The following is a 72,089-nucleotide window of genomic DNA, read 5'->3' on the forward strand; positions in this document are numbered from 1 at the left end:
GCCTGGCTCTGCAGCAGGAGGGCAGAATCATGTCTATGGTTGGCAGCAGCACTAGCTTGCTGTTAGACCCTGAAAGGCTGGCACTGGGAATACAGTGCCAGCCTTTCAGGGTCCATGGGATCCTACATCCAACACTAGAATTGGTGTTGGGGTAGAATTCCAGCATATTTGATACCAAACATAACCAGTTTTGGTGCAGCTAATATATAGTTAGACATTTCATAATTGACTTGATGTTCACTATCTACCACATGCATCAACACAGAAGGAATTGCGATTCCAAAAAAGCGATTTTTAAGGAATTCCTATTTAGGAATCGCAAAAACCTATGCATTTAGGAATCGCTATAAAAATAGCGATTCCTACACATTTCGTAATTGCTACTCGCAAATTGCTAGTCGCAATTAAGGAATGCTGTCTCATTCATTCCAATGGGCCTCCATGCCCATAGGAATGAATTGGGGATCGCATGAGCAATTTGCGAGTACCAGTAGGTACTCGCAAATTGCTCATGCAATTTCAATGGTACAAGGGTGTCGAATTGACACCCTGTTGCACCCCTGAAATTGATCTGTGCAGATATGTTGCACACACACATGCCCTAAGGGCATGTGTGTGCGCAACATGAAACTTTGAAAAATGCACAAAAGTGCATTTGCAATTACCATGAAGTTCAACTTCATGGTAATTTGCTACTCCTATTAGCGAAATCGCTAATTTTTTTACTTTAATGCATTGCATTTCTGGAATCTCAATTTGGAATTCCTTAAATGCAATCGCAATTTAAGGAATCGCAATTTAGAGACTCCTTCATTGTGATTTTTGCATTTGGGATGATTCATCCCAAATCCAAAAATACCAGTCACAAATGGGCAGATTCTGAGGTTCGGCCCGTTTGCTACCGGTTTTTCCTATGATGCATGTGCCTGTATATGTATAAAATGTTGGTCCGCACTTACAAAGCCTGGAGAATCACTCCTGGATTTATAGGGTGTGTCTTACTGCTGCAAGGCACCCTCACAGTTATAACCAAGCACTCTGCCTTCAGGATTAAAAGGCCTACCTTAAGGGTGACTTATAGTTTGTTAGTGTAGTGACCTCAGATATAAGGAAATGTATATATTTTTTGAGGAGTGCTACCACCAACTCACACTGGCTGCAATGGCAGGCCAGTAGTCACAGTTTGAGTGGCTTCTCATAGCCCATGGGATACTCCTGCTGTGTCTATGCCCTGGGTACCTTAGTACCATATACTAGGGACTTAGAAGGGTACACCAGTAGCCAATTAGGAAGGTACCAAAGTGTGATTAGCAGGATCCCAGTCAGACTAATCAGAAGATAGAATGACATCAGCAAAAAGTGGGGGGGGACCATGAAAGCAGATCAAACTTTCCAACACCTTAAGGTGTTTTTTTTTCATATATTCATTTTATGTGTTATAATTGTTTGTATAACTGTTAATAATGTTTTAAAATATAGTTTGTAATTTTACGTTTTTTAATTTATAATTTGATTACTAATAGTCATTGAAAGTGTTGTAAAAATTAATTAACAATGAATGATTAATGTTGAATTAATTAGTTAATTAATTATCAATTCAAAAAATGGTGTTATACCTATTTATTTATGTTATATTTTAAGCTTTGTCTTTCTATACTTGTAGGAGTACATAATAAATAAACACTAAACACGTAATTTGTAATTATTAAATTGTTTAATAATTTTCTAAATGCATTAACTGTCTGAAGTCCAATGCTTTCCCTAATGTTGCACAGACTGGAGTGGGACTAGTAAAGAACAGAAAATCACTTTTGGGTTTTAGTGAACGTGTGTTATCGGATGTTAACTTTAAATCAGGGAGCATGCCCGCTCCAACATCAAAAAGAGTAATTTTCTTTTCTATCTACCTCATGTTTAGCATCTCGGTTGTAGGGTTCATCGGTGGTATTTACATATTGGCTATCCCTCCACAGTGCTAAATTTGGGGTGGTTGTCTCCCATCCATGCTGCTGGGAGCTTGATGCCCTCCCTCTTCTAGGCGCCCAAGGTGGCCTTGAGTGATGCTTTAAACAAGAACTGATTTGTGATTTCGAGTGTCATAGTACGTCCACTAGTGTCTGACACGACGGTAAGTTCTGCCTGGCCTGCTGTTTTCCCTCCATGAGTTCAGGTGTCACACCCCCATACAAATACACGCCACGCGCCCTCTGCGTCCCACTGTGGCGTGACAGGATTTGATCATCTACTGCTGACGTCACTCGCAATGCCCGGCAGAAACGAACACTAGAATGCGTTCAGCACACAAAGAGTACACTCGCACGGGAAAACATTCCACGGATTACATGAAATGCAGCGCAGTGAACGGAGCAAAACAGTTTCATTCAAACGCCTGTGCACTGCCACTAAATCAAGCCCAGACACACATCTACAAGCAGATTCACTCGCATGTGCTGCAGATGGTAATTGAGATTGTCATTTTAAACCACGGCAGCCAAAGACTCGTCATGCTAAACAGTGCTGATTCCGGCAGATGGCAGAGATTAGCATTTCAACATAGCCTGTGCTTGTGTGGTGAAATGCTGCTTCCGATGGACGGCTGGGGAAATACACCAGATACGTTGCACTCTCTGCCCATTGTCTGTCTGCGAGTTGAAATGGAAGCCGCACAGCACCTTGGGGAGACACTGGTGAAACATGACACACAGCTCCATACAGGAGCTCAGCCAGGCCTTTCCTGTCAAGGTTGGCAAGAACTGATGATGGACGCACAATTCTTATTATTGAGTCCCACTGCCCAGGCCACACTTCCCCGACCTCCACTCAGGCGCCTCCTCCAGGAGCAGTCCGGCCCCCCTCCCCCCCCCCCCCCCCCCCTCTCACCCCCTCAGGCCTAAAATGCTGCCGAGGTACTCGCAAAGAGCAGAAAGTGGACTTAACTGGAACAATTCAGCCACTGGACAGGTCACAGAGATTCAGAGAGGAGCCGAGAAGACAAATCCCTGACATTATAATTGGGTGCAGGCATGATGCTGCCTTTGGTCTGTGCAGTGTGATATAATGATACTTCAGGGACAAAACTCCAATTAAAAACAAACTCGATTCACTTTCAATTATGGCCTGTCAGCCCCCTCTAAATAAGGAACTGAATTGCTTTAGAAAGGCTTTCTTTTATGCAGCATTATTCTATTTTATTTAAAATTGATGCCACTGTGTTGCTTAACTAAAATAACGATATTAACGTATAGTACAGAGCAGTTCTGCTTCACCCTTCTCTCTGCTCCAGACTTCACACGTGGCACAACTTGGGAAGAGACAAGCAGCTGTGCTTCACACTGACCTGACCCCAATTCACATTGACCGGATCCCAAACTAAAAGTGACATCTTTGTTACATACGCAGATTCCTGCAGGTCCGGTTTATTACCAGTTTACCTGATCTTTCCAGCTCTTTAAGACATGAGCACTAAGATATATCATTATTTCAAATGTGACTTAATTCAGCACTGCTTTTGAAGTGCTAGTGCTGTCCCGTTGAAAGAATAACAAGCGTGCTAAGAAAGTGCCAGTCGTCACATTAAAAGTATAGTATCACCCTTTAAAGGGCTTGTGCCATGGAATTATAGCGGCCGTGCTTAGAACTGCTGCATTGACAGATTAAAGGTACCGAGCTCCAGCCTGAGATACTGGGGCAGGGTCGCCTTTAGGGGGTGCATGCACTGATTTTCGTGGGGTCGCTGTGTTTAAAAATAACATGGATTTAGAAGTACTGAACTTGCTTGAGGATCCAGCCGTTTTCAGGCAACAATAAATATGCGACTGTCACTCCGATGATTAATGTTACTTCTGGTGAGAGATCCGAATTTTGGGGCATATTTACAATAAGTGGCGCATCCCTGCATATCAGCAGGGATGCGCCACTTATTGTGCGCCATGCCTACACCAACATGGTTGCGCTGCATTTAGAATGCGGCGCACCATGGGGCAAAAACGGCACAGATGCGTCACGCATCTGTGCCCTAAAAGTGTCGCATTGCTGGATCGCAAGCACGACGCATCTCCAGCAATGCTGGGGGGGCCTATTCTTCCAATGCTGCGTCATTCCTTACGCCTGCTTCCAAGCAGGCGCAGGGTTTTGACGCATCATGGGCCCAGAAGTGACTGAGTGAAATGTTGTAGATTTCACTCAGCCACTTTCAGGAGGCGTTCCTGCGCCGGAACACCACCCCCCCCCCCCCCCCCCCCCTGTGCTGGAACGCCTCCTTCTGGCGCCGAGCTTTACAACGTGACGCATCTCCCAGATGCGTCACATTGTAAATACCCCGCACCATGGCGCATCTTTTGCGCCGCCGCTGCGTCACAAAAGTGATGTAACAGCATTGCAAAAGTGGCGCAAAGGGCTTTGTAAATATGCCCCTTTGTCTATTGGCAGTTTTTACTCATTGTAAAGTAGTGCAGAGGGGGCTCGACCTCGGACCTGGGGATCTGTGTTCGAGTCTCGGTAACGACGCCATAACCTCCTGTGATTCTGGGCAAATCACTTAATCTCCCTGTGCCTAAAATAAATGTGTGTCCTCGTGTAATGTAACTGGTGCTATGTAAAGCGCTCTGTTCGCGCTAGATAAAACTCTGCAAAAAAATAATAATAATAATGTGTACCAAGCAGATCAAAAAACAATAAGTGAAGAATGAGAAGTGCTTCAAAAATGAAAAAGAAATGTATCTAAGAGTTGGGGCTGTGGAGAGGTTAGGGGCACTGTTAGAGAGTGGTAGGGAGGGGATTCGTGAAGAATGAGGTCTTGGGGGGGGGGTGCCTAAAAAGAATGTTGAACCAGGCACCACTAGCGTAAAAACCGGCCCTGCGTGGGGGGGTCCCCTTGATATATTTTGAAAGGTGGACCCCTCAAGTGTCATTATGCCACTGCATGGCAGTACATGTTGTGCCATCATAAAACATTCAAAATAGTGAACAGCCAGGAGCTGAGAAGTCAAGAAATCACTTGTTGCATTCCTTTTGGTAGAAATCAAGGGAAGACTTAGCCTGGCTCTCTGAAGCCCACTACAGCAGGAGACTGTGTGCGATTTGGGAGGCTCTCTGGCACAGGATTCTGGATAGCTGCGCCCATTTTTAAATGGGCTCGCCTGGGTCCCAAGCCCCCTCACCATAGACTGGCTCAAAATAAGGCATGCACCCAGGGGCGGCTGTTGAAATTTTCAAGTGGCGGGGCGCAAACTGATTTGCGAGTGCGGGCCCCAGGCCACTCAGGCCGGCGGCGACCCCACCCCCTCCCCATACACAACACGCAAAGAAATGTATTCACACACGCATACACACAAACACATACATTCGCAACACTCCCCACCAAACATTAATGCATACACTTACGCTCGCACCAAACACTTTAAAATAAAAGAAAAACACACACACTTACCTTGCTGCCGGTCCCGGTCCGCGCCACCTCTGGGCTCTGCTCCCCACACGCCACAGACTCACAGCGCCCCAGGCCAATCCTGGCGCCAGGGGCACAGGTACCTTCTCGCCCGCAGCACGCCCATTTGGGCTCCTAATGGGCATGCGCAACGTCTCAAAAACACAGGTGCGCAAGCGGGGCACGGGTAAAAATTCACCCTCCGTCCCCACGCATGCGCACTTGTGTTGCCGCCTGTACAATCATTTCAATCAATCAACATGACGCCAGACCGCCCACCCCTTCAGACTCTGAAGGGGCAGGGTGGTCTGACGTCATGTTGATTCATTGACATGATTGACGCCGAGGGAGCTGCGGGCGACTTCGGGCAGGGGGGGCTACGCTCCCACGCCCCAATGGAAGAACCGCGCCTGCATGCATCTGGTTTCTACTGTTACCTCATAAAGCGCACTGGGGCCTTTAATTTGCATTAATATCAAACGGATGTATGACGTTATAACGCATACCATTACAACTACCTACCATTACAACGCGACCATTACAACGCATACCATTACAACGCATAGCTCTTAGAGGTGCTGGATAGTGGTAAGTATAATTTACTATTCCAACTCCAGTCCCCGTGGACACTAGGGAAGGTGTTGCATAGTAAATTAAACGTATTCCCTATCCTAGAGCGCCCCCCAGCGCAATGCGTTGTAATGGTATGCGTTGTAAAAGTTGCGTTGTAATGGTAGGTAGTTGTAAAAGTTGCGTTGTAACAGGTGTATACCATATCAAACATAACTCCAGAGGAATTCCATTTCGACTTGCAATTAAAAAACATTTGCTTATTTATTCCCTTGGGAACTTAAATACAACAAGTATCACTGGGACTAGTGTTTAATTTGTAATAAAAAATAAGTGCCACTACCAGAATTGCCAATGACAGTAACTACTTAACTACTTAACTACTAACCGAACTACTAACTGGCACACTGGTGCAAGTCTGACAATTCAGACTTTTCCAGGCCCCTCAATCTATAAAAATAATTTGGGGGGCAGGTATTCGTTGTTTTAGTGCATACTGAATCAATAAACAATTGCTGTACTGTTCATCTCTAAATTATACAAACAGCACCACCATGTGGCAGCTGAATTAATAGACAATTGCTGTACTGCTCATCTCTAAATTATACAAACAGCACCACCATGTGGCTGCTATTATAAGTGCTGGTGTCAACAATTATGTGCCAGTGCCGCAATTAAGTACTGGTCCCGGCACCAGAAACCACAGGCTCAAATTAAGCACTGACTGTGGGGCTCTATTGATTCCTTCCTCACACTGTGCCAACACCCCAAAACCCACAACGGGAGCCCTTAATGGGCCCAACATTGCCAGATTCATCAAAGAAAACTATACAACATGGCCCAAGTTTTAGGTACCTAAAGAGAGCAAATATGCTGCTGGAAGTACAGGATATTTTACGTTCCACCACCATATTTAGAAGTCACTGTTTGAAGCGGAAGTCTCAAATGTAAGTGAGATATGTTGTTTACCCATGCTTATTTGATTGGCCTACTGCTCATCTTGATCTGTTGAGTTCTTAATGTCAGTTCCCTGGAAAAAAACACTTTGCTCTAAAAAGGGAAACATGTAAGATGCATTAATTTGAGAGGCATTCTATCAAAGATTACCTTTGCGCTGCCTCTCTAAATTGCGGGTGCATGCCACGGTTTTTACTGACATTTGAAGCAGTTTAACAAAAAGCGTGTTTTAAAAATTCAGGGTGCAAATGTGCCATAAATTTCAACATCTGGCTTGCAAGCTGGGCTAGTCCTGGCACTAAAAAGCACCCTTTTAAAATCATCAGTGCCTCTTTGACAGCCTGACCTTCACAAGGCAGTGGCAGATTTGAAACATTTTGCTATGAAACTGTTACTTTTTTTTTTCAGGGAGCATATTACTCTTGTCTCCCCTCCCTCATAACCTATTTCCCATTTTCAGGTTCTCCAAGGCCGCAAGGTCATAGGAATGGCAAAACCTTTATGCAAATATAACCACTCCACTCCAAATAAAATAACAAACGTCAAAAACATTGCCATTTTCAACACCAAGAACTCTAATGTTCACAAATGTGAGACCGAGTGCATTGCAAATGCTTGTTTTCACATTTCCTTCAGGCCCAGGAGGCAAGCAAGACCGCATCCACTGGAGCATGGGTGTTCCAAGTTTTGTCATCTGTAGACCCGGTGTCAATAGTATTACTACCCCCCACCCTGCCCCTCCCCCTGCCCACATCACCGCCCTGCAAGAACTCCTACTGCCGACCGTGGCTGGTTTTTGTGTGCGTGATATGCTGTGAGTGTTAGTCAAGCCCAGGCTTTGCAGGACTGCTGATTGAGACGCGCTGACATCCACAGACTTTTTGCCTGGATCTATTCTGGATCGTTTTCCGTTGCACTGATTAATTGCCAACTCGACCTAGGAATAAAGTCTGGGTTGGTTCAACACTGATGTGTTGTTTTAAGGTGGATTTACTCCTTTAACCTCATCTCTGAGATTCTACTTAGCTGAGCCTTCCTGACAAGTGCAGATCGTTCTGGCAGCCCCCACCCAGCGAGTGACGACAAGGGATACCTCCCACTTATTGGACTGTCTTTTTGTCCTGAAGAAGACGCGTTATGACACCTCATTAATGCATTATCAGGATTGAAACGTCGACGATAATACATGGCTCAGTGTTAAACAAATCTCTTGGTGTATATCATTGAGTGGTCCTGCCACAACCAGAAATATTGTTTCCGTTGTTATTCTGACCATTCTTCAACTTGTACATACTTGTTTATAGCATCACTCCTGTATATATGCACTGCACTGCCAGCACTGAGCACCCACTGTCACTTTGATACACTGGTCACTTTATAATTATGCTTCACCTTGACAACCCTTGAAAAATGTTCTTCTAAAAATGTTTTAAAAAACTCAAAAATAACAAATATTAATAACTTTTGAAAGCAACTTTGAGTCTTTTTTTGTTCCAATATCTGTGCTGTTGCGCGCTGGGATTTATCCCATTTGTACTCTCTGGCATATTGATTACGCAGATAGTCATATTAAGTATTCTTAACAAGATTCGTCCTTATTAACGATGTAATTGCTTTCTTCCCGACAAAGATATTGTAGCTTTACACAGAAGCTTTGCAGTGAGCACTGCTTTAGATACTGCATATGACTATAGGGGCTCATTATGATGTAGGGCAGACTCCCTCCCATGACAGGCCGTTGGTGGCGGGCCGTCCAACATCTAGGGCAGCGGTCTGACTGACAGATTATGATGCTGGTAGTCATAGCTCAGAGGATGGGACCGCACCCTCCGACTGGCTACAGGAGTCCATCGGGGTGGCAGTCGGACCAAAATCACTACAATGGGTGCGGCCACTGTTGGGATTACTATGTCCATTTCCCACTGTCTTTCCATGGTAGTCCCACCACCATGAAAAGGCTGTCAGAAAGGGACTTTGTGAGCTACTAGCAGGGACCCCATCCCCGTGGGCCTCCGCTATGTGGCACATGTGGTGCCCCCGCAAACAACACTTTTTCTATTGTGGCTTATGCTGTGGCACTTTTTTGGGCAGCAGCACAAGCCGCAATAGAAAAAGGGATGTTTCTGACCTCCTACACAGCAGTCACATCATAATCTGGTGGGTTGGGCCGCCAACTTCTGGTCGGGCGGTCCCGATCCCACAGCGATGGCTACCGATGCCGCCATCATAATAAGGCCCATAATGTCTATGCTTATTTTAGCATACTGAAATTTAAAAGTAAAAGGTTTCATTAGACAAAGATGTTTTAACAGAGATGTTATACTTTGAGATGCACATTCATTTAATATTGCTGTTTTCTATTAGCTTTTTTTTCATATAATGATGGCCACGTCTTACTTTTTGTCTGCATCCGTTCACATTTGAAATAATCCAGAAATATAAATAGCCCTTGCTGGAAATGGGATTCCTGATTGGCTGAGGCAAGAGCCTAAGCCAGACAGAAAGCCCCACTCTAGTCAGGGCAAGGGAGTTACACGCTGAAGATAACCCCTGCTCACCCCCTTGGTAGCTTGGGACGAGCAGTCAGACTTATCCCATAGGCAATGTGTAAAGCGTTTGCACAACAGATACACACAGCAGCAACACACTAGGCACACCACAAAGGAAACTCCACACAAGGTTATTAAAAAAATTGCCTTTGTATTATCCATAACACATTAGAATCATAATCACACATATAAACTGTGCCAACTGGCACTAGGCAATATTCACAGGCTATTATATACATGACAGGGTCAATCGGGCCACTGTCAGAACCATCACAAAGCGCAAGTAGTAAATAACACAACCAGTAACTACTGGTAAAATAATTACCTCAGCATTATATCACATGAGCATTAGGAATCACCATCAGCATAACCACATTATGCATGAATCACAATTAGGCGTGCACCTTATTAACACTCCCTAGGTGCATACATAACCTTCCTTCAGGGCCTTGTGCCCTCCTGGTACACACAGGTACCAAACCTGACCCCAGACCAACTGGCCTTCCGTGGTGCTCAAATGTCCTTTGTCCAAAATGTCAGGGCTCTGAATTATAGGGTGTACCAAGTGGTCCTCTGGCTGCCATAGGAGCAAAAGCCATGTGCGTCATGCACTGGGGGCTAAGGGGTGAATTTAAGAGAAATGACCTTTCACACTGCCGTGCCTCCTGAGCCCCCCCGGGACACTAGATCAATATTGCCCAACGTTGCAGCTGCCCGTGTTTGTGCGGTGCAGCTATGATATTGAGGACTGGCACCACTGCGCCTCTCAGGGAACCAAAATCACCCCAAAAGACCAATCAGCCCTGGCACCACGGTGCCTCGAGGGAGCGCCAACATCGCTCCGCTCTGCTTTACTCACCGGGGCTTCCTCGGACTCCTCCTTATTATCCGATGCGGTGGAAGTATCTGCGCTGGGAGCCCTCGAGGCTCCCCGTGATTGCGGCAGTGTCTCCTGGTAAACGAGTGGTGGGCTCCCGCTTGTGAAGAAACACCATAGGCGGTGCACATATAATTTTTGTTCACTGCATCACGCACGATCTTTTCTTTGGGTTTAGGACACGTTTCCGTTATAGCTTGATGGTACCAATAATGATAACAGGGCCATCCTGGTGAGTACCAGCCAGGGGTCCCATTGGTGTTGCGCCCGTGAGGTGCCATCTCGCTTTCTCACCTATTTTCTATGTTACACTAGGTGAATGTGGGCTTTGTAAATGTTTGTTAAGTCTATCAGAATTGGGCTATTTTAGTAGTGGCAGCAGACTGAGGCATCCCCTACACCAAATTCATGGCAAGAGGGGAGGTATGTTGTAATTTTGGTGCAACTTGTGATGCCGCAGATCTTTTGAGAATATTGTTTCTGCCTTGAGCACGAGCAGAATGAAAGAGTCAGGGGGAGAGATCATGCAAAGAGGAAAGTAAATGTCCGCATTCAATCCTGGTCAGGCTTTTTACATTGTTAGTCTGACTGTTGGAGAACGAGGCAGCATCTGTGAGGCCTGCACAAATAACATGACTACATTTGTCCTTCACTGGGAACCAAACACCCAATTGTAGCGCTTGACTCTCAGAGGGTGGTGTTGCAGAGCAGTCTGAGGCTTACTCAAGGGAGGTGGTGTGGGCTAGTAATCACCATTTGCAGGCGCGCAAAAATAACACTCAATAATTGATTGTCCAGTCTGTACTTTGCTTTATAAAAGTAAGAGTACATTTATTAAACACACACACTACTCAATACTTTGCACCAATTTACAAATATGCATAAGCTGTTGGAATTACTTAGTGACATTGCGTAACATCTCCACCCCTACTGCAGGGGGGGTGGGGTTTAGTACCACCACTCCCATGTATGCACATCCTCTTGCCCCCAATGCAGTGAGTTGGACATAACCTGGAGTGAGGGCCCTGTGCACTGGCACCATCCCAGTGGCGACCCCCCCAATTACCTCAACAATCATTTAAAATAGGTAACCCTGCCTTTGTGACACACAACCCTAACTGAGCATTTCTGACTGACCATAAAGTATGCACCTCTATATCTTAAGGGCTTACAGTCTGGGTTCTTCACCTAAGTGCAGCAGCAAGAATACATGTTTACGCACACTTTAGAATGACAGTACTCAGCACATTTGGGTATCATTAGAATGCTTTGCAATTACAGCCCCTAAAGGCATCACAGATAAAATCTGAGGATTACGCCTATATAGCCAGACACCCTAGGAGATAACCAGATTTTGCTTATGACATCCCCTTACACCAGTACTTCACATTAAACATGTGACTTGCAGTCTCTCTAAAAGAAATAATATCAGTAACAGCATTTCTGGTGCAATTACACCTCTTCATCTCCAGGGGATGCCCTTCTCCAGACATCTGCACCTCAGCCCATCACTCCTTGATGCAATTATCAGAACACCCTCAGCTGAAAAACAAACATTCCAGCCCAGTAGGTGTTAAATGCTGACTGAGCCCTTGTGGGGTTATTCCTTTGAAATCCCCAGGACACCTAGGGTGACTTGTCTCTTTGTGCTGGAGGAAGAGACTGCGCTTCTCCAGCAGCTCCCCCAGCACCTTTTCACCATTGACGGTGCCCCCTCCTCTGGGGGGCCACCACGCACCGAAACGGCAAACTTCCAAATACCTGGCAAGGCATTATGGGGCGATTGTGCTCCTGTTCGTAAATATTATATTAGCGTCTCTTCCGCTGTGCTGGGGAGAGCCACAATGCCGCCGCCGGCCTCCTGCCACCTCTACCGGCCTCAGTGGGGGGCCTGTTCCCACCTGGAACCCCAGGTGAGATTAACGGCTCGGGGAGCCGCCCCACCCCCGGCCGTTCGTCGACTTTTCGGGGGCCCGGTCCCACCTGGGCCCCGCGGTGTCCCCACTGTTCTTCCGGGGGTCCCGGTCCCGCCCAGGACCCCCATGTGCCTTCATGCTGGAGGGCAGCCCGGGGAGCCAACCCTCAGACTGTCCCCTGCTGGCCCCTTACGCGACCAGGACCCTTGTGTGCTGCCGCGGGAACCGGCGAGGATCTTCGGGTCTGCCTGCTCAAGCGGGCAGACACATCTCCTTCCGCAAGTCCAGCAGGACCGTGGGAGAGTGCGGCGGCACTCCCCCAGCCTCCTCCCACTCTTCAGGGCTTGGGGATGGGGTCCCGGGCCCCCGGACACCTTCGGGGGTGCGACGATGCCCCCCCACGCCACGTCACTTCGTGGCACGGGGATGGGATCCCGGGCCCCCTCCTCGTCCTTGGCGGTTTCGGCGGGCACTAGGGTGGGCTCCTGGTGCCCGCTGGGGCATCTTCTCGGGGAACGTGACGACGCTCCCCAACTTGGGGGAGGAGCTCCCCTGCCTCCATCTTCGGTGGAGGCCAGGGTGGGCTCCTGGCCCCCACGCAGGGCACCGCGCTCGCCGTCTATACTTCTCCTGGGGGGGCAGCCCCCGGGAGCTGACCCAGCCCTGGGGCATATCTGAGATCATCGACGGAGCCCCACACGCTTTGTCGTCGGTCTTCTCAGGGGTCAAAGGTCACCTACATTCTGGGGGCCATATCTCAGCCCCTGGGGGTTAGATTTGCCCCATTTATGCATCTTCTTGCTCTTGGAGGCGCCCCCCAGCCACGGTAAGCACTCTCCTTTGCCCTCCGGGTATCCAAGCGGGTGCATTCTGCAGGGAGCAGTCTTGACTGGCTCCATGCGCCATATAACGGGGGGTTTTACCCAAAAAGTCGCTGGGACATGGGTGCTAAACAATACAGAATAGAAGGGTCCCAGAGACGGAACGTGACGCAAAAAAGTACGTAGATTACTGAATCACTTAAATTTCAAGTATATCATATTTAATAAAGTCAGCATTGTCATTACATCACAATGTGCCATATGTTCAATGCAATTTAGCAGTGTAAAAACATTAAAGCCCCAAATGAGGAAAGGGAAAGGGAGTGATGTGTGAAATGAGAAGAGTAAAGTGATTGAGAAAAGGAAGTAAATTATATATTCAAATACAATACATTCATTGTCACTTATAAAAAGGCTGTAACTTATTCAAGCCAATATCATACAAGAAACAAATAAAGAAATCATTCTACGGTCACAATTATGAATCATTTAATCTTGGATAGTGCCGGATGATGAGGTAAGTAGTGCCGTCGACGTTTCGACCGCTACACGGAAGGTTAACTTGAACCCTTACAACTGGGTCTTCATCAGGACGAGAAGGATTTTGGGGCAAGACAATTCTATGAAATAAAAATATATTTCAATAAATTCCAAGACATAAATTAATTATCAAATTTAGGTCGTTTATTAAAGGTGAAGGGTTTAAAATTTACCATTGAAAATCGGGCCAGCCGGCACCGAATCAATGTAATCTGAAGAGCAACTTCCACGAAGTCAGCAATTGATGAAGCAGACTAGAGGGGAACAAGATGGAGTCTAATCAGTACAGTTATGTAGTTGAAATACAGGAGTCAAGAGTGAAAAGTGAAAAGGGAGTTTTCACTTACATATTTTCTTTAGTTAATTTGGTCTGAATAACCGGCCTTCTTATTTGGTTGATTAATGAGGCAGAAAGGTCTTCCTCAGCTGTCACTAGAGGGAAAAGGGGGGAAGGGTTAGTTCCCATGACTCGAAATAAATTAAATTAAACTAAATCTGAACCAAGGTGGCCTCCTAATCCCTAATCAGGTACTCACAGGTATCATATGATTGATACTGGTATGATGGTCGAAGGTGATGGAGGTTCAGTCGGCAGTATATCCGAGTCCCTGCAAGCTTTAAGTAGAAGGGGCGAGTGTCAGTATTATTAGGACGCTCGCCAGCCGAGAGAAACATTTAGGACTGAGGGACGAGGTTTAAAGTACTTACATATCCCAAGTAGTAAACGCGCTATCAATGGGTAGCTTTAGTGGCGTATATCCGAGTCCCTGCAAATTTAAGTAAAAGGAGCAAGTGTCAGTATTACAGTTTCATATTTTCGAGTATTATTAGGACGCTCGCCAGTCGAGAAAAACATTTAGGTCTGACGGACGAGGTTAAAGTAGTTACATATCCCAAGTAGTAAACGCGCTATCATTGGGTAGCTTTAGTGGCGATTATACCATCAGCGCTTCGTAAATCACTGTGGGCTGTGGTGTAGTGAATTCACTCCAATCTACAAAGGAACGAAGCATGCATCAATATTATATATTATGGTCCGTCCCGCAATAGAGTCGAACAGAGAGACGCCAGGTTTTTACAAAGGTCGACTTACTTGTGAGCGTAGCCGCAGTAGCGGTCTGTAACTCAAAAACGCCTCGCTGTTACGAGTCAAAGAGGCAGACTACTTCCGTGTTTGAATCATCTCGTCGTCAAGTCACATGAGTGACTAACATAGAGGAAATACTACCCTAAAGCTCGGGCCAATGCGTAAATGTGTATTGTCATATCGCCCTACATTTGAAACTGCAATAAGCACAACCATGCGTGTCTCATATTAAGAGCTGGGAACCGTTAAGTATTGACAGTATTATTTAAATGTAGTTGAAAACGACTTTACCATTGCTCACAGATCACAATAAAACACGAGCATATACTGAGCATTGAATGCGTACTAATTTCCAATATTCAGTCTACATTAGCAGCAATTTGTAAACATGTGCACCTCTCAAGCATGGGGGTATAAACGTCAATTACAATAGATGAAAAGTCATTAAAACATGATAATGAAGGTAAATAAATACACAGTTATTAACAGACGTGCACCTCACAAGACATGGGGGTGTAAACGTCATGTCCCTGTATTAGTGGACTAACCTGTAAAAGTATAAAGTCATTTCAGCTGTATGCATTCAAAAATACTCACACATGGATTCGGTGCCGGCTGGCCCGATTTTCAATGGTAAATTTTAAACCCTTCACCTTTAATAAACGACCTATATTTTATAATTAATTTATGTCTTGGAATTTATTGAAATATATTTTTATTTCATAGAATTGTCTTGCCCCAAAATCCTTCTCGTCCTGTAAGGGTTCAAGTTAACCTTCCGTGTAGGGGTTGAAACGTCGACGGCTCTACTTACCTCATCATCCGGCACTATCCAAGATTAAATGATTCATAATTGTGACCGTAGAATGATTTCTTTATTTGTTTCTTGTATGATATAGGCTTGAATAAGTTACAGCCTTTTTATAAGTGACAATGAATGTATTGCATTTGAATATATAATTTACTTCCTTTTCTCCATCACTTTACTCTTCTCATTTCACACATCACTCCCTTTCGCTTTCCTCATTTGGGGCTTTAATGTTTTTACACTGCTAAATTGCATTGAACATATGGCACATTGTGATGTAATGACAATGTTGACTTTATTAAATATGATATACTTGAAATTTAATTGATTCAGTAATCTACGTACTTTTCTGCGTTACGTTCCGTCTCGGGGACCCTCCTATTCTGTATTGTTAGCACCCAGGTCCCAGCGACTTTTTGGGTAAAACCCCCCTTGGTAATATTATCTGAGCAGGTGCTGACCTGCGAGGTTTCCTTTCTTTTAAATTGTTTTTCTTTTACCATGGTGGAATCTGAATTGCTGTCTTATACAGAACAGTAAATAAGTCAAGTGAACACTTTCCTTTCCAGTACTACACATAGAGTAGATTTCTCCCTTAATGACAAAGTCTCCCGTTTGGAAAGATTAGAAAAAAAGCTAGTTAGAACACGCCTACATGGTCACCTTTTAACATTATACCTCCAAGAAAATATAATACCGGTTGGTCTCCAAATTAAGATAGAGCCTGCGATTTTCGTAGATGTACCTAAATTTAAGGAGGGCTTCAGCTACGTGGCCAACAATTGCTCCCGGCACTAGATGGTGCTGGGAGTAGAAACGGCGGCTGAACAGGTTCAAACACTAACAAAAGAAATAGCTGCGTTGAGATCTGAGATTTTGGGCGACAGTACTCTAACCAACGCCAAAGAGGATTCAGAAAATTTGGAAGTTACCCTAAAAGAATTTGATATTGCAGCTCAAACCAAAATTTTTTTAAAACTTGCCAAAGATCTGCGAACATTCGATAAAAAGACTGTTTATCCCTATTTACAACCTGATTACTTTAAACAGGATAACCAAGGCCGGTTCACCAATCGTGGACGGGGCATCTTTCGTGGCAGACGTAATTACACTACGTTTTCTGACTCCTCATTTAGTTCCGGGAGTGAAGGCGAAGCAAATACGAGTGCACCATATAGTTACCAACAACAGGATTTTGGATACCAACAATATCCTCCTTCCATCCCACCTCAATGTCCACCTCATTTTTTAGATCAAGGCCGTGGGCAGTGGAGACCGCCCCGCGGCAACAATTGGACTTGTGGACAAGCACGGGGACAGAATTCCAACAACTGGAGTGGAGGCAGAGGCAAGGTGCAGAAACAGGTGACTTTCCGTCCGGGAACACATGGAGAAATTTCAACCAGGAGAAACACCTACCGATGGTAAACCATCTTCAAACGGCCCAAGGAGTTAATAACAACCAGAATGAGGGTACACACACACAAGTAGGGACCAACCCGGTGATTAATATTTCCCAACAGGAGCTTACCAATGTGGAAGTACAGGTCCTCAGCCGCGGACTTTTATAAGTCCCTACATCTCTACCCAATAAATTCCAACTAAAGACGGAGTTGGTCAGATTTTTCCGTAAAATCCGTTTGAGATATTATTTCAGGAATCATCCAATCCAACGACGTTCCTTCTCCACCACAGGACTCAGACCACCTTCAACCTTTTTTTCTCCAACTTATGCCATGAGCCATAACATTTTGGCTTTTGAGGATGTAGTGACCAAAGAAGTGGACCAACTTTTCGGACTCCGAAAGTTCACGAGATTCAATCTGAGCAAAGCTGAAAAGACCGCATTGAACGCCCTCAATAAGAACTCAAAGTTGGTAATAAAACCTGCCGACAAAGGGGGAGCGATTGTGATCCAAGATTTAACCAAGTATAAGGATGAGATAGACTGTCAACTCTCCGATGGCATAAGCTATAAAAAGTTGCGAAAAGATCCTTCCCGGGATTTAGCTACAGATATACTACAGGTGACACAACGAGGCCTTGATGAAGGCTTTCTGTCAGATCTAGAATTCAAGTTCTTGAATCCACGAGATCCAAGGTTGGCCACAATATATACTTTACCGAAAGTAAATAAGGATGCGAACAATCCTCCGGGTTGCCCTATCGTCTCGGGCTGTGGCTCGATGCTTGAGCCCCTATGTAAGTACATAGACTTTTTTCTAAAACCGATAGCTGTCAAGACCCAAGCATACCTTCGTGATACCACCGAAACCATCAATTTAGTGGATCAACGTCCTTTTGACTGCACTCGACAGTTATTAGTCACCTGTGATAGAGTGTCATTATACACTAGTATCCCCCAACTTGAAGCCCTAGAAGTCATCCGGGATGTTTCAGACCAACGCCCAGCACCAGTACCTGTACCAACTGATTTCATTGTAGAGCTGTTGAAGCTAGCCATGATGAGAAATGTCTTTGTCTTTCAGGGGGACTTCTACCTACAAACAAAGGGAGCCGCAATGGGGGCTACTTTTGCCCCAAACCTCGCGATAATTTTTATGGACTCATTTGAGCAAAGGTTTATTTTTTCCGATACAAACCCATTCCATGCAAAATTGGCGGTTTGGGTTAGATATATTGATGATGTCCTGTGTGTCTGGGATGGCAAGCTGGAGGAGTTGAATAATTTCCATCTGTCGTTAAATAAACGTAATCCACATATACAATTTACTATGGAGTCTAGTAACAATCGGATTCCATTTCTGGATATTACAATCTATGTGGAAAATGGACATCTACTAATGACATTGTACAGAAAACCCAAGGAGAGGAACTCCCTGTTACAATACGAGAGCCACCATCCAAGAGGATTAAAAGACAAGCTGCCCGTGGGTCAGTTCCTACGGATTAGAAGGAATTGTTCCAAGAAAGAGGATTATATACAGGAATCTCAGGATCTGTCGGAGCGGCTAGTTGCCCGAGGATATCCAGGACGACTGGTGAAAAGAGCCCGTAAACGGGCATGGTACAATCCTCGTGACATTCTCCTGATGACTGACAAACAAGAGAGGATCAACCCAGAACGCATGATTTGCGTAACAACTTTTTCGACAACGTCCAACGACATCAAAAAGATCATTAATAAAAATTGGTCCTTAGTAGCGGATGATATTCAACAGAAAGATCTACCTCTACACTCTTTCAAAAGAGCTAAGAATATCCGAGATACAGTGGTACATTCCTTCTTGGATTTACCGGAACAGCCCACTTTAACCTCCTTGTGGAATCTCCCTCCGATCATTGGACACTATAAGTGCGGCACATGCATTGCTTGTATGTCTACATTACAAACAAAAGAGTTCATATATAAGAATCGAAACTTCCCTTTGAAATCATACACCAATTGTAACACTACCAATGTTATATATATCCTGCTGTGCCCGTGTGACAAAATTATTGTTGGGCAGACCCAACAAAAGATTAAACAAAGGATTTTACAGCATGCCAGTAGGATACGCTGTGCTGTACCAGGAGCCCTTTGGTTGAACACTGCCAAAGAATGAACTATGTTCCTCAAGATTTCAAATGGTTGGTTATAGAGAGGATAACTTTGGGCAAGAGGGGTGGGAATCCGTCTACAGTACTTAACACCCGAGAATTGAAATGGATGGCTACTTTTGATTCTATTGCCAATGGTTTGAACGAAACTGACAGTAGCTATGCCCAAATGGCAGTATTGGGATATTGATCTGTGTGAGTATTTTTGAATGCATACAGCTGAAATGACTTTATACTTTTACAGGTTAGTCCACTAATACAGAGACATGACGTTTACACCCCCATGTCTTGTGAGGTGCACGTCTGTTAATATCTGTGTATTTATTTACCTTCATTATCATGTTTTAATGACTTTTCATCTATTGTAATGGACGTTTACACCCCCATGCTTGAGAGGTGCACGTGTTTACAAATTGCTGCTAATGTAGACTGAATATTGGAAATTAGTACGTATTCAATGCCCAGTATATGCTCGTGTTTTATTGTGATCTGTGAGCAATGGTAAAGTTGTTTTCAACTACATTTAAATAATACTGTCAATACTTAATGGTTCCCTGCTCTTAATATGAGACACGCATGGTTGTGCTTATTGCAGTTTCAAATGTAGGGCGATATGGCAATACACATTTACGCATTGAACCCGAGCTTTAGTGTAGTATTTCCTCTATGTCAGTCACTCACGTGACTTGACGACGAGATGATTCAAACACAGAAGTAGTCTGCCTCTTTGACTCGTAACAGCGAGGCGTTTTTGAGTTACAGACCGCGGCTGCGGCTACGCTCACAAGTAAGTCGACCTTTGTAAAAACCTGGCGTCTCTCTGTTCGACTCTATTGCGGGACGGACCATAATATATAATATTGATGCATGCTTCGTTCCTTTGTAGATTGGAGTGAATTCACTACACCACAGCCCACAGTGATTTACGAAGCACTGATGGTATAATCGCCACTAAAGCTACCCAATGATAGCGCGTTTACTACTTGGGATATGTAAGTACTTTAACCTCGTCCATCAGTCCTAAATGTTTTTCTCGACTGGCAAGCGTCCTAATAATACTGACACTCGCCCCTTTTACTTAAAGCTTGCAGGGACTCGGATATACTGCCGACTGAACCTCCATCACCTTCGACCATCATACCAGTACCAATCATATGATACCTGTGAGTACCTGATTAGGGATTAGGAGGCCACCTTGGTTCAGATTTAGTTTAATTTAATTTATTTCGAGTCATGGGAATTAACTCTTCCCCCCTTATCCCTCTAGTGACAGCTGAGGAAGACCTTTCTGCCTCATTAATCAACCAAATAAGAAGGCTGGTTATTCAGACCAAATTAACTAAAGAAAATATGTAAGTGAAAACTCCCTTTTCACTTTTCACTTTTCACTCTTGACTCCTGTATTTCAACTACATAACTGTACTGATTAGACTCCATCTTGTTCCCCTCTAGTCGGCTTCATCAATTGCTGACTTCGTGGAAGTTGCTCTTCAGATTCCAGGGATTCGGTGCCGGCTGGCCCGATTTTCAATGGTAAATTTTAAACCCTTCACCTTTAATAAACAACCTAAATTTGATAATTAATTTATGTCTTGGAATTTATTGAAATATATTTTTTTTCATAGAATTGTCTTGCCCCAAAATCCTTCTTGTCCTGATGAAGACCCTGTTGTAAGGGTTCAAGTTAACCTTCCGTGTAGGGGTCGAAACGTCGACGGCTCTACTTACCTCATCATCCTGCACTATCCAAGATTAAATGATTCATAATTGTGACCGTAGAAGGATTTCTTTATTTGTTTCTTGTATGATATTGGCTTGAATAAGTTACAGCCTTTTTATAAGTGACAATGAATGTATTGTATTTGAATATATAATTTACTTCCTTTTCTCATTCACTTTACTCTTCTCATTTCACACATCACTCACTCCCTTGCCCTTTCCTCATTTGGGGCTTTAATATTTTTACACTGCTAAATTGCATTGAACATATGGCACATTGTGATGTAATGACAATGTTGACTTTATTAAATATGATATACTTGAAGTTTAATTGATTCAGTAATCTACGTACTTTTTTTGCGTCACGTTCCGTCTCTGGGACCCTCCTATTCTGTATGGCTCCATGCGCCACCCTTTCGCCTGGCTCTCCTCCTGGGCCTCTCTTCACCCTGTGCAAAGGCCCCTGCTTCTGCGCACCGGTCCTGGGCTCTTCGTCTGGTGCTGTTAGGGCCCTGGGGGGCAGTCCGGGGATCTCTCCTTTCAACTGCCCATTGCCAGGCTCCTGCACCTTCCGCCTCAACAGACCATACCCAAGAGAGACCTTCTCTTCCTGTGCAAGTTCTTTTAAGAATTTGGGGAGGGGGCTGGCAGGAAGTCTCTGTTTGCCCTATCACACAGTGACACATCACTTCCCTGCCCCTGCTCCCTCCTTCTTGTCGAGCCTCTGGGTTTTTTCAAAATGGCGTTGTCCAGTGTCTCTGGCCAGATGGTCTCTGAAACCCAACTTCTCCCCCCCTCACTGTCTTTCCTCCTTGTTGCAGACTGGTGCCTGGCACCCAGTGACAGATGCTAATGAATGAGCCTGTAGCCCCTCCCATCTTCTCTTCGTGGAGAGGGGGACTTAGCTTGTGGAAGAAAGGTTATCAATCCATCCAGCTGAGGTCGGCCCTCTGCCTGGGTCTGGTCATGGCTGGCTCAGAGAAATATGACAGTTCTCTATGACCCAAAAGCATTACAAATATGACGTTGGACTCTGCAGAATACTTCTTTTCACATTCATTCGCTACAGTGGACTTTAGTGCATGTCTAAAATCTGTAGGAAGTTACCCTAGCCATGGGCTCCACCTCCCCATAAGGGAATAATGAAGTGAAAAACACAGTAAAACACACTCACTTTCCATGGCATGTTTCTTTCCAGTGTTTAAAGCCTGTTCCATGTCACCGCCCTATTCTGCATAAGTCCTGCCACACCAGGCTATCTGCACCTGCTCCTTGGAAGCGCACAATAGGAATCTCCCCTGCGCAGCCCCTACCCATGTGCACGGGTGAGTCCCAACTTATGAGGCTCCCCCACAGTCAATGCTCAACAATTAAGTGCTCAAAAAGCGAAAAATCTGGGCGGCCCATTGTGTCAGAACCACCTTCTAACACTGGCAATTGTCAATTCTGCTACACTGCCAGAATGGTGAATTGACAATTCACAGAGTGCACAACTGTTCCAATGTTCATTACGTAATGTATTTCTTTCTTTGAATTAATGTCTGCTGGTAGGAAGAAACTGTACCAGGTAACACATAGATAATTGGTTAAAGATGTGGGGCCTCATTTATGAGGCCGTGCGTCACTTTTACGCCGCCGGTGCGTCACTTTTTGTAATGCACCAGCAGCGTAAAAAATGTGCCTTGTTGCACCATATTTACAAAGTGACGCATCTAGGTAGATGCGTCCCTTTGTAAACCCCTGCGCTACATTATACCTACGCCAAGTATAATGTATGCAGGGGGGCGTTCTGACGCAAGAAAGGGTCATAGAATTGACGCAGTGAAATCTATAAGCACGTCTCGCTGATTTTTAGCACCGTGAGCTTGTTCTGCACTGTAGAATCAGTGCAAATAGCACCACATGGCATGCCACAGGGCGATGATTCTTTCTGTCGCTCGAGTAGATTTTCTATTTAAGCCCCAGCTTTTTCAACATGAAAGGCAGCATTGCAGAAAATCTTGCCGGGAGGCGTTCTAGTGTCCACAAATTGAGCTAGGAGACACAAATTCTCTCTTGCGCTTGCCAACTTAAAGTTAGCGAGCTGTGTGGAACAAGAACTCTGCCAAGTGGCGGCTGGCAGAGTTTTGCCAGAACTCCGTGCTGTAAGCAGACCGTGTTGTGGGCAAAACTCTGCATACTCCACTGGCAGAGCAGAATTATTCGCCCACCCTTAGTTTTAAGCCATGTCTCGGCTGCAGGAAATAAATATTGGTCACAGGCCTGCACAGAGTGCCTCTTTGGTGTCTTGGCTCATACCACAACTGCAAGTTGGGTGATAAGTGCTCCATCATGCACTTGAAGGCGATATGAGACTGGAAATGGAAGCTGTATGTCCTCAACACAAGAAGTCACAGACTTCAAGTAGGTCCCACTCCTAAGTCACAGTCCCAGACCTGATTCCAGATCTCAAGGCCATCACAGAGACCATTCAATTTCACACTTGAAGTCCTTCAGTAAGTCCAAGTTCTAGTGCAAGTATAAGAAAGTAAAGCCGGCTTGACTCCATCCCCTACTCTGTCTACAAAGAGAAGGCATAAGGCATCATCAACTTTCTCGCACCCTATTGAGGTCTCCAATCACAGAACAGATTTATTTGCCAGTCCAGATGTACTGTGAATTTCCAAGGCAAGAGTCGACTCTGCAGCAGATCGAGGCCTCCAAGGGCCTCCAGCTCCCTGTGGTGTTCCTCTAGGCCTCACAGAACTTCAGGCGCCCACAGTCAGGTTACCGCCAACAGGTTTACCTCTGATGCTGCACATCCCCCTGGCACCCATTACTGTGCCTGTACCAACTGTGGTACAGACATCTACTCCAGGCCTGAGTTTCATGCCAGCCCCTGCTACACCGGCACCCGTGTGGACATTATTGGTTCAGGAAGAGGACTTGTTGATGATGATGACTAATGTCGCACTACAAACTCTGACAGCGTTTTAAAGAACAGAAACAAGTTATGCTTTGACACTAATCATCCCCGCACTCACCTCTCAGTGCCGCCTCTTCTCCCCAGTGATGTATTGCTGAAAGGGACACCTCGCTGCCCAAGAAGGTGGATGGAGGTGGCCCCCGATCACTCCTGCACTTCCGGTTTGCCCTTGGTGGCTGATAGGCCGCACCAACATAATTAAAATCGATGTAAGGTTACCATGGCACAGGGCACAAAGGGGGCATGCTGCAACAACGTGATTAAAAGCGTTTAAAGCTCCCCGGGCATAAACTTGCCTTCTGCTGGGGTGGGTCTACGTCCCCCAGCATTCCTATACTTCCTGTTTACCCTCAGTGGTGGGGAGGAGGGGCCACGTCGCAAAAACGTGCTTGAAAGCTTTTTAAGCTTTCCGTGGCAGGGACGCTCCTGGGACAAAGGCGGGTAGGTCTTTCGCTTGACGAAGAGATGGCTACAAAAATAAACCAGGAGTCTGGGAAGAGAAGCGGAGGGGGCTTGAGGCACATTGCCGCTGCCTACCAATCCGTGCAGCCATCACCACCGCAGGGCGAGAGGAACCCAAGAGACCCGGTGAGTGGGGTCGGGGGGGGCTGTGTGTGTGCGCATGAGCCTGTGACTGGGGTGGGAGTGGGGTGGGAGGGGGGGTGCGTGTGTGTGTGTGTGTGTGCTTGTGCATGCTGTATCTGTGTGCTGACTTGCTGGGAATCTGAGGCAGGGGATGTGCACGGCGCAGGCCTGGACGTGCACGTCCCCATACAGCATTTCATTTCTAATTGAGTGCGTTAACTGAAAGCGGAAGCGCGCCCACACAGCAAGCAGTCAGCAGCAAAGCGCGCTCACAAGGACAAATCTGAGACAGAAAAAGCGTGCGTCCGACTCGTGTCCACATTCCCAGAAACGGGCAACATTAGTTGTCGAGCTAGATGCTTTGCTTTCTCTAGCTCGACCTAAAAACGTCATCATAAAAATATACTTTTATAAATTTCTCTAAAATTCAATCTGTCAGAGCCCCTATATTGTGTTTTGGAATAGTTTCTGTTAGAAGGTGACCAGGACCTAGGGTGTCCCCCTGTCTGTTAATTACATGGACTGTCCGTAATTTGACCACAGTGTTATCGAAGTCATAACGGCCAGCATTGATCCGTAATTTCAGAAAATTTCATGTTACAGGTTTGTGTCATACTGTGCATTTTAACCTGCTCAGCACTTACCAGAACAGACATTGGAATTGGCTTGAAATGCAGTTAACCTCGTCAGTTTTCTGTTTGAAAAATGTTCTCGTTAGTTACCAGTTGTTAGTTACCAGTTGTGCTTTTATTATGTTTTTTATATTTATTTTAAGTCTTTGCTGTTTTCCCTCACTTAACATGGCGTAAAGCTTTTTAAGTACCTATGTGTTGGAACTGGGGTCACCAGATCCTGAGGGTAGAATGGCACGAGCGGGTAGGCATCCGAAAGCTTATGTGTAAAGCGACCATACAGCACACGCAACCACTGAGACAGTAAAATGGGCACGCAATGAGTGACACCACTCCAGTTAGTTTGTATAAAAAAATTAGATAACTTTTATATAGAGCAGAGTCAGGGTGATCAAAAATTACAGTATCAATTACTTATTAGTTTTCCTTCAGAATACATAAGTTTCAACACTTTGTAATTAATACTTAGAGGAATAAATATTAAATATCAGATAAATATTGAATATTAGATAATATTAAGTATAGATAACCACAGGCCTGACCTTAGCCTTGCTTCTTGTCAGCACCTGTAAGAAATACATTATAAAGGCAACCAAATGACATTGCATCTTATTAGTTCTGTAAACATATTACCCACTCATCACCAAACAAGGGTGAGCGTTCCACAGCAAAGAACATGTAAATAAATAACTGTAGGCTTCCAGTAATGCGTCACTAAAGGGGAGAAAACATTTCCTTAAGGATAAACATCCCCTTGTGCAGGATTAACCATTTTTAAGAATCACTACCAGCAGGAATGAGCATTAAGCAGTTCCATAGTTGAAGTAGAACTTTTCATTAGTTATGCACCAACATTTCATCTAGGAAGTAACCACTTCTCTGAGCAGAAGTAAACATTTAATAACAGGTTAACCATGCATAAGGCCTAGGCTGAGCAGGACACTAGGCGAAACAGGGATAATCCCTGGGTTTGGGCCTAGCCCTCGCTAATACTCTTCATCCTGGTACTGTAGGCATTCCATTACATCCTCTAATCAGGGGTTAACCTTTTATGAATTGAGACCTATAAACTGTGGGCCTTGGGACCTCTAAAACAGTCCAACACCAGGGTAAACACCCCCTTAATCTAGTAGGGACCTTTCATTAGGAAGTATCCTGTTCGCAGGTGTGAACAACATTTCATGTAGAGCCATTCATATTCTCATTAGCAATAACTTATTTCAATAAAGGTTAAAACGTTACATTACCCAGTATTAAACATTTCCTGGAGTTGTACTTAAGGAACATTGCACTTCGCATATAACCCTTCCCTATGCAGACACATTTCATTATATAAATGTAGGTGTTTCAGAGACCCTGGCATCAGGCAGGAGTAGAAAACACTTCCTTAAAGATCAGGCAACATGTCATTATGCAAAAACCCACATTTCATTTGGCCAGGATAACCTTTGCATTTAACTGGGGGTCAACATTTCATTATGTGAGCAAAGGGAGCACATTATTAATCACTGTAGCATAAATAACCAATTCATCAGGAATAATCGTTACAGCAAGGAGATATTGCATCAAGAATAAACCTGGCGTCAAAGATAACCATTGCATTAGCCAGCACTAACCCGGTATGAGGCCAAAATGAGCACTTAACTTTACTCCCAGGCCGGGGTTAACCTTAGTGGCCCAGCAGCCCCTTAACTTGTAAACCCTTCTCAGTGGCAAGAATCACCAGGGCCATAATAGACCCCTAACCGGGGGTTAATTCTTAAATGGGACCAGGCCCAGTTCAGATGCTTTTATGGGCCTGATCAGGGCCAACAGGGCCCAACTGCAGTTTCTCCTCATAGCACTCTACACTTCCACAGCGCTCGCACTGGCTGAGGTGTTTTGGGGCATAACAGCGCTCTTCCTCACAGTGCTCTCCACAGCCTCAGCGCTCACACTAGCGGCAATGATCTTGGGCACAGGGCGCTTTCTGAATCAGCGCCAGGCAGTGAATTCAGGTCCTGGGCCCACAGCGCCTCGCTGATGCAGCGCTTGAAATTAATGACAGATGCTGGATGTACAGCGGTTCACAGTACCTCAAGGGTCCCCAGGCAGCAGCAGAGCTCACAGGTTGACAACGCTTCCCAGTCACAGCGCTGGTAGTGGGTTTCAGGGATCATGTACACAGTGCGACCCATTCACAGCGCTGGTAATGGATTTCTGGTGTCAGTTGTAGGGGAAGGGAATATGGCAGTCCTGGAGATAGCGCCTCTCTGGTACAGCGCTTCGCAGGGGCCCTTCCCATAGATAAGACAGTTCAGACACCACCGGCAGGACAGGTAGTCCAGGATGCTAGCGCTAGGGAATAGGGGCGCTTAGCCAGCAGACAGTTCATTTAAGTTGGAATCAGATCAGCAGGACCAACAGGACAGGCCACACAACAGTGGCAAACCAGCAAAAGGGGTCCCAGGTGGTGTCAGGGAGCGCGGGGAGCGACACAGCACCAATACCTGGTTTATTTCTCAATAGTCCTGTGGTGGTTTGGTTTCTTCTTGGCGCTTTATGTTTCTTGCACCCTTGTAAATAGCAGTCTCTGTGTTCCTTGAAGGGGGGGTTTGAGTTGTTGGCTGATATCAAATCTCCTCAGCCAGTTCCCTTCAAGTGGTCCCTGGGTTCCCCTTCCGCCGGGCCAGATCAGGGGGCAAGTTCAGGATCCCTCAACACTTGGAAGGCAGCACCTAGGCCCTGTCACTCCCAGTGTCATAGGTCCCTGTCTAGGCCCCACTGCCTAGAACTCCTGCATAGGTCTCCCCCAGGTCAGTGTTCCCTCAATCTGACAGGAAAGTTTCCCTCCCTTTCCTTCTATAGTGCCAGTTGACAGTTGGTAGTGGCAGTTGGTGTCACCTCACCTGTTCCAGAAGGTTCCAGGAGGTTCTAGGAGGTTACACCATTCTGGCTATGGGCAGGCTGGCAGGCTAGTATAGATACATTGTCTGAGGGTTCTAGCCAGCTCCTGGCTACTAGAATGCGCCCACAAAGACCGCGCTGCAGTAGCAGGGGTCAGTGGCAGCCATGTTAGGGGAAGAAAGCGCCTGTACCTTAACATTAGTTTGATATTACACAGGGCTTAATCCCCTACACAAGGCCTATACACTTTTGTTACAATAGGGGGCACCCTAAATTAAAGGAATAAAAAGTGAAAAATTCCTGGGGAAAGGGCCAAGTCCTACACTATGTTTTTATTCATCATGAGCATGTTAAATAATTTGAATGTTTTTGTTAGTACTGAGTAGGGTGGACTGGAAGCCTGATGAATACATTGACGGATGGATGAGTGGATGGATGGTGGAGGCAGAGTTTGGGGATTGATGTAGAGGGCATAAATTGGTGGATGGACGAGGCATCATAAAGAAGATGGATGGTTAGATTATGACTGAATGGATCTGGCAAGATATAGGGATGAGGGTTTGATACAAGGATGGACTGATGGGGGGATGGATTGGAGCATTGATGGATGGATGAGTGATTGGATGGATGGATGCTTAGATGGATTAACAGATGGATCTTGGGGGGTAAATACATCCTGGTGGGCGCATGGATTGACAGATGGATGGATGGATTCATGGATGGATGAATGGATTCTGGTGGACGCATGGATTGAGAGATGGATGGATGGATTCATGAATGGATCGAACCTGGTGGACGCATGGATTGACAGAATCAGTCACACAAAAATAGGGATGCAAAATCTTGTGGATGCAACAAAGAGATACTCCGATGAGAATCACCTGACAATAAACTTGGAGAAGACCAAAACAATGTCAATCAACAAGAAAGAAAAAACATCATACAGCTGGTTTTGGAAGAACACCCGTATAGAGGATACAACAATGTACAAGTACCTAGGGGTCAAAATTGATAGCAGTGGCCAGTTTATCATCCAAAAAGAAAGCATCAGAGGAAAAGGCATGGCTATAGCAGTTTCACTAAAAAAAACTAAAGGGCAAACTCACCAGCCCATCTCTTCTTCCTTTGGCACAAGTTATACGAGCCAAACTTTTGCCCACAATTATCTACGGTAGAGAACTACAAAGAGGAAGAGATGCAGCAACTCTGGATAAGGCTGTGACATCAGCATTCAGGATCATCTTTGGCCTGCCAAAATATACCTCCCCGGCTCAACTCACGCTAGAGTTTGGTGGTCAGAAGCAGTCCCTTGCAAGGCAGGGGGCGTACATAACCACGTGGGACAAAATCAGGAAGGCCAAACAGGGGACCTTAAATAGCTTACTATGGTCGTAATTACAGCGAAACCCAGTCTCGCAAGCTGCCAAGTACTTGGAAAAAATCCTGGCGAACCTAGGCACACAGGAGCTGTGGAACACTTCTACCAATCATGCCACAGTCAAAACATTGGTAAAGAAAACAACAAAATATCTTTCGTGGATTGAAGATAAAGTGGCAGTTGCCAAGAGGTCACACGGATGGTTTGTTTTAAACTCCTACTCTAAATAAACAAGGTCAACAGAGTTACCTCAACCTGGGGTACTCAAGGACCACAAAATTGAAATTTTTAAAATTCAGATTGGGCCTTTTACCTTGCAGAACCCACCTCCCACATTGGCAGAGGGATAAAGGAGCTTCCTCTGTCGTTTATGTGGCAAGGCAAATGAGGACATGCCACATCTGTTGTGTTCCTGCGAGAAATTGCTAGAGGAAAGAAAACACATGCTGAAATTTCTGTTCAACCAACGAGGAATACGTACTCGAAGGCATGCAGTTCTTGCCTGCTTCACACCCGACATCCCACAGTTAAACTGCAGCTTGGTGAAGTTTTTGAAGGAGGTGGAGAAAAAGATGCAGAAACTTGACTTTCAACTTAGCTTGCAGTCACTTGACTAGGCTGAACTACATTTAAAATGTTTGTTTAATATTATCAGATCTATGAAGGTGGTGGAAAGAAGATACTGGAACTCAACCTTCTTTTTTAGGCTCACAAAGACAAAACCAAGATGAACCTCATTGTTAATTTGTATTTCATTTGGAAGATTTTAATAAAGATTTATTATCGTTTTATATGCAATATTACGTTACGGTGAAAATGTACAGTACTTATATGTATTTTTAAAATGGAGAAATTGCAATGGTTTTTATTAACTATGCAAATAAAATGTACTTACTTACTTAGATGGATGGATGGATTCATGGATGGATAGATTCATGGATGGATGGATCCTGGTGGACGCATGGATTGATGGATGGATGGATTCATGGATGGATGGATGGATCCTGGTGGATGCATGGATTGACAGATGGATGGATGGATTCATGGATGGATAGATTCATGGATGGATGGATCCTGGTGGACGCATGGATTGATGGAAGGATGGACTCATGGATGGATGGATGGATCCTGGTGGATGCATGGATTGACAGATGGATGGATGGATTCATGGATGGATGGATTGATCCTGGTGGACGCATGGATTGACAGATGATGGATGGATTTATGGCTGGATGGATCCAGGAAGATAGATGGATCTTGGTGCATGCATGGATGGGTAGCTATGAACAAACATCATTTTTAATAATAGTTATTGGCATTTTCAATAGAACATAAATAGAACAAAGCACATATCCTTGCATCATCATACATCATATCGCCTAAATCTGAGTGTACATGTGGAGAAATAAGTGCAACAGTGGCACGACAAGAACAGGCATTTACAAATGGTTTTCCATTGGCCATACTCTCACTAAGCCCTTACCACGTGTCCATGTCCCTGATATCTGTCACAGTATAATTTCCCTGGAATTCCAGGATTAATAATCATTACCAGGAATCCCATATGTTCTGGTACTTGTGCACTGGGGCACGTATAATGGGATCTCAAGTGTTATGCTGTGGTTTGGACTACATGACGAGGTTTAATAAAAAAATGTTATATAGCGGGAACTCATCCCTAAGATATTGGAGCGCTTTGCATGAGCACCAGCTACATCACATAACGTCACACGGTTTCTGGCATGAATCCTGATGGTGCAGTGAGCAAGGGACTCATGTCTGAGTATACCCTGCCACACTTATAGTGGCCAAAAACGAATCAGAAAAGGGGGTGGTGATGAACAGAGTGTCTGAATTAAGCAGAACACTCTTACCCAGTCCAAAGATCAGGGCTTGATCCATCACCGTTATTTAGCTCACTGCACCATCCCAGCTCAGAACTTGGCTATATGCAAACCAGTCTGTCCCTAGCCCAGTGCATCATGGGAACAGGGCAGACTAAACTACCAAGCCAATTCTTCACCAGAAAGGAGACAAGCTTCCGCGGACCGGTTTCTGGCATTTCAGCCATCGTGGGCCCGGCTTGCTTGAATCCTGATGGTGCAGTGAGCAAGGGACTCATGTCTGAGTATACCCTGCCACACCTATAGTGGCCAAAAACGATTCAGAAAAGGGGGTGGTGATGAACAGAGTGTCTGAATTAAGCAGCCCACTCTTACCCAGTCCAATGATCAGGGCTTGATCCATCACCATTATTTAGCTCACTGCACCATCCCAGCTCAGAACCTGGCTATATGCAAATCAGTCTGTCCCTGGCCCAGTGCATCATGGGAACAGGGCAGACTAAACTATCAAGCCAATTCTTCACCAGAAAGGAGACAAGCTTCCGGGGACCGGTTTCTGGCATTTCAGTCGTCGTGGGCCCGGCTTGCTTGAATCCTGATGGCGCAGTGAGCAAGGGACTCATGTCTGGGTATACCCTGCCACACCTATAGTGGCCAAAAATGATTCAGAAAAGGGGGTGGTGATGAACAGAGTGTTTGAATTAAGCAGACCACTCTTAACCAGTCCAAAGATCAGGGCTTGATCCATCACCATTATTTAGCTCACTGCACCATCCCAGCTCAGAACCTGGCTATATGCAAATCAGTCTGTCCCTGGCCCAGTGCATCATGGGAACAGAGCAGACTAAACTACCAAGCCAATTCTTCACCAGAAAGGAGACAAGCTTCCGGGGACTGGTTTCTGGCATTTCAGCCGTCGTCGGCCCGGCTTGGGACAAGAACAGACTAATTTGCATATAGCTTGGTAGTTTGGTTTGCCCTGTTCCCATCATGCACTGGGACAGGAACAGACTAATTTGCATATAGCCAGGTTCTGAGCTGGGATGGTGCAGTGAGCTAAAAAACGGTGTTGGATCTAGCCCTGATCTCTTGACTGGGTGAGAGTATTCTGCTTAATTCAGAGACTCTGTCCATCACCACCCCTTGTTGTTAAATATTTTGTCCACCTTAAGTGTGGAAGGATATACTCAGATGTGAGTCCCTTGCTCATTGCACCATCAGGATTCAAGCAAGCCGGGCCGACAGCTGAAATGCCAGAAACCGGTCCCCGGAAGCTTGTTTCCTTCCCAGTGTAAGAATTGGCTTGGTAGTTTGGTTTGCCCTGTTCCCATCATGCACTGGGACAGGAACAGACTAATTTGCATATAGCCAGGTTCTGAGCTGGGATGGTGCAGTGAGCTAAAAATTGGTGTTGGATCTAGCCCTGATCTCTTGACTGGGTGAGAGTATTCTGCTTAATTCAGAGACTCTGTCCATCACCACCCCTTGTTGTTAAACATTCTTTTTTTAAGCATGGTGAAATTGAGGGATTTGCCCAGATTCAAAGGATGTTGCGCCACCGCCATGACTCGAAGCTGGTTTACTAGTGGCAAAGTCTGCATCTCTGATCACAACACCACATCCTCTCCAAGACTTCCATGTCTTGCGGGGTCATTCTACACTGTTTTTGTAAAATATCTTGGTTAGCCGCTATCATACTGATGTGTGTAAATGCTTTAGTTTATCTGTTTCAATGTCCAACAGAATATTGAGCAGTTCAGATTTGGATGTGAGCTCAAGACATCTCCCTAGCCCTGGCAACACGGTGTGGACTCCACTTCACCAAAAGGTCTATATCGCAAGGCATAGCCAGGTCATGTGCAGGAAGTCTCCCTCTGCACCATTACATTTTAAGCACCAAGGATAGGAGCCACATCAAAGCCCCAGAGCTTCTTCTGTGTTAAGTAGATGTAGTGGAGGTACTTGCAATGGATTCATCTGAATTGGGCTGTTATTGATACATGTATTGGACCCATTTATGCATCTCACAAATCATCTTCATTGAGTGGGCCAAGGCGTGCCTTCCAAGCCTTGCACAGTATGGAAAAATAATTGAGGGTGCTGATTATGAGTGATCCGTATAGCCAAGGTATTCTATCCATGCCCTTTACACCCATCAGTAGTTTGACTTCTAGTTGGTTAAACTCTGCGAGGGCGGAGATGGCTTTCAGATAAGAGGAGACATCATGGAAAAGCTATAAGTACATAAGCAATTAATGTTTATGGAGTCCAAAATTAGATTGTAGGCTATTAAATGAGCAGAGAGCATTTTTCAGCACAACACTCTTAATTTAGAGATCCCTTTGATGACTCAATCCCTAAAGCCTAATAGGGAATGGAATTCTTTTAATACTGTGCCCATCCTTAGCAGAATTTCACCTCTGAGTGGTCTATCTAATGGCCATAGTCTATCATTCCACACCCAAATTGTCTTGGAGGACAGTGGTGAGAGACTGGTGTTGGAGGGGTTGCTCTTGAGTAAAAGATGCATAGGCTGAGAATCGTCCATGGACCACCACAAGGGAGCGTGTGCATCGTGTTTCTTCATTCGTAGAAGTGGTGCTGTGTCACATGCCAAGATTCCAGATCTTTGTTTAGATGAGTCAGCCAGTTTACTCTCTTTTTCGAAAGGTCCTGAAAACCTGGTTCTTCAGGGAGACCTATATGTAATTTCTCCCCTTTCCCCCACAGCGTATACCATCGTTAGCGCCTTGACGCCTACGGGCAAAGTTGCGCTGCATAAATCCGGTTTCATTCATTCATTCATTCATTCATTCATGAGTCTGACATAGGAAACATTTGTGGTAGGGCTATGTTTGAGAGTAAATCAGGTGTATGTGAAGTAGGAGGATATGTTTCCAGGCGAGAAGCCCTGCCTACAACCAGAACTGTCTTTAGGGCAGTGCTACCAGTGCAGCCGCATCTGATGCTGACCTCAAGGGGTGATGTGTTTAGAAATAACACAGATTTAAAAAGTACCTGCTGCAGAGTTCCTGGTGTATCCAGCAGTTTTACAGCAACAAAAAAAGTAAAAATAACTCCGGTAAGTAAGTATGTAATTTTATAATTTGAATAGTATTTAAAACCAGTGCAATATAATCGACTTAAAAAGGAGTAATAAAATACAATATAAAACCCAGTGTGAAAAGATAGGTATAAAATACAATTGCAAAGGAGTTAAAATTATACAGAACACAATGTTGCTTTTGCACTAGCAGCTGAAGTTAGTTTAGTTGGTTAGTGAATGAACCTGCATGCGAGCAGAGTTTTGCTATATACTCTGAAAAGTCAGGGGTACCAATTTGTCCCTGTTCCAGACCTTCCTTGTGTGATGAACCTGGGAAATTACAAAGTGCAAAGATAACTCTGATGATTAATGTTACTGTTGTAGAGACATCTGAGTTTTGTCTAGTGGAAGTTTTGAGGTATTGCAAAGTAGCGCAGCGGGTTAATGTGCCTGCTGCAGAGAACATGTACACAGATCACAGACCTGAGTATGAGTAAACTATGAATAGCGCTATAAAAAATATGCAATGTATATGAGAGAGCACCTATGGAAAATATGAGGGGTACTGTTGTAGGGTGGTAGTGAAGGAATTCGTGAAGAAGGAGGTCATCATTAAGAGGGGCACCAAAAAGGATTGTAGCACCTTGTGCCACCAGAGCTAAAGCCAGGCCTGCCTCCAGCAGTGTCACCGTTTCTTGTCGGAAAAGGGTTGCATCCTTCTATGTGACTGATTATGGCGTATGTTTTATCCTACTGCAATCTGGCATAGTACAAGACTTTGAAGCTACTTCCAAAGACCAAGCCGTTTCTAGGCTGGTAGAAGCCGGGTGGAGCAAGTAGCACTCTATAAGTCAATTTCTGCTTAGTGTGCATATTTCCTAGTTTTTAAATCTTTACATAATCCAGTTGTTCTAGATTATTATTTTCTCAATGGAACGAAAGAAAATAAATCTACTTTCTCTTTATTAAAGGAGTATAAAATTGCTTGTTAATGTTATTTCAAGAGACGTATTCAAAACGTAGTACGGCAGCTTCTGTGCCACAACAGCTGTCAGCATTATGCTGAATCAACTGACATTCCAACTGCCCTAGGAAGGTTGGTAAATACCAAGATACAGAGTGGGGCGGGGAGAAAACAGGGCGAGGGAATGGACCAACAAAAGGGCAAGCAAAGGAATGGAAGACATAGCTACAACACTTCTCTCTCCTACAATAATGAAACAATGGCATCATATAAATCAAAAAGACCATGGTGAAACGGAAAACTGAATAAGGCAATCACTAGAAACATAACAGAAATAGAGCACTAAGTAGCTAGATTGCTTTATAAAAATATGAGTTAAACATGTAGACTTTGTGCCACATAGGAACATTGCGGGAGTATAGCTATGATACAATTAATCATCTGACAAAGCACAGGGAGCTTCACTGCCCAAAGATGTGTGACATCGTGTTAATCTGTCCGTGTGATAAGCCATTGTGCTTTGCATACTGGGTTCAAATCCTCGTCGCCAATATTAAAGGAGTATGAAGTTGCTTGTTATGTCAAGAGACTTTTATTCAAGACATAGTAGAGCAGCTTCGGTGCCTGCCCTCAACAGCTGTACAGTCAGCGTTACATTGCATCAACTGACATTCCAACTATCCTCGCAGTGTTTGTAAATACCAAGATACAGAGTGGGGAGTGGGAGGGGGGGGGGCGAGGGAGTGGAACACGAAACGACAGGAAAGGGATTGGTTAAAATAACTACAACACTCTAAACCCTGTGTCAGCTGTGTGCTAATTTACTTTTATTGTATTGCTTGTTCTTTTCAGAAGCAGCTGTGAAAGTGACCCTTTGTCCTGAATTTTGGCACGTTCTGACAGTCATCGCCCACAACTTGCCTCCATGCCAGGTGGTCCCACCCAGACCAGTTTATATAGTGCTTTTCCCATCATGTTTGCATGAAGGGGTTCTTTGTGAATTCATATAGTGCACTGTGAGATACACTTCCAATAAAGTTTGTCTTCCTTTTATCCAGCCTACCAGACTCTGCTGAATGTAGCTCCTCCCCGAGGCTCGTTCCTTCGCGGCGCTGTGCGCGCCCGCTGCCTCTGACGGGATACAGTAATGGAAGCGGACACATTCCCTCTCTGCGGCAGCAGTTTGCTAATGAGATAGGGGTGTGTCGTGTGTGCCGGACAGGAGGCAGAGAAGCTGGAAGCAGGTGCGTCTTCCTGCATCAAACATCTGCGCCCGTTTCTAGCTAATTACCTGTGCAGCCTCCCCGCTGGCGGGAGGCAGCACCTGCTCCGGCTCTCTTAATTAGTCACATTTTATTTGTATTTACTTAGCATCTTGAAACAGAGAAGAACAAGGGGGGCGGACTACGTGCTCTCCCTCGCGCTCTCTCCCTGATGGAGAGCTCTCTCGCGCAGACACCCAGGAGCTAAAATGGAGGCATCCGTAAAGGAAACTCTGGTTAGGCGGTTATAGAGTTTTCAGCACACCCTCTTATGAGCCCAGGTATTTGTCACGGGCCCCGGAGCCCTCATCTGCCAGGACTAGGTACTGATCGAGAATTATTATTTTGTATATGATAAAATTCACAATTCAAAAAAATGTGTTAAAAGTAAAAGTTACAAAACAAAATTGAATGCATCATTTACTATCATTTATTGATAGAAAAACAAAAATACAACTTCCCTGAAACTCATAGATAATAGTTACAAGACTGCTATTCATATTCAAGTGTAAGATAATTTTTTTGTTACTATATAACTTCTTTATTTAGATATATAAAAACATCTTTAAAAGATTCTTCCAGCAGATTATTTATTTAATACTCAATAATGGTTCCACAGACATTGCTTCTTTACCATCATTACAATTCATCAACATTCATGAATCAATTATAATAATATTGGGGATTAATAATATAAAAGTGCATTCGAAAGTATAACTCTCGACATACGAAATTTCCTCACAAAACCTTGGGTCCGCTTAATTATTTCATTATATCATGATGTAAATGTAAATGTAAATGTGTTTCGATTTATATAGCGCACTTTAACCCAGGGGTCCCAAGGCGCTTGCTTAGGGAACCCGTCCTGGTATTCCCCTGTGAGATATCCCGGCCGGGTATCCACAAGGCGAAAGCCAGGCATCCCGCTGCGAGGGGCCTTAGTGGTGATCAAGGGAGCTTGACTCCCGAAACGCGTTGATGTAATTCTCAAACAATAAAAGTAGACTGAAACAACGATACCCTTGTTCGAGTGCCGGATGATTTCCTTGTGTTGTGAAATGGATATCCTATTCTGAATATATATATATATATATATATATTTGAATGTGTGTAAAAAAGGTTATATTAGGGTGGGAGAAGGTCTGCCACTCTTCCACAAGGATGATGTCATCAGTGATGTCATTTGAGATGCCATGAGTGATGTCACTGACCATGTCATGAGTGATGTAATATGTGACATCATCAGCAGTGCATTGCGCGCGCGCGAGTTATAGTTAGCTGAACCAACTATAACAGGGGGATTTCAATGGTTTTATATGAGTGAAATGTCCAGCTAACTATAACATGTGTCAAACCTATGTTTTTTTCAGTGAATTTCAAAGGTTTTGTAAATGCTACTTCCTAACTATAACGTGTGTAAAACCTATGGTTTTTTCAGTGAATTTGCAAGGTTTTTTAAATGCTAAATCCTAACTATAATGTGTGTGAAACCTATGTTTTTTTTAGTGAATTTGCAAGGTTTTTTAAATGCTAACCCCTAAATAAAATATGTGTGTAAATCTTTGTTTTTTTGAAAGAATATAAATACAACATTAAAACACTGAAAGTAGTTTTTTTCTCTCCTTTCTTTCCTGCCCTTCCCTTAGTTTTTCATTCCCCTTAACTCACTCCTCTACCTATAGTCCCCTTCTTTCACTCACTCTTCGACTCCTCTTTTGTCACTCATCATACTCCCCTTTTCTCACTCTTTCTCTTAGTCCCTTCCTTCCCTTCACTCAGTCATTTCAATCACTCATTTATGCACTACGCTTTCATTCAAAAAAATGAACGACACAGTGTATTAGGAATATAACTCTTTTTAGGGAATTGAATGAGTTCTGAAAATAACTTTTTTTTTCTTTTGTTGTTTTATATTTTTTTAGCTTTTTTTAAAGTTTTATATTTGTTTTGGTTTTTTTGCAAAAAAATCAGTAACTGCAACTTGGAAATTGTTCAACAAGAACAAAATAAATGAAAAATATAAAAAAATGTATCTCCTTTCAGAGCATTTATGATTCTGAATGCTGCGTTCAATTAGATTCAGGCTCTGTTCACCAAAAACAATAACATCAAAACATTTGTTGCATCGCATATGCACATGCGCCAAATATGGCTTAAGGTCCATTTCTGCTGTTGCTGGCGATGGAGGTGGAGCTGTAGATGTGCTGGACACAGCTAGTGGAATCTGCTGGGAAAGGGCTCTTGTGGCTGCTTGGGCATATTGCACAGGGTGCACACTTTTTACATGTCTTATCATAGTATGGATTGAAAAAGAGTATTTTTTAAGAGGGTTTCCCCTTGAAAGAACAGTACCAGAAAGGGTACACGTTACTTTAGGGGCATTTACCTTTTTTAGTTCCTCAGGAAAAGTAAAAAACGTCCAAATAAAAGAAGATTTCCCCTTCTTGGCTTGCTGGCGATATTCTATGTGGGAGTCAGAAGAAGAAGATGTTGTTTCCTGTCTTTCTGCCATCCTGTTGTTTTTTCTGCTTCCAGCTCCAAAATGGGTCCTTCTTCCAGGAGAATAAAGCAAATGGTTAGGGAAATGGGTGGGGTTTTTGAAGATTCAAGAACAGAAACTACTATGAACCAATGAAAGTGTTGTTTTCGAGTCACATGACTTGATGTGCGGGCTCGGGTGCGCGCACGCGGTGCGAGCACCCAGTCGCGCACGTCTCTTGAAAATGGCCTTTTGCCCGATTTACATAAAAGTTTCAAAACATGAAAAGGAGGCAAGGTAGACACTCCCTGACCCCCTAGAGTTTCTCAGGGGGTCCCAGAAGAATCTCGACGGGCCAAAAAAAAACTTTTTTATGTTGAAAAAATAGCGGGGTGCGCGCACCCGGTCGCGCACGTCGCTTGAAAATGGCGTTTTGCCCGATTTTCATAAAAGTTTCAAAACGTGAAAAGGAGGCAAGGTAAACACTCCCTGACCCCCTAGAGCTTCTCAGGGGGTCCCTAAAGAACCCTGAAGGGCAAAAAAACCCTTTTTTTAAATTAAATTGCGAGGTGCGGGACCGGGTGCGTGCAGCCCGCAAATTTTTCACCCAGATTCATTTAAAAACAAGCTTAACTCACAGTGTGATCTTAGACACATGACCAGGATGTTACATGCAATCTTTATGATATGTACTGCTAGAGAATCTTAGGCAGCATGTCTGTTAGGCCTCTTAGTTGACAAAAGGAATCACAATGGATCTTTTGGCAACTAAGAGGCCTAACAGACATGCTGCCTAAGATTCTCCATCAGTACATATCATAAAGCCTAACTGACTTCAAGAAATGATTTTTAAACACATCAACTAAGCAAATTATTCACCCAGATTCATTTAAAATCAAGCTTGACTCACAGTGTTATCTTAGACACATGACCAGGATATTACATGCACTCTTTATGATATGTACTGCTGGAGAATCTTAGGCAGCATGTCTGTTAGGCCTCTTAGTTGCCAAAAGGAACCACCATGGATCTTTCGGCAACTAAGAAGCCTAACAAACATGCTTCCTAAGATTCTCAAGCAGTACATATCATAAAGCCTAACTGACTTAAAAAAATGATTTTTAAACACAAGTAAGAAAATTATTCACCCAGATTCATTTAAAATCAAGCTTGACTCACAGTGTGATCTTAGACACATGACCAGGATGTTACATGCAATCTACCATGTCTGTCTCTGCCTGCACTATGTGTGTCTCTGCTCATACCATCTCACTGTCTCTACTGGCAAAAAATAGACCATCTATATGTAAGCAAGAAATAACATTCCTTTTTCATTTCAACAGCACACCCTGGATCTTTTGGCAACTAAGAGACCTAACAGACATGCTGCCTAAGATTCTCTAGCAGTACATATCATAAAGCCTTACTAACTTCAAGAAATGATTTTTTAACACATCAATGAAGCAAATTATTCACCCAGATTCATTTAAAAACAAGCTTGACTCACAGTGTGATCTTAGACACATGACTACGATGTTACATGTAATCTACCATGTCTGTCTCTGACTGCACTATGCGTGTCTCTGCTCATACCATCTCTCCATCTCCTTTACAGATTACAGAAACACGCTTGCAAATCAGTGAAATAATTACTGTCTGCTCTAAAAACATTTTATATACCATTTATTCAGTATACCAAAAATGGTTGCAAAACTACAAAGTGACAGTTGAAGGAAAGAAAGCGAGGAAGGAGAATAAGGAAAAATAACTGACAGTGTATAAAAAGTAGTAACAGTGAGGGAATACATATCAGGATGAGTGAAGAGTACTGAGGATAATAAAACATAATAAGAGAAATTTAAAAGTAGTAAGTGAGAGCAAATAATTTATATAAAGAGTGAGGAAATGAAAAGGAAGAGTAGTAGAAAGAAAATAAAACAGTGCCAGAGAGAAAAATGAGGACAGTCAGAGACTGTGAGGGAGTGAAACAGTTATAGTGACTAAGGCATAATTTGAGGTGAAACACAGTGAAAAAGAATTAGAGACTCACCTTTAAAAATTGCTTTATTAGATGTATAACAGTGGCAGTCACAAACCAGATTTTCTTATGTAGAATCTCTGAATAATGCTTCTGTCACTTCAGCCTCAGAATAATGGCACAGATTTCCTCTCAATACAGACTCATATTCGTCTATATAACCAATCATATTTCTTCCCACACAAATTCAAAATCAAACTAACATTTCAGTTGGTTGTACCTTTCAGTATTTTCAAAGTCACATAAAGTTCACCGTTCACCCTCTGCCTTCTCTGGCTGTTACCATGGTAACACCTCATTCTGCACCTGGCTAAAGACACAGGTCAAAAGTTCATATGTCAATGTTGCAAATCAAACCAGCAAGGCTGATTGACCTCCAAACACACCTGCTTATCCACTGCTTTGTTAGTAAGCATGGGTGGAAAATCCGTTCCGCTCGCGGATTTTGCGGATTTTCGGTAAATTCTCAATCCGCGAACGCTTGCGAATTTACCGAAAATCCGCAAATTCGCACGCAGCGGATTTTTTTGTCTTGGTGATACAATTTTGCGGCGTGCGGTGTAAGTTCGCAATTGCGAACATGTAGGTGCGGCGGGCAGCAACAATCTTGCACTCGCGAAATTACAAAAATTGCAATTCTGCACAAGAAATCTACTAGCAAGCAGCATAGACCTTCTGAAAATGATGATTTTTATCAGAATAACTCCTCAGGTTGACATTTGCCTGCACTTTTTTGGATTTGAGGCCTTTTGATTTTCTTTGGATAACTTTTGGATTAGAAATCAACTTTCTCATATAAGCTTGTTTGGGGCATTACAGTTGCTGTAATGCTGTTCTGTGGAAAAACGAGTTTTGCAAAAGTGAAAGCATTCAGCAGGTTCAAAAGTTCAAACTCATCATTAGTAACCATTCCCAGTAGTGCTTCCTGACAAGGGCCCCTCCAGAGTTCAGTTGCTAGTTGCAACAATTGTATGACCCTGCTCTGACCCTCACAGCACGCTCATAGAATAGCTACAAGTAGGCCACAAAGGTCCTGGAAAAAAAAATTGCGCTGCAACAGAAAGCAAATTACAGATAAGGAAGCAGGTGCCAGACTGGAATTTTAAAACAATGACACATTAATAAATGAACCCCAAATTAATTCATGTCAGTTGAAGCAGGCAGGTGTGCTTGCTTTTTCCCCCCATAATCTACAGTGATGATGAACCAGAGGGTGGCATTGATGTACCAGAGGGTGGCATGAGTGAAACAGAGGGTGGCAGGGGTGAAACAGAGGGTGCTGGGAACCTGTGATGATGAACCAGACGTAGAAACAACATATTCTCGACCGTTGCGAGCCGACATGTAAGTTCGCAATTGCGAACTGGTACAAAAACCCTCGAGAACTGGCAAAAATCCTTGCGAACTGGCAGAAATCCTTGTGAACACAAAAAAAATCCACAAATTCGCGAGAATTCGCTGATTTTGCGGACTGCGAGTTCGCAAATTCGCAAAATACGCGAACGCCAGATTCGCAAAATTCGCCCATGCTTATTTCTTAGTTTTCATGATTTTTTCACAACCAATAGCATTTTTCGTTTTAAAACAACATTTAACATGCAACCTAGTCTTCAATCTTGAATTGTATGAATCAACCAATCATTTCTATTTTTTCAAGTGCACCAAACCTCATCCACGTTTTTTCAAAACTCTCAGCTTCTAACTGCCATTTCCCTTCCAGAACCCATCTGAGTACTACTGGATCTGCCTTGAAAATGATGAAAGTTTGGCTTATAGGGCACAGCTATATTTACTGGAGTGAAAGATATACAGAAAACAGAGGTATTTCCAACCTTGATTTACCAAATGTGGACATTATGTGGATTGGCCAGAGAGGATTGAGATGTCAGCAATTGATACCATTGGTGAAAACCTTTATGCATCTCCCACAACCTGACCTCATAATTGTGCACTGTGGTGGAAATGATCTAGGCACATTGACTGGGGTAGGTCTGGAAATGCTTTTAAAGGACACCTTTGGGCAATTGATGTCACTTTTTCCTCAAACTGCCTTTGTGTATTCCAATATATGCCAAAGACAGAAATGGAATTGGTCCAATCAATATTGTCCACAGATTTACAAAGCAAAGAAACATGTAAATAAATCGGGTTCTGCTTTCCTCAGAGACTGTGGCATGGGTTCTATATACCACAACAACTTCCGTTACAACCATGCAAGGCATCTATAGGAGAGATGGTGTTCATTTCACGGATGAGGGGAATAGAATCTTCCTCTGTAACATGATACTCTGCATCGATACTTACTTGTAGGTACAAAAAACACCCAATTAACACAACAGCTCTTTTTAGAGCCAACTAACTTCTAAACACTCAAACTTGTAACTCCTTAATGGACCCCCTGAGAAAACCTAGGGGGTCAGGGAGTCTCCACTCTGCCCCCTTTCCACGCTCTCTGCTATAGTTTTTCACACTCTTGTAAATAGTGGTGCGCGACCAGGTGCGTGCACCTCGCAACTTTTTTGCAAAAAAAAATGTTTCTTTTTGGCTTTGGGGGTCCTTAATGGACCCCCTGAGAAAACCTAGGGTGTCAGGGAGTCTCCACCCTGCCCCCTTTCCACGCTCTCCGCTATAGTTTTTCACACTCTTGTAAATAGTGGTGCGCGACCGGGTGTGCGCACCCCGCAACATATTTGCAAAAAAAATGTTTCTTTTTGACTTTGGGGGTCCTTAATGGACCCCCTGAGAAAACGTAGGGGGACAGGGAGTCTCCACCCTGCCCCCTTTCCACGCTCTCCGCTATAGTTTTTCACACTCTTGTAAATAGTGGTGCGCGACCGGGTGTGCGCACCCCGCAACTTTTTTGCAAAAAAAAAATGTTTCTTTTTGGCTTTGGGGGTCCTTAATGGACCCCCTGAGAAAACCTAGGGGGTCACGGAGTCTCCACCCTGCCCCCTTTCCAAGATCTACACTATAGTTTTTCATAGTCTTGTAAAGGAAGGTGCGCTCAAGGTGCGCGCACCTCGCAATTTTGTAAAAAAAAAAAATTTTTTTTAGGCCTTGGGGGTCCTTAATGGACCCCCTGAGAAAACCTAGGGGGTCAGGGAGTCTCTACCTTATCCCCTTTCCATATTCTGCTCCTTTGTTCTCTACAATATGTTGACTCGCACTGACAAAATGGCCGTCTACACTTACTGATTTCCTCTGAATCGAATGTTGACAGACGTCAAACAGCAAATCAGAATTCTGCTCGTGCACGGGGTGCGCACACGGGTGCGCGAACCCGTGCGCGCTTATAGATATATAATTGATTTCAACTTTCATTTTCTCAGCAACTACTGGACGGATTTACACCATTTAAGGAAAAGCGTAATCTGCGAGCCGAACTCTACCTTTTTGCCAAATTTCCTATAATTCCATTCAACCGTTCGGGCTGTAGCCGTGTCTAAACGTCCTATGGAAAATAACATGGGGAAAACACGTTTTGGGACCCCCCTTTTATCTCAGCCCCCACTTGACGAATCCTCCTCAAACTTTCAGGGAAGAAGTGAAGCGGAGCGAGCCAACTTCTTTGAGAAATTCGCAAAGATTCAACCACCGGCGCCAAAGTTATTCCCAAAGGAATGTTGCAGATTTCCTATGGAAACTAGGTCCTAACTATACCTACCTACTGGTGTTTTAGGTGCAATTAGGCTGTCAAAAAAAGAAATTCCGACATACATGCCAACATATAAAATTCCAACCTACAAAACTAAAACATAAAACATGTCAATTATTATTAAATCACAATCTTTGTGAAAATTACAAAAAACCTACAACAATATTTGAATTTATTTATTAACTGTACAATTAATAATAAACATTACACTAAAAGGAAACGTCCTAAAAGCTAAAACAATGATAAAACCTCAATTTATGATAACATTTTTGATAAATGGGATTTGTCCCCCACCCAACCCCCCAGTTCCAACAAGATCAGCCTTCCTCAGGGTTTGTGCTCTTCGACGTGTAGCCGTATTCACAATCCATAATCCCACATTGTTCTATGAAAATGGGTTGCATTACACGACTATGTCTCGTTAACCTCTAGTTACTCATCCAGTAGGGCACTATCCTAGAGAGGGTACTGGAAATGCAAAAAGGCATCAGTGCGCAATAAAGACCCCTCAGCTATTTTCTGCTGGATTTACAGTGCTCTTCTCGGGAGTTTTATTGCGTTCGTTAGCAGCTTTTAAGCCAGTCATGATGTAATGGATACATTCCCCAGTCTTGCTAGGGTCGTCATGCTAGAAGTAGAAAAGCACATGGCTGACGCTTCACTGCAAGATTTTATTCCATTGGTGGTACAAATTGGGCGCAGTAGTCGCCCATGTTCATAGATGAGATTGGGGCAACAGCATAGGAGGTGCAGCCACGATTCCCTATTGTAGGGGCACAGTCTTCAGTTTGTGGCTTCCCCCTTTCGGGCCCATGCAGGGTTAAAATCCGCAATTCCTAGAGTCAGTGGCGACTCCTCTATGGGGGCGTTTGGGCACCGCCCCCCTGCTTTCTCGCCGTGCGAGAAGGCAGAAACCAATGGTAGTTATTACCATAATAACTACCATTTGTTTCTGCCTTCTCGCACGGCGAGAAAGCAGTAGTTCCTGGTTGAGAGTGGGCGGTGTTACTCGAGGGCAGGGGGGAGTGGCTTGCCCACTGTTGTTAATATTGTCTGTTTGGGCAGCCCGAGGCCACCCAAACAGACAGTATTAACAACAGTGGGCATGCCACTGCCCCCTGCCCTCGAGTAACACCGCCCACTCTCCCTGGGGAACTCTCTCTGTATGCTGCAGCATACTGAAAAAATTACGCTGGTGGGGCAGGTGGCCGCACCAATCGCAGCCCTGAGTGTGGTGGAGGGGAGGGAGGCTGCCTGCAGCCTTCCTGTTGATGACAAGCCCAGACAAATTCAAAATCCAGGACGGCGGGAGTAAGGAGTCTGAAGCCTCGGGACTTAAGAAAAGCGGGAAGCCAAGGTAAGTTTTATTATTTTATTATTTATCGCATCTCCCCTCATCCCCTCCGCCGCGATAACCCCATTTCCACCCCCTCGCCCTTAATGCCGGCCCGGACGCGACTAGGTTCACCTCTGATCTAGTGATGCAGCTAGTATCACCCCTCTTTCTAAATCTGTTGCAAAAATAAGTTTGCCTTGCATGTCATTGACGTTCAAAATGTTACCCACCCGTCTACTAGATGTTTCAGACTCATTTATAGTTGTTTAGTCGTTCATTCGGAATCTACATGTCAAAAAATATGTTCCTCATGATAAAGCGTGCAAATGTGCAGGGGTGTTTAGTATTCGTTTTATAATGCGCTTATTAGGTTTGGAAGTTTCAGCCTAGAAAAAAAAAATCTGTCTGGGTTTGTTCCGTTCGATTTTGCTCTGAATAGTAAAATATAGTCCTCTCTGGACCACTAAATTATGACAACCTCTCGGCATGTCGGGGAATGTGTGTTTGAGCCTATTTCCACTATTGAACTAAATGAAAGGGATTTCAACTTGGATTCATTTTACGGAGCATTTGTACTACAAGTTGTCTGTGAGCTGTCTTCACAAGATATAAGAACTCTTCACTCCTTCCACTACTCGCACTTCGCTGGACTCCATGTACTTGTGGTGGAAGCGGATATCTTGCTTGCTTTGCTTCATCATCATATTGACATGGATTGGGTTTGCGTATTTCCTGCCTGTCTTAAATTGCTGTTTGGAGTGCCTATTTAGTGAAGTTTGTCAAATGAGTGAGTTTGGGCCAACATGGGAGCAGCACACGACAAGGAGCAGTTGTTGCAGCAGTGCTTTTGCACGTTCCACCGGCATGCACGCATTCAGAATGCACACATGCTAGTTGGTTGTTGGAGAAGTGTGGCTCAATGGTTAGAGCGGCAGACCCTGATGCAGAGGTCTGGCCCGGGACCAGGGTTCAATTCCCCACATCGGCGGGTCTTGGGCTCAAAAATTCCACGGACCTGATAATTCTCGCCTCAGTGCCTATTCCAATCATGGAGTCCCACTCTGCAACTCTGGGCAATAGCTTGCTTAATCGCCACAACGGCCCCCAACAACACTAAGGATGCCTGGCCTCCACCTTGGGGGTGCCCAGGAGTGGACGCCTCACAGGGAAAGCCAGGATGGGTTCCACAGCGGTATTCGTACAAGCGCCTTGAGACCCTTCCGGGTGAGTAGTGCGCTATACAAGTATCAATTTACATTTTACATTACATTTTGTTCTATCTGTACCGAATTGTGAGTGCGTAATCACACACAACAGCGTAGCCATAGCATAGCCATCTTAGATCGTCGCATTTTAATAACATGAATCACTGAAATATAATTTGTGGTATTCCGTTGTTTCAGCACCTTAATTTAAATTACATTGCAGGGTACTTTGGTTGTCCTTCTTGGCACTGCAAAGGCTCGAGTTGTACTTCAGTATTTCTTAATGTATCCTTTTACTGGGGCCCTGCCTTCAGCTGCCACATCGGCACCTTCCTCTCCCTACATGACGCATGGTGTGCTCCTGCTCACAAAAACTGCAAGAATAAAGTTTGATACCGTTTGTACAGACAAGCCTGATGTGTAAGCAGACTTCTGAAGAAAAGCCATTCTGGATAAAAAAGCCAGCACTGATTAACCACATCTGACTTCCTCGTTCAAAGGGTTAATGCGCCACCGACGTGCAACACTCGCACAAAAGGCAGATATGCCTGACAATGAAGCTTTCAGACGAGCAGAAAGGTAGGGGGCATCTTTGTTGTTACTGTAAAGTAGAGAACGCACTTTTATACATGTGTTTGTTACTGATTGGGCCGAGTGGGTGAGTGCTATGAAGTTTGGGATTACAACAAGCGCTTTAGCTAGCCTAAGACCTCGCAGCATGGCATCACACTGTGTGTGCTTCCCTGCGTAAACCCGCATTCCTGCCACTCCAGTCTGTTTCTGGTGTCCGCATGAGTGATAAATAAGGGATTTGGGCAAAAGTCATTCTTGTAACAACATAATGAGTTTTGTGTGTGCGAGTCAGGTGGGTGACTAAGTGCCCATGGATGTCGGGCAAGCGTAAAGCTGCTCCAGTGTGCATCAGACACCAGCTTATTGATAGAGAAGGGTTTCTGTGATATAAGTGTGCGCCTTCTATTTGTTTATTTTACATTGCAAGTTCTACATTTGGTGCCATTGCTTATGGATTGGCTGCTGTACATTCTGTGCTTTGGTGGAATTTACTGAGCCCGGCATCCACATGAGACTGTCTCTGCACGCCACCGGACTGTGGTAGGGCTAGGCGTTGACTGCAAGGGCTTGTTTGGTGCTCCAAATAGTTTCTTACTTCTGTTTCACCAGCTGTTCTTGGATTTGTTCCACATTGCCTTGTACATCGTTATTCGTGATATTGGACATGTATTATGAAGTGGGTACATATGAGGACTCATGTGAGTTGCTTTCATGAGTTGCTTTGCCTGACACTAGTATCTAGTGAGAACAATTTAAGTGGGTGATTGGCCTCCCATGGCTAGTATGCAGGATTAGGGGTGGCTGCTATTGACTAGGCATTACCAACCAGTACAGAGGACAGTAGAGTGGTCAGTTCAAACCGTGGACACAATACAAAATTGGTGAACTCATCCTGAACTTTTACGCCCCACTTCTTTCAAATGTCACCAGCTGCCACATCCTAGAGTGATTAATCTCATAGATAGAATTTTACTTCGGGTCATTGGAGTGAGAGCCTCGCTTAGGTAAGGCTGAGCTTTACCTGCTGTATAAGAGCTGTTCAGTGAATCTAAGTGTGAACTTAAACTGAGAGATTTGTGGTCGAGATCAAGTGAGGTTTCACGCACTTGTTTGTTTATGGCTCTTTTCCAGGCATTCAGGGGGATTTCTGGCCACGATATGCTCTCTTCAACAGTCATCAATGTTTCGATCGCTTTTTCTAGGCTGGTGTGCTAGGTCGTACATGACTCTCCAAAATGGATCTCAGTTGGTGTTTTAGTGTGTTAGCCTGGGCCCTTAATATCCTAAGATAGAGCTTTATGATCTCCCCCTGGCACATCAAGTCCGGCCTCACTACGCCTAGTTCCAGCCTTAGCCTTGCTTTCCTTGCTGACCTCGGAATACGGAGCACTGTTTTGTATGCTTTCGCTTGGGCTGAGTTGAGGAAGGCATGCAGTGACCCGGGGAAGGCCGGGTGGCGATAGCCTATTGCTGGTAGATGTTTTGCTTTTAAAACTTTCAGTATTGGACCAGCAGTCGAAATGATCAGGTGGTGGCTTAACTGCTTTAGTAGGTGTGTGACCTTATTAGCCTTGGCGCTCTAATGTTTCAAGTGGGCGTTTGCCTTAGCCCGTTCCGCCAGCCAAACTCCTAGGTACTTGTATGACGCCGCCGTCTTAATTTGCAAATTGCCTATTTGCCACTGTGCTTTCTTTTTCAGGTGGTAAGTCCCAAAAATAACGACCTTGGTCTTTCCTTGATTTACTGTCAAGTTATTGAAGCAAGTTAGTGCATTTAGGGCTCTTTGTAGGCCCACCTTCGTATGGTCCATTATGGCTGTATCGTCGGTGTATTGTAACACCAGCAGGCTCATGTTTCCCAATCTTGGTTCTACTAGGCAGTTTCTTTAGGGCATCCCCCAAATCCGGAGTGTATAAGTAAAAAACGATGGGTGCCAGCACGCATCCTTCCTTCAGCCCGTTTTCCGTGGTTATTTTAGGGGACACTGTGCTGGCGCTGGTTTTAACCCGTACCCAGGTGTCTTCATATAGCGATCTGATTGCCTTCAGTAGGTTTGGTTTAATGCCCCAGTTTTCTAACTTCCACCATAGTCTTCTATGAACAACTTTATCGAAGGCTGTGCTATAATCCATGAAGCAGCAGAAAAGTGGAGGGTGGATCTTCAGGGTTGCCTGGCCTGATAAGTACCCTAGCGCCAGTACATTGTCAATAGTCGAAGCCTGTGACCTAAATCCAGTCTGGTAAAAAGGTATGATGCTGTTCTCTTCCACCCACATCTCCAAGTCCTTTAGTAGTAGGCGGGCATAGGCCTTGGCTTCGAGGTCAAGAAGGGCGATGAGCCTGTAATTTGATGGCTTTGAAATGCCTCCTTTTTTGAAAATAGTGACAAAGATGGAGCTCCTCTAAGAATCAGGGGTTATGGCTGTCAGGAAAGTGTAGTTGTATAATGAAGTTGGCATTGCTGCCCAGAAGTCGGGGGCCTTTTTGAAGACCGGTGCTGGAATCCCATTGGGTCCAGGAGCCTCATCATTCTTCATGTTCTTGAAGGTCTTAATGACCATTTGGGGGTTTATCTGGGCTGGAGGTGTACAGTATGTATCCGCCGGAGTTCTGTTACCCACAGGCAGATTGCCTTGGCTAGCAATCGTATCTCCTGGCTTTGTGTTGATTGCCACTCTCGGCCCGCCCCCCTACTGGCCCCTTCTTTGCTATCTTTGTATGTGAGGGCAATTGCGTAGAGCTGCTTGACATGGATCAGCCAGTCTTTTTCTGCTACTCAGTTTTCTCTTGAGAGTCCTCTGCTGCTTAGCTGGTATATATGTCTCCACAGTTACGCTGGGTACTTCTGCTTAATCAGGGAGAAGACTTTGAGCAATTCCCTTTCCATGGTGTCATTTTTATGTTCCCATATTTTCTTCCTCAGGGCTGCCCTCAATGAAGCAACCGATGGTCCCTCCGATGGTCCACCCCCTTTTATTTTTTGCGAGGGCCTTATGCAGGAGACGTTTGCAATCTTGTATGTCTTTGTTTGGCCCTGTACTGTCACATCTTGGTTGCCCTTTGGGCCTGGGTGGTTGTGGCTGGGAATTCCCGAGCTTTGCTTGTAGGTCCTCTACGGTATCTTCCCAGTCCTTTATGGGTGAGAGCGCCAAAGATAGACTGCCATCCTGTTTCTCATCCAACCACGCTTGGAGCTTATTGCCTATCTTGTCGGACCATTTGATCATCCTCAAGACACTATGTTTTTCATCCCCTCTTGACACACCAATGGTTTGGTGGCAGATGGCTGACGGAACTATCAACTGAAAGACCTCTCTCAATGGCCTGTGATCGCTTTCTGTCCTATCTTCAACTTCAAAGTCATCCAATCTGGCCACCGTCTCTTCATTGGTCATGATATAATACATTCTTGAGTTGTCCCAGAAGGTAGGGAGAGGATCCCATGAGTTCGAATGAGCTTTTTTAAGTGCGTGAGTTGAGATAATGTTATGGTTGTTAAGGAAGTTGGAAAAGGGTGCTACCCTGCCTGATCCCAGGGGAGGGGGTTTGGTTGTATCAAGATCCTTCAGGTTAAAATCCTCATCTAGGATAACCTGGTGAGATTTGTATTTGCATAAGAGGTCTTCTAGTTTCCCTAGCAATCCCTCCAACTTCTCTTTCATGGTGAACTGCTCCAGATTGATGTAACAGTTAATTATTAGAAGGAGCATTGGATGTGAGTTAAGGTTCAGGCCTCTGATGTGTAGCGCTTGCAATCCGGGTGAGTTTAAATTGATATCTGTAGCTTTGAGGGAACTTTCGTGCTTTATAAAGACTGATAGACTGCCGGCTGGTCGGCCAAATAGGTTCTTTTTTGTAGCTGGAATAAAGTGTTCATAGTACCTTGCCAGTAGAATGCTGGACAAGGCCCAGGTCTCTTGGAGACAAAGTATGTCGCCAGTTTCCAGAAATTGCTTCAAGTTTTCATTTCCACTGATTTTACTAATCCCTGCTATATTCCAGGAGATTATAGTTAATTGGTGTTTGTGGAATGCTCTTCGCTTGGCCGCTTCCCTGGTAGGCAGGGTTTTACCGCAGTTAGGAATACTGGTACCCCCACTTGGGATTCTGGGTAAGTTCGAAGAAAAGGGGCCTTCACAAATGTCCCGATGGTTATTTTGGTAAGAGATCCTGATGCCCAATGGGACCCTGGGGGCTATCCAACTTTTGCCCGGGTATCCCGAACTGTTTTTCTCATGCAGGATCGAACAAGGGGCCTTTCCCCTGTTATCCGGTACCAAAACATGTGGGTATTTTGGATGCGGCAGCGTCTGGAGATCAGTGCCCCACTTGGCTAATTGTATAGAGTTGTCCACAATGGCTTGTTGTATTTTTATGTGATTCAGGCCACCACTGTTGAGTCGCCGTGTGTGTCCCCCTTCATGTACAGGAAGTTAACCCATTCTATGTCACCCATTTGTATCTGTTCTAGGATGGCCAGATGTTTGAAGAGGCGGAGTATGTTGCTCCTGTTCAAGATGTCGTGCTGTCCCATACTGGGATACCTTGGGGTGAGGATATCCTCTTGGACCACTATTGGCGAGCCCGGGGTTAAGGCCAAAATTTTGCCCCTTTGTGGGGCAGGCACTGCCAAGATTGATCCTGAGCTTCGGCTTCCTTGTTTGGTCGTAGAGTGTCCTGCTTGGGGCCGCTTATTGTGGCCTTGAGCAGTACAAAAGGGGGTGGTAATGGACGGAGCATCTGAACCAATCAAACACTCACACCCAGTCAAAAGATCTGGGTTTAATCCATCACCGTTCTTTAGCCCACTCTGCCACCCCAGTTCAGACATGGCTATATGCAAATCAGTCTGACCCTGTGCCTCATGGGAACAGTCCAGCCCGAACTTCCAAGCCATACCTTCCCTGGACCGGAAACAAGCTTCCGAGGACTGGTTTCTGGCATTCCAAACGTCTTCAGCCCGGCTTGCTTGAATCCAGTGGCAAAGTGAGCAAGGGACTCATGTCTCAGCATACCCTGCCACACTTATGGCGGCCAAAAGCGGTACAATAGGGGGTGGTAATGGACGGAGCATCTGAACCAATCAAACACTCACACCCAGTCAAAAGATCTGGGTTTAATTTATCACCGTTCTTTAGCCCACTCTGCCACCCCAGTTCAGACATGGCTATATGCAAATCAATCTGATCCTGTGCCTCATGGGAACAGTTCAGCCCGAACTGCCAAGCCATGCCTTCCGTGGACCGGAAACAAGCTTCCGAGGACCGGTTTCTGGCATTCCAGCCGTCTTCAGCCCGGCTTGCTTGAATCCAGTGGCAAAGTGAGCAAGGGACTCACGTCTGAGCATACCCTGCCACACTTATAGTAGCCAAAAGCGGTACAAAACGGGGTGGTAATGGACGAGTATCTGAACCAACCAAACCAGTCAAAAGATCTGGGTTTAATCTAAGTATGGGTGGAAAATCCGTTCCGCTCGCGGATTTTGCGGATTTTCGGTAAATTCGCGATCCGCGAACGCCTGCGAATTTACAGAAAATCCGCAAATTCTCACGCAGCGGATTTTTTTTTCTTGGTGATACAATTTTGCGGCGTAAGTTCGCAATTGCGAACATGTAGGTGCGGCGGGCAGCAACAATCTCGCACTCGTGAAATTACAAAATTTGCAATTCTGCACAAGAAATCCACTAGCAAGCAGCATATACCTTCTGAAAATGATGATTTTTATCAGAATAACTCCTCAGGTTGACATTTGCCTGCCCTTTTTTGGATTTGAGGCCTTTTGACTTTCTTTGGATCACTTTTGGATTAGAAATCAACTTTCACAAGTAAGTGTGTTTGGGGCATTACATTTGCTGTTCTGCAGAAAAACTAGTTTTGCTAAACTGAAAGCACTCAGCAGGTGCAAAAGTTCAAATTCATCATTAGTAACCATTCCCTGTAGTGCTTCCTGACTGGGGCCCCTCCAGAGTTCAGTTGCTAGTTGCAACAATTGTATGACCCTGCTCTGACCCTCACAGCCAGAGCATAGAATAGCTACAAGTAGGCCACAAAGGTCCTGTAAAAAAAATTTGCACTGCAACAGAAAGCAAATTACAGATAAGGAAGCAGGTGCCAGACTGGAATTTTAAAACAGTGACACATTAATGAATCAACCCCAAATTAATTCATGTCAGTTGAAGCAGGGCAGGTGTGCTTGCTTTTTCCCCCCATAATCTACAGTGATGATGATGAACCAGAGGGTGGCATTGATGTACCAGAGGGTGGCAGTGTTGAAACAGAGGGTGCTGTGAACCTGTGATGATGAACCAGACGTAGAAACAACATAGTTGCGACCTTTGCGTGCCGACAAGTAAGTTCGCAATTGCGAACTCGTACAAAATCTTTGCGAACTGGCAGAAACCCTTGCGAACACTATAAAAACAAAAAAATCTGCAAATTCGCGAGAATTCCCGGATTTTGCAGATTGCGAGTTCGCAAATACGCAAATTCGCGAACGCCAGATTCGCAAAATTCGCCCATGCTTAGTTTAATCCATCACCTTTCTTTAGCCCACTCTGCCACCCCAGTTCAGACATGGCTATATGCAAATCAGTGTGACCCTGTGCCTCATGGGTACAGTCCAGCCCGAACTGCCAAGCCATGTCTTCCCTGGACCGGAAACAAGCTTCCGAGGACTGGTTTCTGGCATTCCAGCTGTCTTCAGCCCGGCTTGCTTGAATCCAGTGGCAAAGCGAGCAAGGGACTCACGTCTGAGCATACCCTGCCACACTTATGGTGGCCAAAAGCGGTACAAAAGGGGGTGGTAATGGACAAAGCATCTGAACAAATCAAACACTCACGCCCAGTCAAAAGATCTGGGTTTAATCCATCACCGTTCTTTAGCCCACTCTGCCACCCCAGTTCAGACATAGCTATATGCAAACCAGTCTGACCCTGTGCCTCATGGGAACAGTCCAGCTGAACTGCCAAGCCATGCCTTCCCTGGACCGGAAACAAGTTTCCGCCATAAGCTTTTGACTGGGTGTGAGTGTTTGATTGATTCAGATGCTCCGTCTATCACCACCCCCTTTTGTACTGCTTTTGGCCGCCATAAGTGTGGCAGGGTATACTCAGACGTGAGTCCCTTGCTCACTTTGCCACTAGATTCAAGCAAGCCGGGCTGAAGACGGCTGGAATGCCAGAAACCGGTCTTCGGAAGCTTGTTTCCGGTCCAGGGAAGACATAGCTTGGCAGTTCGGGTTGGACTGTTCCCATGAGGCACAGGGTCAGACTGATTTGCATATAGCCATGTCTGAACTGGGGTAGCAGAGTGGGCTAAAGAACGGTGATGGATTAAACCCTGATCTTTTGACTGGGTGTGAGTGTTTGATTGATTCAGATGCTCCGTCCATCACCACCCCCTTTTGTACCGCTTTTGACCGCCATAAGTGTGGCAGGGTATGCTCAGACGTGAGTCCCTTGCTCACTTTGTCACTGGATTCAAGCAAACCGGGCTGAAGATGGCTGGAATGCCAGAAACCGGTCCTCGGAAGCTTGTTTTCGGTCCAGGTAAGACATGGCTTGGCAGTTCGGGCTGGACTGTTCCCATGAGGCACAGGGTCCGACTGATTTGCATATAGCCATGTCTGAACTGAGGTGGCAGAGTGGGCTAAAGAACGGTGATGGATTAAACCCAGATCTTTTGACTGGGTGTAAGTGTTTGATTCAGATGCTCCATCCATCACCACACCCTTTTGTACCGCTTTTGGCCGCCATAAGTTTGGCAGGGTATGCTCAGACGTGAGTCCCTTGCTCACTTTCCCACTGGATTCAAGCAAGCCGGGCTGAAGACGGCTGGAATGCCAGAAAACCGTCCTCGGAAGCTTGTTTCCGGTCCAGGGAAGACATGGCTTGGCAGTTCGGGCTGGACTGTTCCCATAAGGCACAGGGTCAGACTGATTTGCATATAGCCATGTCTGAACTGGGGTGGCAGAGTGGGATAAAGAACGGTGATGGATTAAACCCAGATCTTTTGACTGGGTGTGAGTGCCTGATTGATTCAGATGATCCGTCCATCACCACACCCTTTTGTACCGCTTTTGGCCGCCATAAGTGTGGCAGGGTATGCTCAGACGTGAGTCCCTTGCTCACTTTGCCACTGGATTCAAGCAAGCCAGGCTGAAGACGGCTGGAATGCATGAAACTGGTCCTCGGAAGCTTGTTTCCAGTCCAGGGAGGACATGGCTTGACAGTTCGGGCTGGACTGTTCCCATGATGCCCAGGGTCAGACTGATTTGCATATAGCCATGTCTGAACTGGGGTGGCAGAGTGGGCTAAAGAACGGTGATGGATTAAACCCAGATCTTTTGACTGGGTGTGAGTGTTTGATTGATTCAGATGCTCCGTCCATCACCACCCTCTTTTGTACCGCATTTGGCCGCCATAAGTGTGGCAGGGTATGCTCAGACGTGAGTATCTTGCTCACTTTGCCACTGTATTCAAGCAAGCCGGGCTGAAGACGGCTGGAATACCAGAAACCGGTCCTTGGAAGCTTGTTTCCGGTCCAGGGAAGACATGGCTTGGCAGTTCGGGCTGGACTGTTCCCATGAGGCACAGGGTCAGACTGATTTGCATATACATGGCTGCAACACAAGCCATGCCATTTACATGATAACTTGCCCGTGCCAAATGAGATATATTGGCATGACCTGTCGCAAAGCAAAACAAAGACTTTGCGAACACCGCAGCAATGTGAACTGTAAAAAAATACAAACACAAAAATGTCAACTCACTACAAAGAATCTGGCCACTCTGTGAATGACCTACAGTGGGTCATCCTGGAAACCCTCGAAACTGTGGACAGGAATGCAGCTAAAATGTTATTTGAAAAAGAACAACGTTGGGTGCACAGACTTAAGACAGACAGTGAGGGCCTGAATGATGCCGTTCCGTGGTTAAGTCTTAACAAATAATTGATATTTTGCCTGAATTACGAATTTCCTAATGTTCTTTGATTATGAGAACATTTCGAATGAGCGCTTAAAGAGTACACTCTCATAAACTCCATTTGTCTATTTTCAAGCTAGAAAGTATTACAATTCTCATCTGAAAATTAGGTATAACAATTTAGCACAACTAATAAGTACAAACACTCGAGTAACTCTTCAGTTTCCATTACTTTGCAATAAAAGAAGACAAGTTACACACTGGCGATTGATTCCGGGTCACCAAGGGCAGAGACAGCACAAGCTGCTAGACGGGTGTTTGAAGGCTAGAGGTATCGAGGAGCATTGTCCTTTTCGTTATGGAGTAAACTGCAAGTATTGAAACCCCTTTACTAAACTCCCCTTTTTTTCCTCACTCCAAAACAGTGAAGCCTCCCCCTAACTGCCATGGTTCCCGAGGAGACAAGTCTTACATAATGTAGAGGTACATTCTATAAGGTCTAGTTACGCATAAGCGCATGTGAAGATCCCGCTCTGTATTGAGTTTTGCTTAGTTTTAGACTTTTGTTAGAAGTGCCTACTTTTTGAAGAGAATCTTTTTCTGAATAGGCTTTCCAGAGTACGCATTTAAAGAGACTATAGCGGCAGTATGCACATGTTCAGTTTTCAGAATACATGTAGAACGAGTGCTTGGTACCGTCTAATAACGAATGCATGTACTTTTAAATATTTGTAAGAGTCTATACTCGAACAGATATTACATAGTTATACCAATGTCTAAGATAATCGTGATGACACAGTAAAATTGATTAGCGCCTTGGACGTCATGGCAATGTAACAATAGAATTGCGCATTAAATTAAATAGCGCTTTCAATATCAGGGCACTGTAAAGGAATGATCTCATGACGCCTAAATACAATTTTGGGATTTATACATCACAATATTCCGCATAGAATTTTGAGAATGAGTAAGTTGACGCTTAATATGAATGTGACTCTGAGTTTAGTATTGCACAACTCGTTTTTAATTATATGTTTTTTAATAATATGCTTCTTAATTCTCAACTGTGTCTCTATGTCATTGTACATTGCTGAAGTGTCTTTTCCCAAATATTCGCTACAAATGTGGTTGCACTATCTCCCTTTTCTTTTATTACAGGTACAATGTGACCTACTACCACGAAACGAATCAGGTTACAAATTTACCTTTTCCCTTTTTTTCACTTAATCACTTTATGGTCCTGAGGAAAGCCGACTGACCAACAGGCAGATAAGGCTGAAACATGTCGACCACTTTTAACCTCACAAGATTAGTGCGCTAGAATTCCTAAATAATTCCATAGGGACACGCCTTAACCTTTTACCCGAATCCAGAAATATTAAAGTTGAACCACTGGCTGTCCGGGTATTTTAGAACACTTTTATAGCACTATTTCACTTATTCACCATCACTACTGTTTAACCAAAGGTACAACCTCCTGGCGGAGGGTGCAAACAAAAACTGACCCAAGGATTACGCACGAACACGTGTTACAAGAAGCGGGGACACATCATATACCGCTACACGACTCTGAAAAAACACGTGTATGAGGGTCTTTTATTTAGGAGACACCGACTGATCCACCTGCAGACCATGGTTATGCAGGACCAGTGATCCTTTCCACATTGATTTATAATTATTGAAAGGAGATTGAAAGGATCTCTACTCTCTCTCCCTCCACCAATTGATGATACGTGATTTGCATATAGCCATGTCTGAACTGGGGTGGCAGAGTGGACTGAAGAACGGTGATGGATTAAACCCAGATCTTTTGACTGGGTGTGAGTGTTTGATTGATTCAGATGCTCAGTCCATCACCTCCCCCTTTTGTACCGGTATTGTGGCCTTGGGTGCCCCCAGCACCAGGCTGTTGTCCAGGTCCTAGTTGAAGTGGAACTAGATCCATTGGTTGCAGCGCTATTGTGGTCGTTGCCTATGGGGGCTTGCTTCACGAGATGCCAAGCTTATTCCTCTGTTGGAGCGATGCCAATAGGCTGGTCTGTCCTTGCTGAAGTTTGTTGGTCCTTTTCGGTTAGGGTGCTCAGTGAAATTGTTTGTACTTGCTCTTCAGCCTGAGGCTGAGCAGCTGGGAAGACCTTTTTGCCCCAGTTTTTAGGAATAAAAATTTGGTGGGGCTGAAATGGGTTGGTCACCCCTTGAAGGGGTGGCTAGTTGCTATTCATCAGCTACAGTTTTCTCCCTCTTGTCTTTATTTTTTCCAGTTGTTTCTTCAACTTCTTTTTTGCTCGCCTTGAGAGAATAGGTTCTTGTGCGGCCGTTGTGCTGAGGGTGCGTTCCTGCAAATCTGGTGCCAGGGCATTGCTCCCCCTGCTGCACCCATGGTTTATGCTAGATGTGCCTTGAGCTGTTTTAGAGCTTCCCTGTTCGATGGAGTCTTCAGTTCTGATCCCGGTCGAGGTTCTACTGGCTGTCTTGCCTCCTGGCGATTTTAGTTAAATCACGCCCTGTCATCTGTGTTGTTTGAGCTCAATGCCTCCATGCCTCCTTTGGGTATCTCTTCTATGTTCGTTAGGACCTTGGGAGAGAGGCCCATTTCTCCATGAGGATTGAGCAGCAACAAGATCAGTCCCCCAGGTTGGAGACCAGGTACTGGGAGAACCTGTTATCTAATTCCTCCACACTGGAGCTTATGTTGACGTGGCGGGCTGTAATGGCTTGTAGGAGGTCTATTTGAAATTCCATTTTAGATTGCCACAAAAGAGCTTTATTTGTGGTGCAGTTTGTCTCGGTATGGGGAGTTTTCTCCAAATCCGCATCTGTACTGACATTGCAGAGTTTGTGCTCTACTTTAAAATTGGTGCCCCATGGGGGTGTTGATGGCAGCAGCAGATTTGGGGTTAATTCTAAAGTTCTTTCAATCTTCTGGCCAAGATTATGGAGAAATGAAGCTGTAAGGTATCCTCCCGCAGGGGATTCTAGTCCCTTGGAAACTGAGTGGGACCACAGGCTTTTGAGTTTTACTTCGATCTCGGCGCTCTGAGTGTCTGAACCGTGGGCTTTAAAATGATGAATTAGCACGTTTGTCACTACAGTTGAAACATCCTTGGTCAAAACTGTTTTGTGGGTCTTGGAGATTATGGTGTCTCGCCCCATGTCTAAGATTTGATGAGGGGTTTAAAACATGGGTTGACCATTAAGCTGCGTTGGGCCGGGTTGCCCAAGGGCTGCACCCGCCATTTCCTTCTGTTTCCTGGACTCCTTGCAGGGGGGTAGACCCTCCCTGCATATACGGGTGTGCTCTGGGGTAATCTGCCCAGCTCTTTGGGACTGCTGTCTTTAGCCAGGCTCAGGCCGTGAGATAGTACGACATGGGTTAACCCATGGTCGATGTTGGGGGTATAATTTTTCTCGAAATAGTGCCTTATCAAGCCCTATGTGTCGCTTCTTGCGATGTTTCCTTTGGGCTGTCTGTGAGTGATTTGCTCATTGTAATCCTTCGGATCCCTTTGTTGGGGGAGTGACTTTATAGAGTTTCCTCCGGGGTCGTGTGCGCACGGCCTTTTCTTCAGGGGCCCATTTGCTATGTGAAACACTAAGGTTGCTACTCCTGCTGCTTGCTCCAAGTAGTTCACTTACAGCTCTTGCCGCTCTGTGCAACTACGCATGCTGCTGAGTCAAATGCTCCTTTCGTTGATGCTAGAGCATTGCAAGAGTGTTTGGAGATTGGGGTCTTTGGAAGTGCTTTGACATGACCATGGTTATGCGCAATGATCCCCCAGTTATTCGTTGTCCTCTCCCAGGCATTGTGCGGAAAGGCGAGGCAAGGAGCAGATGAAGCAGTGGGGCAGCGGGGCTGAAGGTGGGAGGCAGGCCGGGCAAGCAGTGTTTGCAGGGTGGGTCAACACTGCACCTAGCTCCATGGGCCGCCGAGGGTACCCCTCACCGTGGCCTAGTGGTGACCTCGCTCACCTGTACCTTGCCAAGCACCTTGCCAGGCACACCCGCTGGTATAGTTGAGAATAGGGCGGCACAATTTACTGAGACTCCGCCGCGCTCAGCTACTTCTCAGCCGCTTTCAACCGCTCTCAGCTGCTCATTTATCCATGGCTCACCCGGCGGTGTGTGTGACCCCACTTCTGTACAGGAGGGGTCAACCTGTGCATGAATCCAAGTTGCTGGGCCAGAACTCGGGCTGGAGCGGGGCCCAAGCGCCGGTTTGAAATAATCCAACGAGAGTTCATCAATTGGGCATCCTCTTCCCTCGCTGTCTGCCTAAAACAATATTGAATTCCTTTATTTCGCCTGTTATCAATCATTAACATTTTTGAAAAGTGCCAATGTGCATCCCTGTGTCATTTTCAAGTCATTTTATACTGTTTGTTGCTAAAGTCCTTCTTCATATAACTACTTAAGAACATTTCTGAGTCCATCAAGAAATTTGATTTTAGCAATAAGTCGAAATCCAGAAAACGCTGTTTTTCGAGTCTCCGCTCCATGACCAGCCAAACTTCATGACGCAACAGGTCATTTTTCAAAGAACCCTCAAATTGGTCTTTGAAGTCTGCCAGCGATGTGTGTTGGTGTTAGGTACTTGAATCCTGGATTCCGTATGGGTTCCTTTTATTGGACAGGAATATCCTTGTCATGTCTTTCCATTCGCCCATGGATAATATATGTAATGTGTCCCAGCTTCCAGATTTGAATTGTTCTGCTAGTTGACCGATGGTGATTTAATTTTAAGAAAAAGAGGTCTGAGACCAGCATCTGAAAGTAGAGTTGAAAAGCGGTGAGGAGTGGTGTGACCACATAGTTTGGAATATAACAAGTGCTTTTTCTCAATGATTACAGAGATTGCCATAACATTTAAATTCTAGGCTTATTCTATATTGAGGAGAGGATCGGCGAAGATAGAATTTTTGCTGTTTGCAGTATATCTGGAGCAGCGGCGTCTCCTCCGCTAAGGTGGAGGAGCATCGCCCCACACGAAAAATAAAATGATAATAACATAATGTTATTATAATTTTATTTTCACGGTACAGATCTTGTTTTATTTAAGGGGTGTGGCTGGGCTGGGCGAGCTGGGCTGTCAGCTAGCAGGGGAGGAGAGGAGTGCTATGTGCACTTAAGTGCGCATGACATTTGGCCGGCTGGCCAAACCATCATGCACAATATGCATGTTCTCCATCCAGGCTGTATTACAGCCTGGGTGGAGAACATGCCAAAGCTCCCATTGCCTATCTGAGCGCCGAACCACAGTGCTCAGACCAATCATGACACTGCTATCAGCAGCGTCATGATTGGCTGGGAGAAACTGGGGGCAGGGTGCTTCCTGTTCCTGCTCCGACAGAAGAAGAACGTAAGAGAGGCGGTGGTCAGGTAAGTGTGATTTTCTTTCAATTTTTTTAATCTCCCCCTCTCACCTGCAAACTAACATGGCTCCATAGCAGCCGCCACTGATCTGGAGTATGTCTAGGCTGAAGACAAGGACAGGGGGCCTGCACACTCAGTGACAGAAGCCTTTATCTGTTGGACATAGACCCACAACCTATCTCTCCCTGGACTCAAAGGACTAGAGCACTGTCACCGATAAGCAACATATTTCTCCCCAGCACTGACAGGTCCAGGATATTGTCACCCAGATACAGAGTTCTTCTTCTAGATGGATGACAGGGCTAGGGAATAGAATATTTCTCCTGTAGGGCTCACAGGACTATGGTACTGGACCAGTGATGTAGAGCGTTTCTCCTGTAGGAACAATAAGCCCAGTGGTAAACTGCCAATTTCATTTGGAAAAATAATTCCCTTGCCAGACCTAAAACTCAGTTTGTATTATATATAACCCCTAAGGTAGGTCCTAAATAGCCAATAGGGCAGGGTGCACTGTATTCAGAAAGCTGGGCATGTACTTTTACACTTTATGTGTACTGATAGTGACATTTCGTTTTTCACTACTGTCAGGCATACCTCTCTCATAGGATAACATTGGGTTATCCTATTACATTTATTAAGTGATCACTTTTGTTTTCAAACCGGTAGAAATGCATGTTGGATACTAAGAAATTGTAATTTAAAAACCTCTTTCATGGTAAAGTTGGAATTTAAGTCACAATTCTGAAAGTGTCACTTTTAGAAAGTTGGCATTTTCTTGTCCTAACCATTTGGAGCCTGCAACCTGTTTCTTGGGTCACATGACTAGGTGTGGTTGGCCTTTGTGTATTCATTCCTCCCATACAGCCAGGCAAAAAAGAGAATGGGTGTTGGCAGGCTGGGCCATCGTAGCAGGATGAGGGGAGTGAGCTGTGCACAGCCCCGCTTTCTAAGACACTGCCTCAGCTAACATACAAAGAACTTCATACTAGCCCATTGTGACTGCAGACAGACTGGAACCATTCCATTCAATAACTTTATTTCGGCCATACGGGCCATAAAAGTGCATTGCAAAAAGACAAATAGACACATTAAAATATGTACAATTCAACTGTAGATTGCACAGCCTGAAACTCGCCTCATATACAAAGTTGTCAGAGCTAGCAAACAGACTGATAAGGACTCTAATACAATGTAGTTTTAAAACTAATACAAGGGCCTAGGCCGGATTAAAGTACAATAAAACAGTCATCTGTAGAGAAGAGACACCTCCTGGAATTTACTAAAATAAAAATGAATGAAATACGATGATAAAACCAGGTGAAAATAGGCCAATATGGCCATGTACAGGTTAGACAGTTACATTATCTATACAGAAATACTTTAAAAAAGCCCGCCGAATATGCAACATAGAATTTAAGAACCGGATACAGCAAAGACAATAGGTGGATGAATGTCACATTTTAAAACTCTGTATGTCTCCGCACAGCGCGCCAAACCTAAATTCTTGCATAATTGGATATGCCAGAGCTTACGCAGCAATGAGTAGTCAGGACAGCGGAACAAAACATGTATTTCAGATTCTTCCTTGCAGTTACAAGCAGGACATTCACCAGTATGTGTTTTGTCCCACTTGTTAAAATGCATAAAAAACGGTAAGATCCCAAATCTGAGCTGAACGTACAGTTTCCTAGCCAAAGTGGGTTGGATATTGTCCACAAAGTGTTCCCTGGTGTATACATCTTTGACTTGAAAAAACTCTACTGTCAGTCTACCACAGGAGGCACTTTCCAGGCTAGTCAATAAGTTGAGTGATCTATAGTGTCTTACTAGTTCCAGCCTGGCAATTGTGGGATAGGAAGCCTCAGGTGTCCTCAATAGGTCCCACTTACCTAGCTTTAAGGACAGGACCCTTATGTGGCAAAAGCATGGAATTTTCTTTAAAGCATGGGTGGACAAGAGCTCATTGAGCTTGGACCTATAGATGGCCAGTTCCAGGGCCACCCAGAGCCGGCGCCAAAAAGTCACAGGTCTAAGGGCAATCTCTTCATCAATGGGCCTAATACCCAGGTCCATACAAAGAGGAATAAGAGGGGTATTGAGTTGAAGGCCTAATAGCTGTCTCTTTAAGTTGTTCTCCACCTTAGCCAAGCTAGAGGTGGAGCAGTGTCCCCACAATTCCACCCCATACAATGTGGCACCCTGAGCTTGTGCTTTGTAAATTTCGAATACTGGGCCTAATGGTTTAAATATGGAGGTTATGTGGAGTTTCAGAAACTCACCCGCTGTCTGAGTTAACCTGAGACTTGCTTTAGCCATCTGTGGCCCCCATTCAAAATGCTCTGTCAATGTGACCCCCAGATAGTCAAATACCAACACTCTTTCAAGGGGTATGCCTTGTAGCGATGGATTTGGGCGGGACATGTTGGGGGAGTTGAAGACCATATATTTTGTCTTTGCTGTATTGATTTCCAACCCCCCAACTTGCAAAAGTTAGCAAAGCCGTCAAGGATGCGCTGGATTTCCATTAGTGATTTTGAAAGTAAGCTGGTATCATCAACGAACATCAACGCAGGGACCTTCCCTGAGGCTAATTTGGGGGCATCATTATCCTTAATTTTTCTTAGCTGGTCAATAAGCCCATTGATAAAAAGACAGAATAAGGTAGGGGCTAAGACACAACCCTGTCTTACCCCTTTTTTGACTGGGAAGCGAGGAGTAAGTTCACCATGTTTTCCGTATCTTACTTGAGCAAAGGTTTTTAAGTGTAGCCTCTCTATAACGTTGAGAAGGTAAAATGGAACCCCTGGGTCTCTGAGCACGTTCCAAAGTTTCTCCCTAGGTACAAGATCGAAGGCCGACTTCAGATCAACAAATATTAGATAGAGGCTGCCACCCTCTATTGTCACAGTTTTCTTGAAAAGGAGTTAGAGTCTGAATATCTGGTTGACGGTTGACATATTTGCTCTGAAGCCAGCTTGGTAGGGGCTCAGGATCTCCTCCTCCTCCATCCAAGCCTGTAAGCGATCCAGAAGCACCGGCCAAAAAGTTTTTCAGTAATGTCAATTAGGCTGATCGGCCTGTAGTTAGTAGGCAGGAGGGGACAGCCTTTTTTATGGACAGGAACAATCTCTGTCCCTCGCCAAGTATTAGGGGAATCCATACCATTCATGATGGCATTAAATAGTGCTCATGGGTATGGTACCCACATTGTAGGTTCCTCCCGAAAGAGGTTCCCCGGTAGTTTATCTAGACCTGGTGCTTTGTTGCTGTGAAGTTTATTAATAGCGTTTCCCACTTCGATCATAGAAATTTCCATAACACCTCCTGGTGGGGCTCTGGGAGTAGATCAGGGGGAACAGTGTTGTCAGACAGGACTTCCTTAGCTGAGTACAGTGACCGGAAGTGGGATTCCCAAACTTCAGAGGCTAAATTTGGCTCAATGGCCGATTTTCTTTCCGTATAACCAGAGTTCACTATTGCCCAAAACGATTTCAGATCTTTATCATTCAAAGCAGTCTTGAGTGATTCCCATCTGTCTAGTTACCAGGTTTTTTTTCCCTTCATGATGGTCCCTTTGTACAATGCATGAGTTAATTTAAATTGTGGCTTATTCTTCGCCTTCACAGCAGCCAATTAAACCTGCTTGACTTTGCGGCATTTATCATTATACCAAGTACATGTGGGTTGAAACCGCCCACATTTTTGTCATTGTCAGGATTGCTGTCTGATAGACTTTTGCTAGCTTAAGGGGTGATTGTTTGTTGTGGCTCCACCTGATATTCCTTCTGTTGGTAGTTAGCGTCAATGCGCTGTTCACATTTACAGAGGAATATGGAGGATAAGGGGAACCCAGGTCCCATGACTTCAAAATCAAGATCAGGGCATTGTGATCGCTATCCTGTCTCTGTCTAGCCAAGAAGTCGCAGACCTTATCCCAGAGTCTAGTTTCTACTAAGTTGTAATCAAGCAAGGTGGCTTGACCTACTCTATTGAATGTGAGCTGTCCGGGAGAGTCGGATTTTGTCCACCCCTTGCATGCCCTAATGGAGAGTGCTAAAGTAAGTGAGTTAAACTACAGTGCCAATGGTGACACACTTTGATGGGAGTAATCTGAGGGTCAGGGATTAACCGTTGTAGATCTTCTTCACTCGGCATGGTATGGCTTGGGTCAATAAGGGGTTCAAATTGACAGTTGAAATCACCCCCTATGATCAGCCGTACGGCTGGATCAATAGTTGGAATAAAGTACCCTAGGTGGTTGATGGTAACAGATTCTTGGCTGTTATCAATGGGTCGGGAATACACGTTGATTAGGGATAATTTTATCTTTGTGGGAAAGGTGAGCAAGACACACTGTATATCGTTTGTGGGGGTTCACAGATGTTATGCTCTACAGCCCAGGTGAGAGACCACCAGAGGGTCTACGCCTTCCCCCCGTTGTGGCTGAGATGTTAAATTAGGCAAAACACACCCTCTGGTAATCTTCCCTAGCCCATGTCTCCTGGAATATACAGATGTCCTGGTTATCCACAAAAAGGCCCCATTCTGGACAGAGCAGTTTGCTTTTGAGTCCTGGCAGGTTCTATGATAAGACCCTCAGTCTGCTGCCCTGCTCTAATTTCCCGTTCGGGGCCTCGGGAACACTGAGACAGGGGGGTGGGAGTTCGCCGGGTTGAACCTTGCAATATCTATCTTGTGCCCTACTATGTTCTCCTTTTCTCATTGCCTCACTCAAGGGGCGAGGGCTATATTGTCAGGGGCCCCCCTCGTTAGTGCCCTCGCACCGGATGAATCTACGGACTGAGGGGTGCCGATCTCACTACCCCCAGTTATTCATCCCAAGACACAGTTCTCATCACACGTAGGATCCCGCCACTGTGTTTCTGGATTCCCTCCGTTAGTTGGACCCTCCTCCTGTCAATCTACCTCCTCTAGGCTTCCATATCTATTGTTCTCAGGAATATTGGACAGAGGAGGCATAGGATGGGCGTCCCTCCTTCTCTCAGTTAGAGGTCTGTGCTCCTATGTTGGTATTAAAGGTAGTACACAACCCCTTAATGGCATTAGATGTTGGGGATAGAAAAAATCCAACGGGTGGAGACGCATTCCTGTTGGAGAGTTATAGTGGCTGGGGTCTGTCTCAGTAGGTTGGATACAGTGTAAGGGTTTTTAAAGTTAATAACAACACAATCCACTGTTTCAATGTTCTGGCGGTTTCCAACCCACCCTACTCTTCGAACTGTTAAAACCTCCCCCTGCTCTGGCATAGTCAAAGTGCTTGTGTCTTGCAAGTCAAAACAGGCATTTATTTCTTAACTCAATATGAGTTTCTCTATTACTGTTTACGATTACTGGGACTCCTGTCAATATGACTACGTACGGGGAGCAAGCAGGGAGGAAATTTATATTAGGCAACTTTGAGCTTTCCAGCCTCCCCCCAGTGTTATGTGGCGCTGTCCTCCCACTTGTTTGCTTCTTTATACTAGGATCTGGGAGCTAGGTGTGTCCAGTGCCCTAAAAGGGGAGGATGTATTGTTGGCACCAGTCTCGTAGCTGGTGCTCGTACATGCCTGCTGGTGATTGGCACTCTGGCTCCTTGTCTTGTGACTAATAGTGTGACCATCATGTGCGTGCACCCCCAGAATAGGCAGGGGTGTTAAGTTTGAAGTATCCGCCTGGCAACCTTTATCGATCCCTCTTCCTGGCTTGTTGATGGAGTAGTTAAGATGGTCATTAATCAGGATTCCCCTGTTGCTATCAATTTTTCTATCTAGTTTATCTAGGCTACTATTAAGGGGGGCTAATTCTTCTCTTTTAAAGGGTCTCAGTTTGTCCTGTAGATCTGACATCAGATTCAGAGCCCATAATGGATAGGTTGTATCTGCGCTATTGGGTAGTGGGATATCTTGGTTTTGTACTTGCCCCCCCCCCTCTGGGGTGGCTACAGGGCCCTCACAAAATGTCTTTCTTTTGGGGCCAACCTCTGTCATTTGTTTACGTTTCCTGTTCTTGGGGAAGCTGGTAGTGTTTCAACCCTTGCGGGCTACTTTCTTAGTGAGGGCTTCCCAGGGAGGTGACAATAAGATGTCATCTGGCAGGGGTTGGGTATGGGTTGGGGAGGTGGGCAAATCAGATGATGGTATAAATAAATCAGGGGTAAGTGACAGCTGCCGTTCCGGGAGCTCCATTTATGTGTTAACCACCCCTATTGCCCCTTGTTACATTTTCTCAATTGATGTTGGGGGCAGTGGGGGTACACTTATAATTTTTGTTTTAGAAAGACATGTCCTTTTCCCCATTTTACCGCCTTTAATACTAACCCAGCACAACGGCACCCTACTCACTTATTAACAACACTCCTGCCCTAGTGAAAAACACATACAGTCAACTGAGCAACTTATTGGTGAAGGGTGCAAGCTACTGGTGGCCCAGGTACCTACATCCCGTGTTGTACGCCAGCATCCAGTTCGTGGCCTCACCGACTCAGCGAAACATTTAACCTTGGGCACCAAACCAGTTCTTGCAAGCCCGTTCTTTAGTACCCATGTAGGGCTCTGCTGTCCCAAGCGAAAAACACTGAGTCACATCAACCTTTTAGTCTTATTGGGTGTGAGTAGGATCTTTTGATCTCCTTTATGCTCCACCTCTCACAAACGAGGAAGCAAAACAGGCGAAGATTCGTCAAGAGAATTGGCTGCATAACAGGACAGTGGAGAGAGACGCAGCATACACTGCAGGCTTACCTGTTGCCTTCGATAAGTAGAAATAGGATGCAGCCAAGAGATGTTGTCCAGCCCTATCTCTTCCAGTCGTTGATGGGCGCAGGACGGGCCTGCTCTTGGCCAGGCCTTGGCCCGGGCGCTGCCAGCGTACGCCCCGCACTGCAGGGGCCCGCTTCAGATTTTAAACAAGCGCCTCCTGGCGCTTGATGATGATGGTGGGTGAGCGCTAATTTGGGGCGCGAGGCAAACTGGGGCAGTGAGTCCAAGCCCCGTCTGGTCCCAGGAAGATGCACAGATGCGCAGGGAGGCAGGAAATTCCACACACTTATGTGGGGTGGGGGGTACTTCTGAAGTTTCTTTTATTTCAAAGCTGGTATCAGGTATAAAATCAGGACTTTCAGACCCACTCTTCAGTTCACTTCTGGACATGCAGAAGAACTCTGAGGAGGGCCCTGCTGCATATGGCCTGCTGTGTACTTCAGATGACTGCCCTGCTACACAAGACGATTGCCCTGCTACTTGAAGTCTGCCTTGTGCCCTCAGTGATTAAACAATAAATTGGATAGCCATTTGGAGGGACATCTGGTCACCTGCACAAAGCTGGTGTTTCTACCTCTCTCCATGTCGCCAGGGTTAGGGCCAGCACCTGCAGAGCAGAGCACTCAAGATTCCCTGGTTACTGAATAAGTAGATCATTGAGGAAAGGTTTTTTCTTTTCATTCTATTACTTCATTGCCCTGATTCTACAATGTAAGAAACAGGATTACAAGTAACATAGTGCAAAGTAAAACCTAGACAGATATGCACACTTCGAAACATGATTCACCATGTGCGAGAGAAAGGGAGTGAGCAAGGCCATTATGAAGGGCGGGCCATTATGAGGAACACTGACTGAAACCCACTCCTTACCCTCCCCATAATACAAACAAAACCTTTTGAGGCTGCCGCAGGTGTCCAGCAGGGTTGTATGACAGAACACTGCATGTGATTACTTTGCATGCCTTAACAACGCAGTCTTTACTAGGACTGCTTCTTTAAAAATGCATGCCTTTACAGCGAATTTTGTCGTAAAGGCAGCATGATTGGTAAAGGTAAATTGCATGGTTAGGGTTACATCCTGGTCCCCCGTCCTGAGTCCTATAACCCAGCATTGGCCCGAGCCCTTAAAAGTACTCCAACCCCATCCTTTACAACACCACATTACCACCCCGAGCCTTAAAACAGACCCCAGCACTAAAAACTACGCTCCCCTCCTGCCTTCAGCCCTAAAACCTTTCCCCCAGCTCTGAAAACAACCCCAACACTGCCCAAAAAACCCTACTCCCCAAGATGCAGGCAGGAAGGAAGGAAGCAGGAAGTTTGGGCCGGTAGTCTCCAACACCTCCCACCCCCTGTCTATTTTCTCCAGGACTAGAGGTCTGATTCTTTATACCATGCATATGCCTTCACCGCTTTACAATGGAAATTGTTGTCACGGCATGCGTGGTAAAGTAATATGCATGGTAAAGACATATGCGAGGTAAAGGCAAGTGTGGTAACGCTTGCGTTCTTACAGCATGCATGGTTCCAACTGAGTTGTTAATGCCATTTCCCTTCCAGCGGAAGTGGCATCAGCTGTGCATAGCCACCACAAGCAAGCTGGAAACCCACTCTCTGCAGAGGTTTCTAGCTCACCTTATATACACTCTGTGATATCAACTTTTCACAGTGTGACCAGTGAGGAGAGGTTGTATTGTGTGACAGGTCTAACTTGATGAGGTAGTCACTGGTACATGGGTACCTTGGACACATTTAGGAAATCTGTACTTCACACAGAGGTATGAACTTCTCCAAATTTGGCCAATCAGGTGTAGTTCTAGTGCTTAACTTGGACCGGTGCTCTCTGGTGCTTAGCACCAGCACGTACTTATCAGGGCCAGGTCTACACATGGCGGAGTCTGCACATCACATATGGCCTTGATGATAAGTCTCGGCATGACTGCTTTATTGTGCAGAGTGTTGGTATTGACACACTACACGCAGGCTTCCTGGGCTCGAAATAAGCTTGGTTGGGGCTCATTTAAAAAAAATACTTTTTATTGTTGTGCTTTTAGTATCAGTACTTGCACATTCTCTTGCCTGCCTAATCTTCTCCTGTTCCGCTGCGCACCCCGTTCTACCGCGGTTTGTACCGGTTGTGTGGAGGGTCCAGGCGGCTCCATTGCTCCTCTGATGGCTGGTGAGGGGCGGGGACAGGGAGGTTAGCGCTCTAGTGAGCCTAACTTATTGAAGGCAGTCGCTCAGTCGCCGCGTTATTGACACACTACATGCAGGCTTCCTGGGCTCGGAATCAGCTTGGTTGGGGCTCATTTAAAAAAATACTTTTATTATTGTGCTTTTATTATCACTACTTGCACTTTCTCTTACCTGCCTAATCGTTTCCTGTTCCGCCGTACACCCCGTTCCACCACGGGTGGGGCAGGGAGGTTAGCGCTCTAGTTACCCCAGCCTATTTAAACAGTATGTCCCATCCCCCGCACAGCGGGTGCGCTTCCGGCGCACCGATGGCACTCCAAAGGCAAGCCCGTCTGTGCCCGCCTGTGCCAGGACGGGGCTGGGGGCTGGAACCCCTGTCCAAACTCCCCCCGGTAATTCCTGCTATAACAGGGAGCAGCTCTTGAGGATTAAAGGTGAGAGGCCGAATATATGTACACATATTTTGTCTTTTAAGAGGGACCATAACTACTGTCCTCTCTGTAATTTTAAACTTAAGCCTCCAGAGATTCCCCCCCTAGGAGCTGGGAAAGTGAAATCTTTTTCTTTGTTACTTCTTAATTGTCGTTCCCTTCCCAAGCACGCGAGTGAAATATGCCTGCTTTTAGAAGAAAGGAGTCCTGATGCTCTGTTTCTTACAGAAACATGGACAAATACGGCCCCTCGCACCCAACTACGCTATTATTAGACAGGATCGAGACAGTGGACGGGGTGGGGGAATTGCCATTATGTACAAAAATATTTATAGTTGTAGATCAACGAGGTGTCTTTTATCGGACTGTGAGAGTGTTTCCTTTGCTATTGGCTTCTCTCCTACTTGTACTTTTTGGAGGCCAGTAAGTGCAATTATAGAACTGCATTTAGGCTTTATACAAGTAAAATAAAAGCTGCTCAAGCCAGCTACTATCAGGAGAAGATTGTCTCTGCCTCAAATCCATTCTCCCAGGGAAATTTTTAAAATCTTTAAATCCCTGATCACTCCTCCCAGTTCTCTGACTGAACCGGTGAAAGCTCAAAAACGCTGTGATGAATTAGCAAATTATTTCGATACTAAGGTTTCTAACATTTACTCGCTGTTTCAGCAAACTGAGCCTGAAGTACAACTCACTCCACCAGTTCAACAAGTTAGGCTGCAGGAATT

The sequence above is a fragment of the Lissotriton vulgaris genome, chromosome 2_1, assembly GCF_964263255.1.
Source record: "Lissotriton vulgaris chromosome 2_1, aLisVul1.2, whole genome shotgun sequence".
Taxonomy (NCBI): domain Eukaryota; kingdom Metazoa; phylum Chordata; class Amphibia; order Caudata; family Salamandridae; genus Lissotriton; species Lissotriton vulgaris.